The sequence below is a fragment of the Cynocephalus volans genome, chromosome 15 (genome assembly GCF_027409185.1).
Source record: "Cynocephalus volans isolate mCynVol1 chromosome 15, mCynVol1.pri, whole genome shotgun sequence".
Classification (NCBI taxonomy): Eukaryota; Metazoa; Chordata; class Mammalia; order Dermoptera; family Cynocephalidae; genus Cynocephalus; species Cynocephalus volans.
In genome coordinates, this window is record NC_084474.1 from 35,003,716 (window position 1) to 35,075,804 (window position 72,089).

The following is a 72,089-nucleotide window of genomic DNA, read 5'->3' on the forward strand; positions in this document are numbered from 1 at the left end:
TCCTGTAGGATATGGCAAAATAAGGTGATTTATTGTTTAGTTTTGAAAGCAAAAAGGATTCATGTGTTCTTGTTAGATCTCCTTTCTTTATTACTACTCCTGCTTTCTTTTAATATAAGCCTTCAAAGGGCATGAACGGGGTCTGAAAGCACTTTAAATACCCCTCTTAGAAGCCTTTAAGACTTTACTAAATGCCAAAGAACAATTAATACAAAGGTAACAAATTCTCTCTGGAAAAGAATCAGAGCACTTCAAACTTTAAAACTGTAACTAAAAATTTTCTTAGACATTATATAATCAATAAAAAATCTCTTTAGTATTTTTAACAGGTAACATATTTGGCATTTGATTCAGTAAAAAAATTAAACTTCTCTTGAATTTTGAAAAAGATAAATTTTTTCTGTTTTGTAACATTATTTCTAACAAAACATATGTTTAGAGTAGAATTGACTGAATTACTGCAAATACAACAATTTTAACCTACGAACCTTCATACTTCTAAGTCAAGAATGTTTATTTGACTTTAGCATGTCTTTCAAGCACCCTGATTTAATTTCAGAGAAACTGGAGCTATAGCTTATGAAGTATTTAATAACAGCTGGTTTGATGCCAGAAACTCCTCCCTGGCTATGGTTTCCTCTCCCCATAATCACAGAAAGACAGGGCTTACCACTATCCTGCTTAAATTCTTCAGTTTTCTGTTTTAAAATTGTCATTATATATTCCATAGCTTCATCTACATGCAGCCCCTGGAGGTCTAAAACATTCTGTGGCAGCAAGGAGCCATTGACTTTCTCAAAGAGCTCCACAGCAGCAGCAAGGTGATCGACTACTTTCATCTTCTGCTCACGAAGACTACCTTGCTGGGTATAAAAGGTGGTGACTTTTTTCCACCCTCTGATAAGCTTATTTTACCTTGCTGTAGCATTCCGCCCTCTTCTGTTGGCACAGAAAAGCCTCTGCCCTGTGGTCATCACACTCTGGGTTCTCAAAATCCTAGAAAGATCTTTCACTTGTTATTATCTTCAGTCTCTTTAGATTTTTTTTTTCCTTTTTCTTTAGAATTCCAGGCAGTATGAGAAGTGGCATTCTCATTTTGGTGAATAAAGTCTTGTGCTGCAACTGTTTTTACATGGCCTCCTTCAAAAACACTGTTTAGAAGTTGCACCGTGTGTTCTAATGAATATTTGTTGTCCTTGAAAAAGTCTGCCAGAAACTTTTGGTTAGTAGCAGGAAATATCTTAAAGAGCTGCTTTTCCTTTAGTTTAGTGGCAGAACGTTTTTCAAAAAAGTTTCAAATCATGTTTTTCCTGTAAGGCAATTTCTTCTGACATTAGTTCTCTGAGTGACAATTTTTTAGTTCGAATATTCAAATGATTCAATAAGGATAACATTGCAATTGCTACTAGTCTTTGCTCATTTTTTGCCTATTCTCTGAGATGATTTTTGTTCAGGATCATCAAAACCAATATGTCTAACCTGGGAGAACATTGCATAAACTTGCCATCAGATACCTCTTCTTGTCTTTGTCACTCCGTTATGGAATCTTTCCATTTCTCATGAATCACTTCAGACAGATTCAAATCTATATGAACCACACAACTCTCAACTGTTAGACACCTGACTCAATACCAAACAGGGCTAAGTAATTCTTTGAGTTGAAAAGCCAGTTCAGTGGGTAATGCTGATTCCAGAGAGTCTATGGTCAGATATTTGGTCATTACTGGCATGGGATTCAATATGCCAGTTTTATCTCCTTCACTAACTCCAGCTGACAAACTACTCCCTGCCATCAGAACTTTCTCCATTTCCCGTTCATCTTCATTCATAAATTCTTCTATGTTTGGAAATTTCACATAATCTTTTGAAAGATTTTCATTTTTCTTTATTTCAAAAGAGTCAGTTAAATAAATTTCCTCATTTAATTCAAGATTTGAAGGGCTCAATACAGAGTTTAAAACACTAGAAAAAAATTTAAATGTATATTTTGTCAGGTCCCTGTGGTTACTACATTCTTCTCTATTTCATTCACATCTTTAGGGGTAGTAGCTTTTAGAATATCAGGAAAAGACTGCTTAATGCTATATAAACCTGAAATTTCTACCTAATTGTTAGAAAGTGCTTTATTATTATTATGTAGATCTATAGCAGCATTAGGAAATATTCTTGCTATTAATCCAAGTTTTCAGGAGTTATAACTCTTATTTCTGCCTGCTCTGAGGTTCCCTTTTCTGCATTATAGGCAGACCGTGCATGTGTTACTGATACAATTCCATGACTAAACAGAAAAATTAGAGTCCTCTAATGTTCTTTGGCTAATAATTTCTTTTAAATTCAATTCCAGATAAAATGGTGCAATTTGTGATTCATCATATGATTTCTGGAAATTCTCAAATTCAGTGTTCTCACTTAGTTTCAATCCAGTAAAGGGTTGTGGCCCAAACGGTATCTTTAATATAGCTGTCGTATAAGTTTTTTGGAGCTTCTAATGAAAAGGATCCAAAGAGTTTACAAAAAATGTTAAGCATGTTTCTTCAACACACGTGCTTTTATCATACATCACCCTCTATGGGATTGTTTCTTGAACTTCTGAATTTGTGCCAATGTTGAAAGCTTTTGGCTTGAATCCACCTAATCTTCCTGTTACTACTTTGATAGAATCTGAAGCACTAATTTTATTCTTTTCTATTTCAATAAGATAACAACATCTTGTGGTTCAGTCTGGGTACCCTCACCTTATTCTATTCCAGGGACTCTTTCAGGCATTCTCTCTGGAAATTCTAAAGTTTTGTGGTCCTATTACTCCACGGATATTTGGTACACTATTATTAAAACTAAGAGGCAATGTTTGTTCCCTATGAATCTTTATTTTAAAAAGTTCGATTTTCATGTATCATTTCACTGGGTAGCATTTCGGAACTTCCTAGAGTGGAGCTACCCAAAGTTTTTAATTTCTTTGGGCTTGTGCCTCAACAGACCTCCTGTGCTGTTTACAAAGATATTTCATTCACTGTATTAGTCCATTTCTGTTGCTTATACCAAGAAACCTAGAACTGGGGGATTTATAAAGAAAACAAAATTGATTGCTTACAGTTTTGGAGACTGGTAAGTCCCAAGTCCAGGGAACACATCTGGTAAGGGTCTTAGTGGTGGCAACAGTGACCCAGGGGTCTCACATGGCAGAAGATGGTGGATCACAGAGAGTGAGAACTCCTCATACGCTCTCCTTTTAAAGTCCTCCAAACCATGTCCATGACCACCATTTTTAATCCATTCTCTATGGCATGGTCCTGCAATCTAATCACCTCTTCAAGGCCCCACCTTTCAATTACCATAATAGGATTTCCCACCCTCTTAACACTGTCACAGTAGGGGTCAGGTTTTCAGGGCGACACTCAAATCCAAAGCATTCATTGTCATTAGTTCCAAATTCTAGGTTGAGTCCATTTACGCCAGCCTTTGGCACTCTTCATCTGTGTTCTTTCTAAGCTAAAGAATCAGATGAGGACCAGTCGCTAAGAATGTTGAATGAGTTTTTTTCAATATTCTTTTAAGTATCATATTTACAGCTATTCCTTGAGGGACTCTGAAGCATCAACACACTGTGACTTCTTGCAATCCTCTACACTTTCATGTGATGATCCTCATTGCCAGATACAACCTATATTCACATACACACTATTATCTAATACTTTGGGTGACTGAGGGTTATTATACTTTTTGTTACTTTGTATAGACGATGCTTTTTCAATTTTTTTGGTTCCTTTTCGTCCTTTGACCAATAGTCTGATTAACTGGTCAATCATCAACAAACTTTGATGGCTCATGTCTTGAGAACTTTTCCAAAGTTGATTAGCTTTTTGTTTCCCAATGACTTTTTTTCTTTATTGCTGCTCTTTCTTCCAATATTTCACCAGTTGAAGATTTTTCATTTTGAAATGATACTGTATTGCAACATCAGTCTTCTTGATTGTTTTCACCATAGCAAATACTCGGTGATACTCTCTCTACAGAACTATCTGCATTGGTTGAGCCACACTCTTTTTCAGATGCCATTTCTACTTGCTCTTCTTTTTCACTTTTGTCTGTTGCTCGTATTTGCTTTCAGAGTCAGAAAAATACACATCAGGAGTTTTTTCCTGAACAAAAGCACTCTGTGTTTTGATTCATATCACTTCTTTTCTTCCTTTGTTTAAATGTGCATTAGGGAGATATGTAACATTCTTAGGTAACATAGTTTCTTTGATTACTTCAAGATTCTTCTCTTCAATTAACTCTAGGTGCTTCAAAGATGAGGATAAAACATTTTCTTTTTTTTAAAGTTAACATCTTCATTGTCTCTTGGACTAGTATTTCTGTACACACAAGAATATAAACATAACTCAATACGTTCAATTTTCTCTGGCACTGAAGAACTCATGATCATTAGTACTGAAACAAAACATTGATAGTGTTCCAACATTATTGTAATTATTTTTATTATTATTATTATTTTTTCTCTATGAATATTAGGTCTTGCAAATTTCTTTGGTTTGAACTTCTACCAAAGAAAGGACTTCAGATTTATGTTTTTGAGAGAAAGCAACATATGGCTTCTTTTCCCATGCCTGTAGGTTTGTGTTATTTATTATAAGAGGAGACACCACCTTCTCAATGCTTCATTTGCAGTTCTCTTTCCATTCATCTGCTTCTCCTAAGTATGTTACAAAAAACCAGTACTCTCCATTTATGTGAAAATAATCATCACTGCTAAGAATGCCTCCATTTGGATTATCCTCTTGCAAAGTTATTGTCAAAAATGGATTCTCCTGATCCAGAAAGCCCTCTGAAAAGATCTAGTCCTACTTAAGATGGTGTCTTCTTTCTTACAGCCAGAGAAACTGGAATTTCTCGTACTTGATATGAACTTGTTCCTTATTTATTTCTTCATATCTTTGCTAAGGAAGTGTGAGAAATAACCAAGACTGGAAACGTAAAGTTGATGAGTCTCCAGTTTGCAGCTGTGGGTACAATGGGAGCTACAAAGTCATGGTTTCCATGAAGGAGGTCCATGGACATTAGAACTCAGCTCTTCAGCTTTTGCATTCCAAGACTTACACCAACAGCACCATCTGTCTCCCTGAGTCTGGGGCCTTCTGTCTTGGATTGAGCTACGCTACCAGCATCCAATTTGCAGATGGTCTTACATGGGACTCCTCAGCCTTTACAATTGTATGAGCCAATTGCCTTAAAAAGTCCCCTCTCATATATTTATACACACACACACACACACACACACACACACATACACACACACACACACACATATACATATCTTATTGCTTCTGTGTCTCTGGAGAGCCCTGACTAATACAAACACCAGATATAATGTTGGGAAAGGCCATCACCGAGTTGGGCTTCCCAGGAAGATAATGCAATGTTTAACTGATTTTTCTTTACCAGGGGCTAATCAACCTCATGTTACTAAAAATAAATTAAATGTTCAGCCTACTAAAAATTTACCACTTAACTTACATAACAAGAAAAATTTCAAGTTCAGGCCAAATCCATGATTTCCATCACCATAGTAAAGAATCACATCCTGTCCCCTACTTCTAAACCTAAGTCAGTTCACAGACCTAATTCTCTTGGCTGATGGAGTGTTTTGGGTCCCTGGTGACACTGCCATAGGCATCTACTATTTATCTTTCTTCAGTCTTGTTAAGAGAGACTTGAGGTCAATTGCTAGGGTAATTGTGCACTAAAGAAAATGAAATATATAAACTTTGGGGGATTGACACAAATTCTTAGGGACCTAAAATACTAATGTGGCATTTATAAAAGTCAGATAATAAATGGAGTTATGTACAAGTTTGAATCACCCACTGCCCAGTAAGTTCATAGACCATTCTGTGGTTTTGTCTCCAGTTTCTGAATGTGCAATTGAGATGGACATACGTGGCAGAATCCTTGCATTGGCTCTCTGACCCAGGAAGTGAGGGTTATTATGGTAGGAAAGATACGTGGAAGCTGCTGGAACCTTCCCTCTTTGCTGGGTTTCACAGGTAAGATATTGAACCAAAAGCAACACTGTCCTCTTCTGGGGAACTGCAGAAGTCAGTGCCCCATGTGAAAGACCTCAGAGATGCAGGGCAGTGATGCTCACATCCACACTGATCTCCTCCTATTAGCCTGTACAGAAGGTGATGCGTCTTTGAAAAGGACTGCATTATTTTTAACTTCATCATGTGGAAATTCCAGTTGCATCTTCTGTTTCAGATATGAATTTTTTTCTACGTTTTTTCTGTAGAAATTGTGATCTGCCACCATTTTTGAAGAATCTGTTACAGGGTGGAGTGAACTTAATGTATAATAGGAGTGAATCTGAGAAGTGCAAGGCTAGACCAAACTAGACAATTTGGGTACTCTGCCAAGATCCCCTTAAATAGCTTTTTTTTTTTTTTTTTTTTTTTTGGTCTTGTTTTTTATGTGCCATGGCTTTAGTGTGCTTTTGCTTCTCATAGCCAGCATTTGTGGCACTTGTTTTTATATAACTTCCTTCAGGCTATTGGTGCCTGCTTTTCTTGAATGAACATCCAGAAGTGCCTGGGAATTTATATTTCCTGGGAGTATCCATTTACTGCTGACTGACACATACTGAAGTATGAAAGTCCTAGCTTCCTTGCCATGCGTGTTAGCTTACACCCGCTGTTCACTGAGGATCGGTGAGAGCTGCCTTTTGCAAGGCTTAGTCTGAGATTGTGCACTTCTTTGGCTTTCACCCCTTCCCTGCCCTCCCCTCTTACTGGTTTTCCCTGGAAACATGCCCTTAGTAAATTACCTGAACATAAATTCTTGTCTCAGCGTCTTCTTTTGGGGGAAACCAACTTAAGACATCAGCAATGATGTGTTAGAATATATGAAAAAGAAACAGGAGATTCTATTTATAATAAGTCTGCAAAAAAAAATAAAATACCTATGAATGACAATATGAAGTAATCTAAAAAATGTTAATGAGCAACATTAAAAGAATAGGAAGATAAAATATATAAACATTTTCTACTATATTTATGTAAAAATTTAAAAGCCACGTGAAAGTGATTTTAAAACAATCTGGAAGAATTAACAGACAATGCTATTTACCATACTGAGATTACTATGTCAAAATTTTATTGAAATTATTATATTAATGTTACTTCTAAAAAATTTTGTTACATTTCAAAATATGTATTTATGGTTAAATTTACAAAGTAAAAAGTAAACAACTTCAAAGAAAGCTACTTGCCAAAAAATTCAAAGAGAAGGCTGTTCTGTAATAAATTATAAGAATAATAGCAAACATTTATTTAGCATGTTGCATATGCATGTCTATACTATACACACATATCTATATATAAATAATTGTACATATACTTGTATAATCATCTGACCCTCACAACCTCTCTGAGAATTATGTACAGAGTTAGAGGGAAGGAAATTTATGTACAGATGTGTTAAGTAACTTGTTCAAGTTCTTAGAAGCAGGAATTGGCAGAGTTGGAAATTAAACCCAGGTGTTTTTGACTCAGTGATATTAAAACAATTCATGGAAAGATTCATATGATCTTTTCAATTTTTCCATAAATGTTTTGAAGTGTCCTCATATGTTCTCATATGTTCTTAGCCACTTTGTTATGCATACATATATGCTAACAATACACTCCCCAAAACAATAAAAAAATTAGGACTCAACACAAACAGCTAATCTTGTCATATGGAAGATGCATATCTCTACCAAAAGAGGTATTTCCCAATTGTTTTGAGCAATGGCAATTATAGAAAACATTGTGTATCTGCTCAGAATGATTATCCCAAGGAATATCACTCATGCAGAAGTAGATACAGGATCCAGTTGAATGTACAGTTCTCTGGTTTATTAAACCAGCTGTCTCAGGATCATGTACTGTGCCAGTTATCTATGTACCTTCAACTATCCTTTCTGTAGGATCAGTGCACAATATGCGCTTTAAATATTGGAATGACAGTTATTCTTTGCTCTTCTTTATCTTCTACTTTATTTTTTTGCAGTGTATAGCAGCATGAAACAGAGGTTTATTGATTTACTGAATCTTCAGGAAAATATCTGAGTATAGATGTCTTACTGAAAAATCTCACTGCTAGTTTCACCCACATACAGAAACAGACCCACCATAAAAATATTTCCATCTCTTCTATTATGCTATATGACTTATTGTCACTGTGGGTAGTTGAATGACCTACAGAATTATCAAAGACATTTAACCTGTACCTCACATTTCGACCATCAATTGCTGAAATGAGATGGGTGCTGGTACAAAAGCCAGGTTATACTCAGTTAAAAATTTTAGCTCCTTTCTTGATAACCTTTTCAATTACATTTTCCCAAAAGGCAGCACTGAAGAAAAGCATGTTCTTATTGAAGACATGCACCATGATTCTAGTCCTATAGTATTTTTTTTTGAAGAGTATTTTAATACCGGATGTTCCTTATATTTCTATCATTATTTTCTTTAATATCCCTTTTATCCTGAATGTTAAAGACTTGATTATCTTTAAGTATATCCATTCTTGCTGGAAATAATGGAAACAATAACAATTGTAGTTATCTCAATTGACCATAACAATTGCACTTATTAGCATACATATTGTTCCTTATGTGTATGGTATTATACTCATATGTTTATTGAGATTGTTTTTCAATATCAATTTTTTATATAACTCATGAAAAATAAATTGACAGTTAACAGGTAATTATTCTATATTTTTAGAAGTTGATTCTATTACATATAATCTGTGAGTAGGTAGACCAGACAGTAACTATCTGATGATATCTGTTCTCTTAGTCTGATCATCTTCGTCTTAAAGCCAGATTTACTGAAAGTGAGAAGAGATGGGGTTAAATACAGCAACAGAAATAAATATGTTTTTCATTTGGTACAGTGGGAGGATTTCCAGTGAGCGTGATGATTCTGTATCTCCACTGGTGAAAAATGACTGACTGGTGAGGAGTGAACATTCTAGCAGGAAACAGAAAGCAGACACATAATTCACAAGCCAGACAGTGAAAGGGAAGCCTCTGAATAAAAATAAGCCTGGACGTATGTGCAATGGCAGAGTGTGGTGATGGAAGCTGAGTTCCTGTAGGAAGGACAGTGATGTGGGAGCTCTGGGCACATTCCATCTGTAGATACTAAAGAGCAACCTAAAATGTGAGAGAATGTCTGGCTACAGAAAAATGTTGGAATTGTTTCCAGGAAGAACAACTGAGAGAGGCACTTTAAGATTAGAATATACAGCTTTACTTTCTCCTCATGCATACTTTATTAAATTTGGACTAAGCTTGGCATTCAATATGAATAAGCTTTAGAGAACTCATCTAATCAATACTTATGTACAGTATTAAATATATAAGGAAACCGAGACCCAGAAAAGCTAAGTGGCTTTCCAAGGTCCTGAATCTCAGCAGTGGCAAAGCTGAGACTAATGCCAACACTTTTAAAATGTCAGATTATATATATGTACTTGTACTTTGGATACTAATGTCCCATTTCCACCTTTTAATATGAATTAGAAATGTTTTAATTAGGAGACAGATTTATAGTATTTACTCTACTTTTATGTTTCTTAATTGAATTCAACTTCAAACATTTATTGCATGCTCAAGATGTGCAAGCAGTATGTTAGGAAACATGAAGTTGAAAGAGACACTGTCCCTGCACTGAAAAAGAGCTTATCAATTATTAAGAGAATCTAATATAGAAGTACATCCAATCCGCCAAAAGTATGTTTTCAAATCTGTCTGATTATAAGATTTACCTATCACACGTTACAAGTAGAGATCCAGGTGTCTTTGTCTTGGAAATTCAGATTCTTATGTCTGGGGAAGAGACTCTTTTAATTATTTAATAAACATATCAAGAGTTTCTTATGATTAAGCACTTCTACACGTTGGAATAATATGGGGAACTGCAAATATTACAAATGCCTTTCTGTGCCACGCCCGCTCCCACCCCAAAGACTGTGATTTGGTCAATTGTTCTGGAGTGTGGCATGGGATTTGGATTTTTTAAGTGATCCTCCATTTGAGTCCAAGATACGAACAAGTTTGGAAACTACCTCACTATGCTTTGTGAGTGTGGTGCTCAAGGAAGGTGTCATGAAGTAAATGCCACCCAAGGACACCTACCGTGACACATCATTTTTTTTCCATATGTTACCTCTTCATGACTATTATTTGTATTGTATAGATAAAAATGTAGTTTAGGCCACTTGCTCAAGCTCATAGTGTTTGAAAGTGGATGACCTGGGATTATAACTAGATTTGTCTGAATCCGGAGCTTGAGCCTTTATCACTTTGCCAGACTGACTTCCAGATACAGCCTGAAGATAGAAAGGTTAGCAATTGACAGAAATTGGAATGGAAGGAGAGGCATCAATGTCAGCAAAGGAAGAAGTGTGATAAGTCAAACTGGGAAGTTTGGCTCCAGATAATGGAGGCCTTGGATTCACTGAGTGCTTGGCTAGTCATCAAACCATTCATTCATTCATTCATTCATTCATTTAGCACATTGCTATTTTATAATAACAAGTATTACATAACAAAATTTTTTTAAATAAACACCTTTGGATTGAATATCATAGGCTAAATATTTACCTGGACTTCACAGGTTAAACATGTTTCAGTTTTTATTTTGTTCATTTCTGTTAATGAACACATTATAGGCCCATGCCATAATTGCAAGGAGAATGTTGAAGAGTGCTAAATAATCACTTTTGTTAGGACATTAAAAGACGAGGGATATATGGTTTAGAAAAATACAGAAATAACGTTTGGCCTTCTGAGCAAGTGGAACTTCAGAGTTTTGTAGACTTGACAATTGATGTTAGCATTTATCCCTAAAGAAAATGCTCCCAATAAGTAACTCTTTTCTATCCAGACTCCTCTTTTTATCATTACTATTTGAGTTCTTCTGATTATCAAAGAGAAAATGAAGTGGGGTTTTGGTTGTTTAAAACTAGCTGATCTCTCTTTTTACAGGAAAGGATTATGACAGGACCCTAAGATAAAAGCAGCCATTAAAAAATAGAAAACATTTTGGAACGAGAGGGAAAAGCTCTGAATCTTGAGTCTTTGAGTGAGAAGAGTTTTCTGGACAAAGAATCATGTTTTCTCTGTTGATTATGTAGTTGTTGTCATTTATATCAGTCATGTGCATAGGGGACCTGTATTTTATTAATATCAGCAAATAAACAGTAAAATGTATGATATAACAAAGTGACTCTATACAATTCTTTTGTCAATTATTGTGTCCATGTAAAGGAATGAAATACCCATGGCATGATGATTTTAATGTTTTGTATCATATTCTTTAGAATTTAGAGATTTGTATGTGCATTCAAACATTATCTATTCATCAAACACATGTCTTCAAGTATCTATAATGCTACAGGCAGTGTACTATGTGAGAGGATAAAGAGCAAGCAAAAGAGAACATTAACTGTCCTCATTGAGAAAATAATCAAATAATCCTACAAAGATACAACTGATGCACGTTGAATGTCATTTATTATGTTATATCACAAATACAACGTGCACAAATTAAGAAATTCTGAACTTAGTAGGAGGAATATGTTGCAACTAAACAGGTTTTTATTGACATAAAAATGGACAAATTGATGAATGATTTAGATTAGAGACTCCAAATTTGAATTTAAATCTATGTGAGAACTTCACTTGTAATAAGGGTAGAATTACAATCTAGTAGTGAGATACTGGTTTATTTACTAAATATTCTTGACATCCTTGTCAAAATTTCATAAAAAGTATTAGAAAACTATTTAGAAATATATACATGTATGTGTGTGTATATTTGTATGTGTGTTTGTATGTATATGTGTGTGTGTTTGTATGTATATGTGTGTGTGTGTGTGTGTGTGTATAGCTGGTCAGTTAGCTCAGTTGGTTAGAGCGTGTGCCGATAATGTCAAGGTCCAGGGTTTGATCCCTGTGCTGGCCAGCTTACAATAAAACATAATTAATTAAAAAAAAAATATATATATATACACACCAGATATTAAAATGGCACCAGCAAAGGTTTGGATGCATAAAAGGTCTTGTCCAGAGAACAGTGGATAGTCTGAAGTAGCAGGAGCATAGGAGGTTTGAATTAGAGTTTCAGGGCATAAAGATAAAAAATAGTTAGGGGCCAGAACTTAAGTGGCATGAAACACCATGCTAAGGAGTCTGAAATTTATTCCTTAGGCATTGGCAAAACATGAAATACTTGAGTAGAGTATGCCAGGATCACATCGTCATTTTAGAAAGACAACTCTGGTGGTCAAGAGGTAAAACTGAAATTGATCAGAGACATGGATGAAAAGACAAGACTGGAGGTACATGCATCAGTTAGGCAGCTATTGTACCAATACAAGTGAAAAATAAAGAAATTGACCTTTTTTCAGAAGTAAAGTAGAAAGAAATCATAAATTGAATCAAATAGAGGGGTGATAAAGAAAGGGAAAGAAAATAAGGTGACTCTGATCTCCTAATATAAGGAATCAAGGGCAAATTGGTCATAATTTCAGAAGCAGTCTGAAATTTGAACATAGAGGTCTGATGTGACAAGATCATTGGTTAAACACCTATTAGAAATGATACATAGAGTACAAACCTATGCACCCTATGTAATGTATAAGCTATAAATTAATCTATGTTTTAACACTGCATATAAAATATTAGTAAACTTAAGAATATGTATGAGGTAAGTAAAATTACCTACTTATATAAGGTAATGTGAAGCATTGTCTCTTTAGCACACTGGCTGGCTTGTAGTGAGCAGCTCTGTGGGGAAGCTAAGTGTGAGGAGAGTAAGTCACTGCTTTGTCGAATCTTTCTGTCAGTATCTCTAGCAGATATTTGGTTCAATTATTTAACAAGGAAGAATAATGGGAAGAAAGTATAAGAAGAGATATTTATTTTTTATAATGCTAGATATAGATCATTTGTTAAATGGCACTACTGAACTTAGTCAATGCTCAATAGATTTATTACTAGCAAAAAACTGAAAATAGTTTGACAATTCTAAGGATGTGCAGTAGATTTATAGGTTTTTTTAGATCAATTTTTTGAAAATCCAATTTATCTCTTTAACCTAACAAGAATAATGAATGTAGTTACAATAAAAAACTCCTTAGAAAAGGCCGTATTTGTATGTTATTTGGAATCTGGTTAAATTCAACTTAGTGATCAATGAAACTACATTTTATTTATCTAAGCTTTGCAAAGGTATAGTAGCAAACCACTTTCCAAGATCACGTTTCACTATGGATTTCAGGGAAGTTGCTACAAAGCAATCACCCACAAAACTCTCTCAGGCAAGCTTTACATTTTCAAGTGTAACAGACTCAATAATTGAAACTATCCAGCATGGAGATGAGATGGCTTCTGATCTAGTAGTGCACCATTGAAAATATGTAATGGGTCAATAAGAGCAGTTAAATTAGATCAAGTACATGCTGTCTGTGTGTGTGTGTGTGTGTGTAGCCTTATGAAGCTGAAATCCCATCTATAGTATTCAAAATGTTATCATAAATAGCCCCAAGCTAGAGTTAAATGGGAGTGATATTTCTATCTTGAATGTGTTATAGTATACTTTATATAACAGGATATTTTCAAGTATTCGAATGTTAAAAAGATTTTTATTAATCACTGGGTTATGAAACTCTCACTAGGTAAAATGGAAAGGTTTCAAGAAGTAAAGGGAAAACAATCATAACATAGCTGAAGAAAATAATTAAGCTTTAAAGTGAGTGGTACTATGAACTTAGGTTGTCTTGTCACTGTGAATTGAAGATGTTCTATTTCATTCCATTCTTTAATGCATAATTGTGAAAGTAATAATGCTTAAAATGGCTCTATTTAAAATTGTCCCATTATCAAATTAATAAAATCTTATTAAACTGTTAGAAGTATAACAGATGCAATATTGTCAAGTTTTCTTAGTAGAAATTAAAAGTATTATAAGATTGCTTCACAGTCTTCAGGGGGCTCTCAAATTAAATGTCTTAATTCATCCTTATAAGCCAATTGTAGTTAGCTGAGGCATCATGGCTTCCTTGAAGAGAAAGAAACTGGACTCAGAAAGTCTATGTGACTTTCTTGAAATAATGAAATATTCTAAGTGGTCTGACTCTTCAAACTGTCTTTCTTCAGATATAAATTTATGTAACCTGAAGAAAGAGAGACTATCTCTTAAAATGACTGTATTAGTTTACTAGGGCTGCTGCAACAAAGTACCACCAAATGGGTGGCTCAAATGACAGAAATTTATTGCCTCACAGTTCCAGAGGCTGAAATCAAGGTGGTGGCAGGGTTAGTTCCTTCCGACACTAGTAAGGGAAGAATCGGTTCTAAGCCTCTTTCCTTGGCATGTAGATGGCTGTCTTCATGGTCACATGGCATTCTCCTTGTATTTTCAGATTTTCTTCCCTCTGTGTCTGTGTGTGTCTAAATTTCACCTTTTTGTAAGGACACCAGCCATATTGGAGTAGGGCCTACCCTAATGACCTTACTTTAACTTGATAACCTCTGTAAAAATTCTATTTCTGAGTAAGGTCACATTTTAAGGTTAGGACTTCAACATATAAACTTTGCTGGGGCACATTCAGCCCACAACAAGAGCTTTGGCCTTATAACCAAGATGTGATATGATTGTCCTCCTAATTGTTGGCAAGCTCCGAGCAGGGATTGACAGTGGGTATCCACCAAGTTGCTCCCCTACAGAGGCCAACCTTCTGAAGTCACTTTGGTGCCATGTGAACTTGCCCCCTTGCCCATGGTTAATTGTTCCACAGTGGCCATGTCATGATGCTGAAGTAATAAGATGCTTCTGGGAATTTAGAATTGGGAGACCAAGAGGAACTTTCTACCTGGGCTAGATTATTGAACTGAAGACAAATAAATGAGGGAGCTCTAGGGTAGCTCCCCAGTCGCAAGCTTTTGCCTTGCCCTCTCTGTGGTTGTTGGTATTCTCCTTAGGATTCTATGAGAAACCCTATTGTACTTTCAATAATTTTTTTTAATCTCTCCATCCCTCCCTCTCTCTATTTCTGTTTGTGTGTGTGCACATGTGCACATGTGCATGTGTCTAGAACTAGTTTATAATTTATTTCTTTCCTTACAACGACAACGAAAATCTTGTTTAAGAAAGGCATAGCTTACTACATGTGGGTTTATCAATATATATATTTTTTAATAAACACTTTTCTCTGAATCTCAATATACAGAAAAAATAAGCAGAGTGCACTCTGATGGAAAGAGCTCGGTGTCCTTCCAGGTGTCCCTCTCCAACTTTTGCCTTACTCCTTACCATCACCGCCACCAGAAGCATCTTGCCACTGAGGGGTCTCTTGGGAACTCTGGGTCTTTATAGACCAAGGCTTGAAACCATGTCAGTGTCTCCCCCCACTCCCAATCCTTGGAGCTTTTATAGAAAAATTCCTTTTTCTGTAGCTAAAACCAAAATCCATTGATTTCATTAGAGAGTAACTGAGTTTGAGAAAATGACTTTCTATCTATGAGTAACCATTATCAAAAATACGTCCCTCAAAAGAAGTCAGGGAGAGCCAATGAGTTTCCAAACAGAAAAAATTAAAATTTGTCTTGAAATGAGCTGTAGATAGAAATCAAAGAGTATAGCTTCCCCCAAATTTTCAAGAGACAGGTTTTTATTTTTGTGGGTTTTTTAATGTTTTTTTTCCCTGACGATGTTTCTTCTTTGTTCAAATTTTCAGGGGCTATCTGTCATTTTCAGTAATGTAGAGTTTGAAAAATGAAGGAAAGCAGATTTCAATTACAAATAATTGATCACCAGTATAACAAAGAAAGAGTTTTTTTAAAAGTATGTGAAAGGAACTGCTGCTAATTGAGCAAGATATGCTAATAATTATTAATATCTTTATATTACTTTTGTGAAGAACAATTTAATGCAGGTGTACTGAGTGTATACATACAATGTGTCAATGTAATGTAGCCATACTGAAAAATTTAGGACATGCAAGGGAATGTTAAGGAACAACAAAATGCTCCTATTAATGGGGCCTTGTGTTATTCTAAAATTTCAAACATTAGAGTTAAATAAGGATCCTATGCTCTTCACCCTGAATGAAGTGTGCACGTGGGGTTGCATGTGCAGTTGGGATTAGGGTTTGGATGTGACACAGGTCAGGGTGTATCAGATGGGACATAATAAGCATCTCAGAAGAGCACATTGTCCAGCATGTGATCCTGATTTGCTCCAGGCTTCTTATTTTCAATAGAAATGAGCCAGGATGTGTTATCTTTTTTTGGTTATTTTTTCTTGAATTAAAAAATAAATCATCAAGCAGGAATCAGGAGGTCTGAAATGCCTTTGACTATCTAAACGAACCTAAGGGGTCTTAGTTAGGTTTCTTGCCTGTTAATATAAACAAAGTGTCTAAACTCTCAGTATTTCATAGTTCTATTGATTTTGGAAAGCACATGCTGTAAGTCAACTTCTGATCAGTGACGCCACATTGCATGACCCCAGGTACCACTCCTCATGTAGAGCATATGGGAGCCCAGATCTGATGAGTCAATACTTTAATCAGTTCTATTTGTTCTCATTGCAATTAATTAGCATCCTGGCCAGATTTTACTAAGCATACCAAGTTTAATTTACAGACACATAGATCACTGACAAATTCCTTTGGCATTTTAATATGAAAGATACTAAACTCTCAGTGGATCTTTTGAATATCATTTCCATTTTGAAAAATGAATTCAACAAGAACCAAAATGAAATTTTAAAAAAAGCGTGTGTAGTGAAGAAGAGAATGCTGTAAAAATTCATTTCCTAAATTAAGAAATGTTTGCTTTTTTTTTTGTTTGGTCGATTCTTCTGGAGGTGAAAAATAAAGAGCAAAATAGATCTAAAGGGAACATCCTTCCTTCAGACTGTCTTGTCTCATGAGTGGTGCCTTCTCCTAAGTTAGGTCTTGTTTTAAATGTCGTCCTTCCTTGACCAATCCACAGCAGCCATCAGTTACTTTTAACCCTGTCACACTAGTTTAATTCGCCTCATGAAATGTATTATCAGCTTATGTTTTTTGGTTATCCATTTATTTATTATCTGTATCTCCACTTAACTAAGCTTCATGATTATGAGATCGTTGCCTATTTTGTTCATCTCATTTGTATCCTCAAGTTCAGAGTAGTTCCTAGCACATGCCAGACATAAGTTGACATTTGTTGAATAAATAAATGATTATACTCCACTGCCTGCCTCGAGCAAGAGGTAGTAGAGTGCAATGATTAAGAGCAAGTTGACCAGAGACTGACAATCCATTGTCAAATCCAAGCAGGATCAGCTATATAATTTGCAGGGCTTAATACAGAATTAAAACGCTGGGCACTTTGTTCAAATTTTCTTAAGAATTTTGAGAGAACACAGTGGAGACTTAAATCAAGTGTGGGCCATTCTAAGTATGGGGTCTTTCAAAGCAACTGCAGGAGTTACATCTCCGTAAAATTGGCCCTGAATGATCTTGGGCAAGATACTTAACCTTTCTGTACCTTTTTATGCATATCTACTCTATTCTCTCATACGCTGTTGTTTGTAACAATTAAATGAACTAATCTATGCAAAACTCTTAGAACAGTGTCTGGTACACAAAGTGTACTGAATCAGTGTTACCTCTTCTTATAATAAATATATACTATTATTATATAATGCACTAAGATTATTGTTATCATTATTCTTTTCTGTTGTTTTTCCAGGGTTCCTACTAAATAACAAAGGCTTAATAAACTGTGCTGAATAAGAAGAAGGAAAATTCATGCTGTCATATTGAGACCATCCGTATATATAAGATGAGGCATAAATGAAGTATGGAAAGAGTTTTTTCTTAAAAAAATGGATTGAATTGACAGTAGATCTTAATACAATCTAGGTAGTTCTTTAAGTCAGGACTTCATAAAAACAGAAAAGGAATTATTTGAAGATGATTAAATCCATAATTTTGGAATAAAATTTCATTGATTTAATGTTTGTATGCAACCACATACAGAGGCATGCTGTTTATAATGACATTAGATAATATGTGATAAGCTTCTGTTGTTAATTTCTAATCACTTAATTTTGTCAGGTGATATTAAGGAAAACATGTGTTTTTCTGGTCTCCTTCTGCCATTTCTTTTATTATCTGGTTCTCTTCATGTCCCAAACCCATTTTTTAGAGTAGGTTTTTTCTTGAATAAGGGATCTTCATTGTTTTAATTTATAGAATAGAGCAAAATTTCATGATGACAACATATAGATTTATAAAATCTAAAATTTTATCATATTTATTACAGATTTAAAAAATACAGATTTAGTAAAGTCAGCAATTCAACAATTTTTATTAGCTTCTGCTTGGTGCCAGGTGTTGTTCTAGTTGCAGAAGATAGAACAGAATAATGAGCCAATATCCTTGCTCCCAGCAGTTTACATTCTAAGGGAGAGAGCATGTGGTAAATACAGCAATACAGTACAAAATAACTATACATTATGTCAGGAATTGCAAAGTACCATGGAGAAATTTATACAGGGTAAGGAAGAGAGTGACAGGGGAGGCTATTTTAGATAAGGGTTGTCAGAGAAGGCTTCTTTGATGAGGTTAAATTAGAGCAGAGTTTGGGACAGAGTGAGATCAGCAAACAATCCCTGCGGAAGGGTATTCCTAAAAGATAGAAGGGCAAGTCCAATGCCTGCAGAGGTGGAAATGTGCTTAGATTGCTGCAGGAGCATCAAGGAAACCACAGTAACTGGATTCTATTTTGAGAGGCTTGGGAAGCTAATGAAATGCTTTCAGCAGAGTAGTGACATGGAGGGGCTAATCTTTTAAAGGAAACAAGTCTCACTGTTGTTTAAAGAACAGATCATAACGGGCAAGAGTGATCGCAGGGAGGTGAGGGAAAAAAAACGCTAATATGATGGTCCAGACAAGAGGTAGTGGGAACCATGCCAGGGTGTAGAGTGATTCAACTCTATATTTACTGTATTTGACATCAGAACCATCAAAATTGGCGGATGGATTGGATGCAAGGTGTGAAAGACAAAGAGGAGCCAGGGATGTCTCCAAGAATTTTCATCTAAGCATATGGATGAATGGATTTGTCATTAATGAAAATATGTTGGAGAATGCTGGGAAAAGAGGAGTTTTTCATTGTTAAATTTTCAGTGTTTGAGGGGGTTTATTCTTTAGAAAATCGAGTGGTCAGTTTTAGAAATGTTAACTTTCAAAAAGGTGAACTTAAAAAGGTATTAAAAATTGAAAGTTTCAAAAGATTTTTAAAAGTTGGAGCTTCCCTATGATCCAGAGCAAACTATTACCCTTAATTTACTGTTTACCATTCCCTTGTGCTTTTAAAAATATTATTATTACATAATTATGCATCAAAATAACTTACATATTTTAAACTTTGTATAATGGACATCATACTAGATAGATAGTTGTACTAGTCAGGGTTCTCCAGAGAGACAGAACCAATAGGATATGTATACAAATATGTGAGAGGGGATTTATTAGGGGAATTAGCTCACACAATTATGAAGTCTGAGGAGTCCTGTAATAGGCATCTCCAAACTGGATTCTGGTGGGGTGGTTCAGTCCAAGTCTGGAAGGCTCAGAACACGGAAGTGGATGGTATGATTTGCAGTCCAAGGCCAAAGACCTGAGAGCCGGGGGTGCCACTGGTGTAAGTCCTGGATCACAAAGGCTGAAGAGTCTCGAGTTCGGATGTTCACAGACAGGAGAGAAGGGTGTTTCCCAGCTCCAGCGGAAATAGAGATAGAGAGATTCACCTTTTTTTCTCTCTGGACCTCCAGTGGATTGAGTGGTGTCTGCCCATATTGAGGGCAGGTCTTTCTCACCCAGTCTACTCAGGCCCATGTGCTAATCTCTTTTGGAAACACCCTCACAGACACACCCCAAAACAATGCTTTCCCAGGTTTCTATGTATTCCTTAATCTTGTCAAGTTGACATCTGAAATTAAGCATCATTATTGCTTTTTTCTCTCTGTCAACATTATATTGCATAAAATTTATTCAGGATATATATGTATTTATGTCATTCATTTCAACTACAGCATACTATGCCATTGGATGAATAATATTAGTATATTCTCCTTATGATAGATATTTGAGCAGTTTTCTTTTTCATAGAATTTTGTTAACAAGGAAGATGAAATAGATGTCTACTTTTCAGGCAAGGCAAGTGAATATTAGGGTTCTGTTCATAGCTTGTGGCTATTTAAAACACTCTCTGGTCAATTGTATTTTCTAAGCATTTATTACTGACTTGTAGTGATATTAATAATTGTGTCAATCATTTTTATAAGCAACCTTGCTGAATTTTCTTATTACCTTAAAAAGCATAATATATTTGTATGGAATTTTTATGAATACTGTCTTATTCTAAGGGCAATGTTGTCTCTTTCTTTTTGCTATTTACTTTTGTTTATTTTCCTTTTTTATTGTATTAGCTAGGACTTTTGATGTGACGTTGAATAACAGCAGAGATAGCATCTTTGTCTTGTTTCTGATCTAAATGGGAGTTAATTTTGTTTCTCAATAGAGTGACATACTAGAACTAATTCCAGTGTGTGGACATTTCTAAGAGACACGTATCAGTACCACATATATCAAATTGGTAATGGTTGCACTTAGAAGAAATGGGCTATTTTGTAAGGCCTTCAGATTCCTGTTGGAGGATGTATCCAAGCAAGGCCTTGCCAACTTTTTTTTAAGTGCATTGTAAGAATGATTCAAAATTATCTCAAGGATAGGATCCTCCCAGCCCTGGATTGTACTCACGCAATTAGATATTCTCTTGAATATCTAATTATGTAAGCAAGGAGATACATTTGCTGACATACATTTGTTGACAAGCTCATTTATTAATTTTCTTCACCCAACAGAGTTTTTTTTTTTAAATTGGCTTCAATGAATTTATTCAATGCATTACTAATTTTTTTGCACTTTAAAAAAACTTCATTGATGTATAAATTACATATTGTAAAGTTGAATAATTTAAAGTGTACATTTCAATTAGTTCTTTATATATTCTGGATACAAATCCTTTATCAGATACATGATTTGCAAATATATTCTCCCAGTTTATGATGTGTCTTTTCATGTTTTTAATGGAGTCTTCTGAAGCACAAAAGTTTTAAATTTCAATGAGGTTCACTTTATCAATTTTTTTCTTTTATAGTTCAAGCTTTTGATGTTGGTGTCAAATCTAAGCAATCTTTGCCTAATCCAAGGTAATATTTTTTATTTTTTTATTGGAACATAGTTGATTGTACATATTTGTGGGTACACCATTGAATATCAATACCTGTGTGCAATATGTGATGTTCAAATCAGGATAATTAGTAATATTCAACATTATGCAATGTAATTGATTTTCATGGTCTTTTACCAATTCCTCCCATACCTCTCTCCCCCCTCCTTCTTTCCCACCTCTGTTAACCCTGGTTCTATTCTCTTCTTTTGAAATTCAATGCATTATAGTGATTGTTGTATCTTTTTATATATATATTAGCTTCCACTTATAAGTGAGGACATGTGGTATTTCTCTTTCTGTGCCTGGCTTATTTCATTTACCATATTTTTCTCTAAGTTCATCCATGCTGATGCAAATGGCAGTATTTCATTCTTTTTTATAGCAGAATTGTATTCTATTATGTAAATATATCACATTTGCTTATCCAGTCATCAAACCATGGGCATTTAGGTTGGTTCCAACTCTTGTCTATTGTAAATAGAGCTGCAGTAAACACAGGAACATGGGTATCTCTTCAACAAGATGATTTCCATTCCTTTGGGTATATACCCAGCAGTGGAATTGCTGTATGGTATGGCAGTTCTGTCTGTAGTTGTTTGAGGAAAGTCCATAGCATTTTCTATAATGGCAGCACCAATTTACAGTCCCACCAACAGAGTAGGAGGTTCCCCTTTCTCTGCATCCTCGCCAGCATTTGTTGTTCTCTGTCTTTTTTGATAATAGCCACTCCAACTGGGGTGAGATGATATCTCAGTGTGGTTTTGATTTGCATTTCCCTGATGCTGAGTGACGCTGAGCATTTTTTTCATTTGTCTGTTGGTCATTCATGTATCTTTCTTTGAGAAATGCCTGTTCACCTCCTTTGCCCATTTTTTAATGGGATTATTTGTTTTGTTTTGTTTTTTTTACTGTTAAATTGTTTGAGTCCCTTATATATTCTGGATATTAGTCCTTTGTTGGATGCATAGCTTGCAAATATTTTTCTCCCACTCTGTAGGTTGTCTTTTCACCTGTTAATTGTTTCTTTTGCTGTAAAGAAGCTTGACATATGCCAAAAGCAACTCAAAATGGATTAAAAACTTAAATATGTGTCCTGGAACTATCAAACTCCTAAAAGAAAATATAGGAGAAACACTTCAGGAAGTAGGACTGGGCCAAGACTTTATGAATATGACCCCAAAAGCACAGACAACAAAAGGAAAAATAAACAAATGGGATTATATCAAACAAACATTTTTAAAAATCACAGACTCTGGACTAAACTTTGGCAACACATGATATGTTCTATGTAAGGTGGTAAATATGTACATATATTAATCAGTTACAGAATTACACAGTAAGTATTACAAGAAGCTATGTACAAAGTGCCAGGGAAAGAATATTAAACAATACACCCACAGGTAAAATTTAAGAGAACAGAGGATGTGAATTGGTGGGTAGGTCCATTGTAGAGAGTGCGCAATAAGAATAGCAGCAGAGTCAAAGTTTGCAAGCTTGGGCAGATGTGGAAATTGGCACTCTCGTTTACTGAAAGCTTGGGGTTTCTTATTCCATCCAGGTCCTGAGGAAAATGAAGGACTCTGTGTTTCTTGTTATGGCCAACAATTATTGCCCTGACTCTTCCTGTTGTTTGGTCACCCGTGGTTGCTTTGCTAAGTTCCAGGCTTTCAAGTTGGTTGATGCTTCTGAGACAATCCCTGAAAGTGTAGCAGAGAGAAAACAGGATCCGACTGACCACTTAGCTCAGTTGATTTGAGCATAGCCTTCTTAAACCAAGGTCAAGGGTTTGGATCCCTATGCTGGGCAGCTGCCTTCCCCCCCCCCCCCCCCCCCCACAAAAGAAAACAGGAGTGGATGAGGAGAAGAGATGCTGTTATTTTTCTCTTTCTTCCTTGTGGATCTCAGAACCAAGCAGTTTGTTACAAATTGTTTTTGTTAGCCCTGAGACCTAATTCTTCTGTGGTAGATTGTGTTTTAGTAGGTTATTAATGAAGTCCTCACGCTGTTTTAGTCTGGCTTAAAACATTAACACCAGGGGAAAACCTTTTATTCTGGCAACCCATAATCAGTTTTGAACCCTGCCGAAGTGGTTGCAGCTTCTGTATTGTGAATAGTACGGATGTGCCCCATTCACAAAAGGGGGGAAAAGATACTTATAATTGAAACCCAGCAAGGGCTGCTTTCTGAAGGTTTTTCATTTTGTGAATCCAAGTACATCTGGACCAAAAGATAAAGCTTTTCATACATCACATAAAATGACGTACGTGGATTACATTTCAGAATTATCATCAAGAGGCTTGTAACAAGTTGGAGATTTTCAGTGTCATGCAAAGGTGGTCACTCTCTTGTGACTCCTTAGGGAATTAAATCACAGTCTGACAACTGCATAAGCAAGTGGCAAATTAGAACCTTTGTTTGTTTTTCCTTAGCCTTGTCAAAAGGAAGATTAATGTGCAGTTTTTCTGTACTCAGTACAGCTTTTCTTACGGGATTGTGGTGTCTAAATCAAAATTCATTTTGATGCAGGGCAGCTCTCTAGTATGTGATGATCTTTCCACCTTCCCTCCAGCTTTCCTCACTCTTAATTTTTTTTCCCTAGTAAGCAAACATTTACTCCTTTAAACCCTCCTTCCACAACCTCCCTAATCCTGTTATGCTGCACACTATCATCTTTGAGTTTCGTTGCAGCATAGGTGGGGGGAAAAAAACCAAAGAGCTCTGCAAAGGTGGAAGCTAAGAGTTCTGCAAAGGTGGAACTGTAGGGTCATTTTACAAATGGAATCACTGAAAAGCAGTGCATCTTGCTGGGTAATAGCACAGAACCTTTAAATCACAGAAATTAGAGACAGGAGACCTGTCAGGTCACCTTGTCCACCTCCTATAGCAGCTTTATGTATTTCATGTGAAATGACATAAGCAGTGAAGCATTTACAGCAGCCCTGGGGAGACGCTACCCCTGCTAATACAACTCCTTGCTGAGAAAATGTTGCAGAGAACTGGCAAGCTTTTCTTCTGCCTCATTTCGCATTGTTCTGCTTTGCTATATCCTTTAAAAATGCAGCCACAGTTCCTTTTGTTCCTCCACCTTTAAAAGCCACCACCTCAAAACACTATATTATTATTGTCTTACTCCATAATTATTTGAGCAAAGCAATATAAATTTGCATCTTAAAATACTACCTTCTATATCAGTCCCCATTGCTCAATCTAGTGCTTTTCTAAAGGGTATTCAAATGCACTCCCATTCACTCTGATCAGGAGCTGCATTTTTTGTAATTTCACTCCATGTATGTTTATAGAATCAGGGAGTTTGCTTAATTCTCATAGAAAATGAAGTTGGTGCTCAAGTCTGTGACTGTACATCACAATTCCATGAAGATTCAGAAAACTCCTATAGCAATAATTTACTTTCCTAAAGCCACAAGTTTCCAAGACATCATTAAGTTTAATATCCCACAAATCTAAATAATTCCTAATGTGTCAGGCTGTCCGAATGTATGTCTGAAGAAACATTGTCATTTAATAACTTTTGCTCTGGGCAAAGCCTGAGCACAGCTATGTGATTACCCTTTCTTGAATAAGTTATTTTATCTACATGTATTTCAAAATGTTGTACATTACACTAACTCCTCAAAGATAAAATTCCACATTTTGCAGTTCCAAAGCTCCCATTCTCCTAGGTTGGAAATGGAGAGATAATCTCCGCTCAGGTGTTTGGGGTAAGCAAAAGTCAGTTGAATCTTAAAGACCTGACTTTAATTCCATTTACTCTGTCTTAGAAAGTGAAGAGGCTGTTGTAATTATTTCTCCCACATCCACCACCAGCACCCTCAACACCGTCTTGCTGGCCTCAAGTGGGGCACTGTTTGGTGTTGAACATCCCGACCAAGCACAGACATGCGGTCTTTCCCACAGGGCCCCAGAGCAAGGCTACAACATTTAGACCAGATTTTAGTAAAGTCTTTTGGGCAACCACAGGGATATACGCACAGAGAATCGGGCATGCAGATTATAGCTTGAATTCTTGAAATTGTAGGTCTCATCCTTTGTTAGTTCTCTAAGTGGGCTGTCTCCACTTACAGTTTATTTTTTCCACCCAGGAGTAAAGTATAGGCATTATGAAGACTTAAATTTAAGACCCTTCTGAACTTAAGAAGAGTGATTCTGAGAGAAGAGTTCCTCTGAGAGAAGAGTTCCTCGTCCTCCCCTTTGGAGGCTTTACTTTAGGTAGGAGCTGGACATGCACATGCATACTGGTTAAACAGTGATAGTAAATTTTTATGAATCTTTCTCTCAAAGGGGATCAGGGTATTTGGGGGTCAACAAACAAAAACCCCACAAAAATAACCCAGAAAACTTGTCTCAGCTTGCACTACTATAAAAGGAATGAAGGGAGGAGGGTTTGCAAGAGCAGGGGGAGAGGGAGAAGGACGGGAGAAGACTGGTTGGTGGGTAGAGCAATGGCAGAGAGAGAGAGTCACGTGCTGAGTGCTTACCTTGTAGATATGCACTTTCTGTACATGAACTCATTTACTCAGTACTTAAACAATTTCCAGGTAGGTAAATGGAAAACAGGTCTGTCTGACTCCTTGGCTCATACCCTTCCCTACACACAATGCTGCATTATTTTTCAAAGACATGAGGATTAATGAGACAATAATGTTGGTAAAGTGTTCTAATTTCCTTTGAGAAAAGGAGCCATAAAATTTTATTGTTATTGTTACTTTTATTACTGAAGCTCAATGAATGCTTTAGTAGTGCCATTGATGTAACTAATATTACTCTCATTTATTTCATTTAGGGAAATAAAGTCTAAAAATAAGAACAAGCAGCTTTATTGGGTTTTAAATTCAGCTGGTTATCTAATGCAACTTTGCAGATGGGGACCTTAAGGACTAAATCAACAACCAAGGTCACAGATGGTCTGGGAGCAAAAGCGGGAACTGTAACTCAGTAGATATTCTTTCTAATGCTTGATTCCCAGGAGGGTGAGAAGGGGTGGATTAAGGTAAAAGGCCTGAAGCCTCTCAGTCTATAATTGTTAGAGAGAATGTAGCAATAATTCCTCCACTTGTTTGTGGAAATAACAATGAACTCAATTCAGATAATTTGCTTCTCCAAGAGGGCAGAGATTTCCCCCCTTTCTATGAAAGAGAGTTAATTGTGTTAATTATGAAAAATAAAATTCTGTGAAGGAGAAGAAGGCATTGTGAAAGGACATGGAGTCATGCACATATTCCAGTATAAACAAGAACTCTGGCATGACTAAATTTAGTTTAGCTATCTTTAAAAATTTCTACACTGGAAAATAATTCAGTTTCCTCTCAAAAGCTGCAGTTATGCTCAAGTAATCACCAGCTCAAACTGTAATTTAACAATGGAAGAATGAGAATTCTACCTGAGTTTTAATGTGACAACTATGTGCTTAATTATAATTTCATTTGCCTAAACTTAGACTTTATTGTGTTCCATTTTTTTAAACATGTGCTACATTTTTTTTTCAATTAGTAGAATTCTGCACTTTGTTCAGTCCTGACCCCTGATTAAATAAAAAAGTAATGTCCATGTGATGTAAAGTCTTCACTTTTAGAGAAAAATACTAAAACCTAGAGAAAACAAGGGCCTTAACCAAGGTCTCACATTTAGTTAGCAGTGCTTGGAATTTAATCTAAGAGCCATTCCCCCAAAATATTCTTCCATTTCATTGACTACCAATTTGTGTAGACAAGCCATTTTGTTAATTTATTTTATTTTGACTTTCTCTAATATTTTTTCCTAAAAGGTCAATGTGAAAAGGAGACAAGAAATTCTTTGCTGGCTGTCACTAAGCATAGGGAAAGTAGAAAGCACCCAGAATCCTTTGTAACTCTTTTCTCTGCCCTTGTGTGTGGTTCTGCTGTGTAATAGCAAAATCATGCCCATACATTGCATCGAGGCACACATAGATCTGGAGATAAAAAACTCATTGATTGATGCAAAATCTGTAAGAACAAATTATTCCTTCATTGTAAGTTGTAAAGCATTTCCCTACCACCCACCTCCAAATTTCCTCTTTTCTTTGCCCAATCTTCCTTTCCCTTAGGAAGTGTCCAGCACTAAAAGATGAGGGGAAGAGGATGAAAAATGCAGGAAGTGGTCAGGAGGAACCCAAAAAATGACTTGAAGCATATAAGTTGGTATCTCAGGCAAGAAATAAATTTATTGTCTTGGAATCACAGCACCTGCCTTTTATTTTTTGGAAATCTCACTTCTTCAATGGGAGGGAAAAAGCCCCATTTTTGGTAATCTCACTTCCTCAATGAAAAAAAAAAAGAAGTCTGCATTATTAACCCCTCTCCACGCTTAACCAACTTGTTCTTTTTAACCAATCTACTTCCTGTAATTGAAAGAAAAGGAAACCTTTTTGTTTTATAGTTGGGCAGCTTATATTTAATTAATATAGGGGAGCATTTTATTTTATTTTTTGAGCTAAAACTCTCTAATAGAGAGTAGGTGCAAAAATATCTATGGAGTGCTTTGGCTGGATTGGTTATGGATTTGGTAATCATTTTCTGAGTGCCTACAAGTGGTCAGTCTTTATGGAAGGGGGAGACAGACTGATAGTCCCTATTTGAAGGGTTTACTGTAGTCTAATGGAAAAGGTATGTAAGTAAACAACAAAACACGATAATGTCATTAAGAGATTGGAACAAAGCACAATGGAATCTTTGAGGGAGAATGACAAACTCCCTAGGAGAGTCAGGAAAGACTTGCAGCACTGTTAGCACTTGAGTTGGTTCTTAAAGGATGACTAAGACTGTCCCAGGATCATAGGTGGGAAAAAGTTTTCAAGCTTGTGTAAAGACTTGGAGGTTGCCGGAACTTGGCATATTTGCTGTTCACTAGGCAGGAGCATTGAAGGAAGTGACAGGAGATGGTCTACAGTCTGAAACGTCTTGTATGTCATCCTGGGAGTTGTATTTTATTCCGTGGGCAGCAGGTAACCAACAGAGGCTTTGAATCTGGGAAGTAATATGCTTGATTTTTTTTTTTAAGAAAGGAAACCTCTAGATAATATGTATAAGGGTCTTGTTAGAGACACCAGTTAGGGAGAAACTTCAGTAGCCCATGTGAGATATTGTCTTAATCACTTTGGGCTGCCATAACAATCTACCATAGGTCAGGTGGCTTATTAACTACAGAGATTTATTTCTCACAGTTCTGGAAGTTGGGGCTAGGGTTTCAACACATGGATATGGGGGTACACAAACATTCAGTCCATTGCAGATATGATGAAGGTTCTCAGTGGCAGTGGAGATAGGGGACAGAGGTCCTCAGAGTAAACTCAACGGATTTTGATGACTGACTGGGAGGGGAGTTGACAACAGAACTGAGATTCTTATAGTGACAAGTTATCAAATTAATTTGAGAGCACAGGAAGCAGGTAAGATTTTCATTTGCTTAACACACCTTCCACTAAGTGTCTTTCATGCATCCCAGATTACTAAGATATATGGAGCTCATTGTGTAGCAAGGGAATACAAATTTAAAGGTAGTTATGTTGTGATAACTACAATGATGGTTAATAATGGCTAGCCTTTACAGTGCTTACTGAGTGCCATACCCTGTTCTAAATATTTTACATAAACTATCCCATTTTATGTTTATAACAATCTTCAAAAGGAGGTGTTGTTTCCAAACAATGGGCTTGCTGCCTGATGCACACAGAAAGCCAAACTCTGTGACACTGGATTTTGTGAGAAGAAAGAGTTGAGTTTTATGTGTGGCTGACTGTCAAGGAGACTGAAGCTGTGCTCAAATCTCTCTCCTTGATCCAAAGTTAGGTCAAACTTTTATGGGTTAAGGGACAGGTTGGTATGCAGAAGCACTGGCGAGGTGGGTTTCAATTGGGTGGCCTTTAAGCTTGGCCATTTATGTTAAGGTAAGGTAAGTTTCAGCCCAGGAACTGCATGGGAAATGGACCCCTTGCTTCTGAAAGTGCTCTGAGGCTTCAGGTTCCAGACATGTCCTGGCCTCCTTGGTTCCATGGAGAGGATCATTGGTTCCTGGTGTTATTTTTCTATTGTGCCTGCCTGGGCTGCACGACTTGCAAATTTTGGCTCAGCTCCATCTGCAAGAAAGCCTAAGCCATGGTTTAATAATAGACTCGGTTTGAGTTGGTCACACAGTTACAGTGCTATTATTACTATTGCCACTTTACACATAAAAAGATGAAGCACAGAGAGGTCAGGTAACTTTCCAAACTCATACAACTAGTAGAGCTAGAACCAATATTTACACCCAAGCAGTGTGGCTCCAGAGTCCCTGTTATTGAACATGAACGAAACTTACTTCCTTTGTGATAAGAGCATGTATAGGATATTACGTGTGTGAGTGTATGTATTACAAATTTTGTTCTGAATATTAAGTTGAAACTGTACAATATCAAGTTTCATTGCCCCAGTAGACAATTAGAAATTTTGACTTAGAGGCTGGAAAATAGATGAAAGGGAAAGACAGTTGAAATCTGCACATAATTCAAGCAATGGGAGTGTATCTCCAGGGGAGAGTATTTGATTCAAAATTAGAAGACTCTGTCTCTGGAAGCCCCAACACACAGGGAACATACAAAGAATACAAAAGAGCACAGAATTGTAGACAAAGGAGAGAGTGAAATATAGATATCAGGATAGAGTTTCTAGAAAGTGGGAGATAGCCTACACAGTGCCAAGTGTTGCAGGGAAGTTATAGAGTACTGAAAATAGATGGTTTAATTTAGCAATTGAAAAATTATTGTTGGTTTCAGTGAGAACAATTTGTATTGTCTGATAGTAAAGATAGCCACATTTAAGAGGTTGAGAACAAGAAGCTGTGCAAAAAGTGATTGATGATTTCTGTTTGAAGAAGGTCATTTGTAGAACAAAGAAAATTATAGGCTGTTAATGCCAGATTATCAAACAGAATTTAAGAATAGCAAGGAGGAGGAAGGGACTTGAGATAGGAGGTGCTCAGTTTCCATGGATTCGGGTTTCAGGACACACCTTGGTTTCAAGCCTCTCCCCAGGGTCTCAAGTCCCTTCTCTAGATCCTCCCCTAGAGGAGTTACTGTTGCTTGTTGCACCTATTTTTGGTACCAACAGAGGGAGATTGAGACCACAAGGGGGGCACTTATGCAAATCCAGTGGCTGAGCATGCTCAGTAAAAGGAATGTATACAGGCTTATACAACCCCAAGGACAGAGGATGCTCAGTGGAAGGGAGTTTATCCTTTGAAGGACCTTCCACTGGAGGTGCTATAGAACACAGAGAATTCTTGAAAATGTCTGGTGTGTGTGATAGAATTTGACCAATGAACATGCCTTAAACAGAGACCAACTGAGCATGTACAAGAGCATGTTACATGTTACATTACATTACATTAATGGGAACCACCTCCTTAGTTGGATTTTTATTAGATAGCATGAAAATGTGTCAGATAATGAAACTATAAAAGCAGAATCCTGGTAGAAGGTGGGGCTGCTGCTCACTCTCCTTGAGCCAGCATGCACTTCACCTAACGTGTGTATTACTTTCTTTCTGTATCAAACTTGCCTTTAGCAGAGTGCTGTTCACTCTAACACCAGCCTGAACTTTGTGAATGTGTATTTCTTACTTTTGTATTAAACTTGGTATGAGCCCTGCTCAGTTTCTGGAGCTATCTATGCTGTACTTTCTCTGTGAAGTCTTATTCATTACATTACATCTGTTCTCACTTTCTACTGCGACTTTGCTCTTGAATTCTTTCCTGTGGTAGAGTCAACAACCTGGTAAGAGGACAGTGTGGGTTGAGGCTGACCATCCGGCCTCCCCAGACCCTCTCCTCTGGTGTCAGAACAAAGCAGATTATTGCAGCTACCATTTTTACAAAGCAGCCAAAAGAATAAACTAGCCCATGGATTAAGGGTGGTTAATCACAGTGCTGATAACTTGTACTTTAACTCCATCATATAGCAATTTAAGAATATATCCACAATGCACTTTTATTCATTCACTCATTCCTTCATTTAAAAAATAAATATTATTTAGTACTTTCTAAGTGCTATGCATGCAGTATGTGTGTATGTGCAAGTGTTGGTATGTGTTCAGGGGAATGGAGGAGGAAATGGGTGGAGGAGAGAGGGCTGACCTGGGAAGCTTGCAGGCATAGGGGTCGACATTGTAAAGCCAGGGAGAGTAAAAGGACATTGCCTGCTCATTAAACTATGTTGAGTGCAGTGGGGCTACAGTGCACGGGGTTGTTAGGCTACAACATAATTATTGGCATAAACCAGGAAAGCCAAAATCAAGAGCTGAGGATGAGGGGGTAACTTTGCATCAGATTTTTTAAAAAAAATTTAAACACTGTAATCTACATTAAAATGTAAAAGATTAGTGCTAACAATACTAACATCACATCCTATGTTTCTCTCTCTCTGAAAATATGCCTAATCATCATATGGAATGCACATTCCACTCAGAAATCATTTTATTAGCAAGTTTTAGCATTCTCAGATGACTATTCCAATATTTTATATCTTTTATTTATTTATTTATTTTGTTGACAACAGTTGTCCATCATGCCTGAAGATGGCACAGATTATTGTTTCCCGTGCAAAGATGTTGATACAGATGGTTCGGGAAATAGCAGATCTCTCCTTGGATCTTGACCCAGCTCATGTGTCGTAACCACCTTTGAAACAAATTTATTACCATGCACTGAACAAGCAGCCTAAACTGCAATGGAAATAGCTCTGTGAACCCTCTACAGCAATCATTTTTCAGGGAGGAAAGTTGAAAAAATTAATTAAAAATGTCATAAAAAGGAAAAGTGAAATAAGTGGAAGTCAGGAAAAGGCCAGAAAAGAATGAGGAGGGAGAGGAAGCAAACAGGAAATACTGGCAAGAGGAAGTGCAGAATGAGAATCTCTTTGTTATAATTGGCTTCAGGACTACATATTAGAATAAACACATAGTGCTTATGTTGTTGCTGGTTTTCCTACTGTGGCAGAGGGTATGTGAAGTGTTAATTTGCTGCAGATTTAAAATTTGAGACACCAAACATTATGCATTGTTTTCTTTTCCTGTGAAGCCCTTTGCACCATAAAGACAGAAAACATAGGTGCTCTTCATTTGCTCCAGGATAGTCAGCACAAAATTGCAGAAAATTAATTCAGAATTTTCAGCTTCTAATGTTATCTGTGTGTATGTTTGTGTGGCTGACAAATGAGAAGCTTTCCTTGGAAATATGGAGAAGAGAAACTGACATGTCGTTTAATGGGGGTCATCTTAGAAGCTGCCTACAGCAGTCCCTACCCCCATTTGGAGATGGGATGGAAGGTGTTTCAAGGTATGCCTGTGATTCCTGAGAACTCAAATAGCTTGACACGTGTCCCTGTGATGGGGGGAACACAGCGATAGGTACTAACTGACTTCTGGGCTGGCTGGTTTGTTGGTAACTGAGTAAAAAGCCTACATTGGGAGCCAATCTCAACTGCACTAATGATGAAACGATGGAGGGGAAAATGTTGAGATAGTTCAACTCAAGAGAGCTTTCTGCCAGGAGTGAGGAATCGCTTCAGAATGAGCCTGAGACCAGATTTCTAAATGCAGAAGCTAAAGGTGACGGGGTTATTATAACCTGCTTACCAATCAGCAGGAGGCATTTCCAGCTCCAGAAAACTGTAATCAGAGGTCCTCATTGAGGATAGCTATTTCTGAGAAACCCATAAAAGCATCTTAGGAGAGAAAGAGCCAGAAGACCAGATTAAAATCCTGTGAGTCTCTTAGGACCTCTGCGTTGCCCTAACCTCTCTGTGCTACCCCAATTTACTCATTCTGAAAGGTCCAGAAACTAGAGCAAGTAGGCGGGAAACAAAAAGCAGGTACATTCCACCTAAGGTAGATGGAAGCTGAGGAGTGAAGATGCTTTTAATTGAAAGAAGGTTGAAGATTTTAATGTTGGACTTTGCTGTCATGTTAATAATTATGTTTTTCAATAGCTAGTGGTAAAGGGAATGGTAAGAGAAAACGAAATTGTTTTATATTAGTATCCTATCAAGTCCACCTCATCTTATAAGAGTAGAAGTCAACGTTCTCTTATTATATCAGTAAGTACCTTACCTTATGTCTAAAAGATAAAAAGAGTGGTAGAATGAAAAGGTCTCTCAAATTATTTTTAAAAAAAGGATTGGAGTTTTAGTGTCAGATCTCTCTATCAGCTATGATGCCTTTCTGAGCCTTAATTTTCTCACAGTTAAAACAAAATCATAATTGTCTTGTCTATTTCACTGATCTTCTTTAATTCCTAGTTTTTTCATTATGTTTTCTCTTTAAATGTACTAAAATATGTGAAAACAAAAATATATTTCTCCCTGTGATGCCATTTTATTTGTAAGTCATCAGTTATTAAGTCTCATCCATTAATCTAGTCTCCATGAATCTACTGTACTCGTGTTAGTATTTTAGGAAATTGGCCCATATTTCTTCATTGTATCCTGTTTCTGAATGTGTGTCATTTTTTATTTATTTGAGTCTCTAATTTTTTAAAACTACAGCAACTTAGCCATTTGCAAGGGACATTCTCATATATATATATAATTTGATTAAACTCTAAATTACTGGCATTCTTCCACCCATCTCTTTCCTTCCCAATCACCCCCTTCTCCCTCCCTGCCCTCTCACCTCTCTTCTCTCTCTGTCTCTCCAGACTCTTGGCCCCTTCCAGGATCATTTGGAAAGATTTGCTTTCCTCAATCTCTTCTTAAATTATCACCATAAATCATAATGTGCATTCTCATCTCTTGGCTAGTACTACAATCTGTACTGCTAACTGTGAAATTTCTAAAAAGCACATCTGGTTCTGCCATTTCCTGGTGTAAAACTTTCACATTATTCCCTCGTAAGATGATTTCCAACTTCCAACTTCACATGACATTTGAGGTTGTTTATAGTAAGACCTTAATATGCCATTCCCATGTCATCTCTTATTGTCTGTACTCAGGATAGACTATTCTGTTCTGTTTCTTCCCATAACAGTCCATGCAGCTTCATATTTCCAACTTCTACTCAACTGATCAGATTGTCCTTTCCTTTCTTATCTGGTTGTCAAATCTTGTTCCTCACATTCCTGTTCAAATATTAGATACCCTTCTCTGGGCAGCTTTCCATAGAACTCTAAGCAAAATTAATCACCCACATTGTGCTTCCATGCACTCTCCCACTCCCCACTTTTTTTCAGCTGGTAGTCCCTATATTCCCCCAGAGATAATCAGGGCATGAGGGCTGAAAATAAGTTCCCTCATCCTTCTAAACCCTATGGGCAAAGCAAATGCTTTGGGTTAGTTATTAAAATAGCTAACGTATTTTTAAAGTTCAATATGCATCAGGCACTGAGGGCTTTACATACATTTTTCTTATTTAATCCTAACAATGCTACAATAATTTTCCTGAAAGAAGAAGAGACTTGTTTTATTCCTTGTAGGTTCCCCAGTGTCTAGAACCATGCCTGGCCCTGCAGATGCTCCAGAACTCTTTGTTGACTGCTGAATTAATGAATGACCAGCTCTATGAGGAATGGACTATCCCGATTTCCACAGGACAGGAAAGGGGCTTGAAACAAGTGAGGTTAAGTGATTTATTTGTTATACATAAAATGTGTGATAGTTGAAATCATGTCTGCTAGTACCATTGTCAATGCTTTTTAAACATTAATGCAATACTTCTCCAGCCAGTTGGACTGGGAAATGATAGTTATTTTCGAAGCAGCTTTTGGAAAGGTGGCAGCAAAGAAATCAGCTCCTAGGCAAAGCAAAACCAACAGGAAAAAAACCAAGAACAAAAGATACCACCACCACCAATAACACTCCAATCTAAAATGAGATTTAAGTGCTGAAAGGATTTTCAAGTGAATTTAATTAATGGCTGTAGAAATTCAAAATTAGAAGAGTGAGTGGGATTTCAGAAACTGCACCCCCCACCCTGCCACCACCAAGTGATGGTGGTGCTTTATAACCCAAAGCATCCTGTTCACTGCCTGTGTCTCAGGTAAAGGCTATGGCTTTACAATGGAAGCAGTCATTACTCTTTGCACTTCAGTGAAAAATATTTAATTGTACTTTACACATATACAGTAAATACATAAAATACATATTTAATTATGTCCTCAAGTATTTTACTCTAGTATATCCCTCACATACTAGGATTTCCAAGTTCACTGGTAAAAACTGCTTAAAAATATTACCTTAAAAAAGTAGAGCCAATCTCACATTGTTAAAGGTATTTAAAGTTTCAAAGTTGAGTACTATAAGAAAGAGATTCCTTTTAAATTTATAAAAAACTGTGGAAATTCTAATTGATTATCAACGAAGTACTCTCAGTGAAAAGCATAGTAATTAAGAGATAATAACCTGCTTAGGTACTGAAACTGCCAAAAACTTTTGAGAGGGGCCAGTTTTGTCATTTTCCTTTAAACTCACCTGTGCTTTCAATAGCATAGTGGAATTACTAAGAACACAGCTGCAGACTAGGCTACATTTGTCCAAGTGATGGCTTAGGTGCTCAATAGCTACAGTATCTTGGGCAAGTTACTTAACCTCCCTATGTCTCAGTTCACTCATTTAGGTAGAGGTAATAGTAGAACCTCATCGGGTTGTTGTGAGGACTCAATAAATGAGAATGCAAAGCAGTTAGAATACTGCCTGTTATATGAAACCAGTTAACAAGTGTAGTTATTATTGTTTGCGGGGGGGGGGATTGAGCCCCCCAAAATGTACTTCTCATGACACCTCAAATCTCAATGTCTGCTTCTACCTCTTCAGATTTAAGTATTAATAAATGAGGTAATTCTATGAGCAAGGCATTGTGGAAGGCAGTGGGCATGCAGAAATGAATAAGGAATGGGCCTTGTCCTCAGATGACAAGACTTACAGTCTCAACAACCTGTAATAACATGAGCACTCAAAGTGGATGGATTGGAATTGTTTATAAAACTTCCATGGAATTCCATCTGCTGACATGAAAATAGCATTTCATTAATTTTGATAGAACTGAAGTCTCTTTACTTTCCCATTGACAGTGGTCAGTGCAATGAAAAGAATATGCAGTTATACATGCTATCAGCATTGTTCCTTCTTTAATTCACATCTCCAGAGCACTTAGGCTGGTCTCTGAATAACAACTCTGAAAATACTTATGAAATAGTCTTAAACTAAAATTAGAACTTCCACCAATTCAGAACAAACGGTAGTTATTTCTGCAAACTTCCAGCAGAGCACATTGGTAAGCAGGTCATATAGTCTACCTAATGCTATCAATCTTGCCATTTAAACTTGGAAAGATCGATGAGTACCGTGCATTCCCTTTTTTGAATTTTATAATTTACTGCTTTATATTTGTGAGAAGAGCCCAACCTGGTGAAAATACCACTATCATTATCTCAATTGTGTTGAGTCAGATTGGGCTTTTTGGTAGTGGCTCTTGGAATCTGTCAAAGGAGTGGCTTTCTCTTACTTGACAGCATGGAAGTAGTGTTTGGTGCTTCCAATCTAAGCCATAAAGTTCCAGTGGTGTGACATCTTCTTCAGTGATGGGCCAGCACTTGAGAACTTTTTATTTGAGTATGAACAAGGAACTTGGAAGTATAATGTTGGGTAGTGATATATTTTTTTACAGATGACACCAGCTATACTTTCCACATCATACTTAAGATGTTGTATGTTAGACCTACTTTTCTCTAAATGTTACTTTCCACTCTGCTACATCACTGAAATTATAATTGTTTTGGCACTCTATGACATTGTGATTTTATATAGTATCATAATTGTTTATTTCTCAGAATTTTAAACTTGGCTCCTTTGCAGAATAGAAGCACAGGGAACATTGTAGCAAAAATATGCTAATGACATATTAAATTCCCCTTCAAACCTCAAAAATCATATAGTCACCCATCAGTTCTCCATAAAAATTCATTAAGCAAAGCAGGGAGAAGTTTCCCATTTCATATTTAGCTACCACTGAGAATATGCTAAAAGCTTTTTCTCAGACACCCTGTCATTTCTACAAATGTCAGGCATATAGACATGACATGCTCCAGAAACTCACTTTAATTTGGATAATAACTAAGAGCTTGTCACATGCTAAGTTAGTGGAACTATTTCCTATTCAATTCTGCAGTAGAGAAAAAACAAGCTGCCCCAAGCCTCTTATATTTTCTTCCCCACCTCCACCATCAAAACACTATTTTCTATCACACGCAAAAAGTTTTGAGTATTTTATATCTCCTATGATACATTATTGTGTTATTTTATTTCCGTTATTAGAGGCTTCTTCTGCCTTGTTCCTTAATAGCGCCTTCTTATTAGGTACATAATTCTGTATCTCTCTTCTGAGAAAGCATGGAATTACTGTCTTAATATTTATTTGCAGAGGGAAACAGGATATCAAAGAGAGACTGTGCCGGCATTATATGTGGATAATGTGCAGAATCTTATGTTGTGTGTCATCAGCTTCCACGAAGGTTTGATATTTCTCTTATGGATTCTGGGGAACACTAGCTTGAAGATAAGATGTCCCCTCTTTCTTACAGGAGATGAGCACTAAATAAGAAATAATATCAATCCTGATTTTGTGTTGATGAGAACTGTAAAGCTTTCTGCCCATAATTAAACATAGTCAGTGGGAGGACAGATACTTCTAACTTACAGGCAATTATACCAGTATGTGAATGGTTTTATTTACCACAAAACAATAGGTGGGTTATGTTTCAGGGATGTTTCCTTGACTTTGGGTTTCAAACCCTCATTTAAATTCTTTCTGTGTCTTCTACCAAGGTGACTACCAAGAGAGCTTCTGTTACCTGATTGCTTATAACTGAACCCTGGATCTTAAAAAAGGTGAGCTACCACAGGTGGGACAGACATTGGTGGCAGATGGCATTCGTACACCCATAAGCATTTTCAGAAGACACTTTGAAGAAGGATCTTGTCTTGGGCAATTGGACATTCTAACTCAGTAGTTTGAATCTGGAGTGAGTGATACAAAGGATCAGGGACAGGGACGACACTGTTCCAGAGACAGTGCAGGTAGCGGCAGCATCTTTGTTCAGCAGCAGTAGTGGCAGCAGACCCCTTGAGGTCCAGTGTCTGGTTACGTGGTGACACTGGTGGCAGTGACAAGTTAGTGGCACCATCACCAGACTATTCTAGGCCTGATTTTGGTAGTGCTTCTGGTAATTCAGTTTCATTTAGTTCCTAACACATATCCAAGCCTTAAACTTCACCCATCTTGTGGATTCAGGAAGCCAGCCAATATGGTTTTCTGCTAACACAGTTTTCTGCTAAAGAAACAGCACAACAGGACTGAGCTAGTATATTCAACCTGTGGTGGCTCTTTTTTTTTTTTTTAATTCCCAATCTGTCACAGAGTGATCCTTGTGTTAAATTATTAGAAAAACGGAATTAAGAAAAAAATACATAGAAAATATAAGCTCCTCTTTTTCTTTCTAGATTTATCAAGCTTAAAATTATATGCTGTAGTAATGTTCAATGGCTATAAAAGTTTCTAAATGGTTATTCTCAATTTCTGTGCTTTTCTTATTGTCACCCAGAACAAGCAATTCATGGACTGGCAGACCACTATTTGATTAATAGTGTGGTAAGAGAACAAAATTTAACTCTTTGCCTGAAACATAGTTATATTTCTAAATATTTAATAAATGTAAAAGAAAGAAGGAGAGAAGGAGGAGGGGATAAAGCGCAAAAAGAGGGAGATAGAAAGCTGAAGGACCATAAGGATTAAAGGAGTTGAAGACATGGACCAAAACTAGAATAAACACTGTCATAGGCACCTTAGACAAAAGAGTTTACTAGCACCATATGAAACTATTGAGTCTGGATTAATACTTATTGTAGGTATGCAGTTATATCTAGAAATTATATCTACATCTTCCTACTATAATCCTACTTGGCTCTACCAAAATGTATAATGTGTTTCACTGACAATTGGCACATGACTTTAATTCAGACAACTCCCAGCTTTCCAAAAATGTCCTCTCAAGTATTTCTGGAAGTCCTCAACTTACTGTACTCATGGTCATGACCAGAAATGGTGGGACATTTCCATCAGAAATCTCTCTGCATGAGCAGAAAACGATCGTTGGCAGAGGAACTATCTCAACACAAGCTGACCTGGCAACCGAGTTTCGGAAGGGAGGAACTGGTAAAGTTGAGAACAGTGTGCCTGTCAGTCGCTTATGTCTAGATGATTGTCTGGGTTCTAAAGAGAAAGACAACTATAAATGAAGGTTAAAAGTTCTGTCACACTAGAAAATCCCAGACATTGCGAAATAAACAACAGGGCTTTGCTTCCCTTTTAATGGATGGGAAGGAAAGTATTCTCCCCCAACATTACCCCAGAATGCTTGCAACAGAATGCTGCATAATCTGGCACCCTGAAGCCTTCGATACAGAGTGAAAATAACTGCTACAGCCAGAGGTGTCCTGTGGGTTTGGAAGAGTCCAAGAGAAGGGGGTAAAAAAGGATAAGTTAATGATACTCTTGGCCAAGGTGGGAATGCCAGCTGAAATAGTGTTTTAGCTGATGAGACAATAGCCTGGGTAATGAGTTTGAGAAGGGAGAAAAGAAAAAAAAAAATGATGGACAGCAATTGGGAACTGACCAGACTTGTTTGTTAACCCATTTTAGACACCCAATGGGGATTTAAAAATAAATAGGTGAAGTAAAGAGAACTTTGTCCAAGTTTTCTATTTTATGGGCTTTGGCTCACTGCTTCAAAAAAAAAAAAAAAAAAAAAAAAACCCTTTTTTTCCTTGTATTAGAAGACTGACAGGTATTATTAAAAAGACATGTCTGAATTTCATGGGACCAACTGATATACCTAGCCAAAACCAATGCTTAGTAAAGGAAGATCAGGAAAGCAATACCATGAGACCTCCCAAAACTTGCTTAATTTGGGTGTGAAGTTCCTTACACACATAGATATTTTTTTGTCATGAGATATGCTAGGTAATTGCAGTTAAACCTGGTTTAGCAATGGAATCATACATGCACCAAAGGGCACAGCAGCCTGAACTTACACTGGGACTGAGTAAGTTGGGTATGCCTGATGAACTAATGAGATGGGCTTCCAGCAGGCCATTTTCATGAGGCCATTTTGTTGTTGCTATTGCCTTCAAAAAGAGATAGTGCAGGAGAAAGGAGGTGGAGGGGCTACTGCTGCCTTTTCAGATGCTGATCCATTTTATTCCCACTTGAGCCATGTGATGAGAGGAGAAGCAAAATGAAGGTGGAGAAGCTATTTCTTTCAGAGGTTTTATGGGAACTGGCAGTGATAGAATGATATTTCTTTGCACAGTGATAATTGAGAATCAGAAGGAGGAAGAAACGATTGTCTCCCAACAAGGTCATGATGTTATACCATCTCTGAGATATGCTGTAAAGCCGTGCTCTGTGCCCCAAGAGATTGTGGCTATTCATTCATTCATTTGTTCACTCACTCACTCATTCATTCACTTAGATATTGAGGACATTAAAGTGAGTATGACACTGTACAGTCTATATTATTTTTGATTTTTTATATCTTAAAGTTACCAAAGTTCTAAATTTTAAATTCACTAGGAATAAGAGCAGACTGTATACATCACCTGCAATCTAAGCTAGGTGCTTTCTTATACTTATGATACAAAAAATCATATTGTATTTAATTCACATGTTTTAAGTATTTCTAGTGTCTCTTGACAACCTGCAGTTTCAAAGGTTTGTGACTGTCTTCTTACCCTCTTTGCTGTTGAATAAATAATAATAAAATAATAAGATTAAATCCAGAATAATAAGTATATTTTATAGAAAAGCAGATAAACTTGCAGATAAGTCTCTAAACATAGAAAAATGCATCAATTTTCAAGAAACAATCCAATGAAATAATAAATGTTTCACAAAGGAGAATGTTGGAGGTGAAAGTCGGGGCCATAGAAATAAGTTGATACTAAAGTGGCATGTTGTGTTAGAATTGGAGTACATTGGCTTGTATCCTTGATGAACATAGACCCAAAAATCCTCAGTAAAATACTAGCTAACAAAATACAGCAACCCATACAAAGTTATACACCACGATCAAGTGGAATTCATCCCAGAGATGCAAGGTTGGTTCAACATATGCAAATCAATAAATGTGATATACCACATCAATAAAAGCAAAGACAAAAACCATATGATCATCTCTATAGATGCTGAAAAAGCATTTAAAAAAATTCAACATTCGTTCATGATAAAGACTTTCTACAAGTTAGGTATAGATGGAAACTATCTCAACACAATTAAAGCCATATAGGATAAAGCCACTGCCAATATAATCTGGAATGGGGAAAAGCTGAAAGCTTTCCCTTAAGATCGGGAACTAGACAAGGATGCCCACGCTCACAACTCCTATTCAACATAGTGTTGGAAGTATTAGCCAGAGCATACTGAAAGTAGAAGGAAATAAAGGGCATCCAAATTGGAAAAGATGAAGTCAAACTTCCTCCTTTGCAGATGATATGATCCTATGTATTGAACGGCCTAAAGTCTCTACAAAGAAAAACTCTTAAAGTTCATAAATTATTTTAGCAAAGTTTCAGGACACAAAATCAACACAAAATCAGTAGCATTTCTATACTCCAACAGTGAACATACAGAAAAAAGAAATCAAGAAAGCTAGCACATTTACAATAGCCACCAAAAAAATAAAATACTTAGGAATAAAGTTAACCAAGGATGTGAAAAATCTCTATGAAGAGAACTACAAACCACGATTGAGAGAAATTGAAGAGGATACAAGAAGATTGAAAGATATTCCATGCTCTTGGATTGGAAGAACTAACATTGTGAAAATGTCCATATTACCCAAAGTGATCTACAGATTCAATGCAATCCCCATCAAAATTCCAATGACATTTTTCTCAGAAATGGAAAAAACAATCCAGACATTTATATGGAATAACAAAAGACCACACATAGCCAAAGTAATCCTGAGCAAAATAATAGAGCTGGAGGCATAACACTATCTGACTTTAAACTATATTACAAAACTATAGTAACCAAAACAGCATTGTACTGGCATAAAAAAAGATACACAGATCAATGGAATAGAGTAGAGAACCCAGAAATCAACCCATACACTTAAAGCCATCTGATCTTTGACAAAGGCAGCAAGTAAATGGTGCTGGGAAAACTGGATATTCATATGTAGGAGAATGAAACTAGATCTGTATCTCTCACCATATACCAAAGTCAACTCAAAATGGATTAAAGAATTAAATACACATCCGGATACAATAGAACTCCTTAAAGAAAACAGGGGAAATACTACAGGAAGTAGGAGTGGGCACAAACTTCATGAATATGACCCCCAAAGTACAGGCAGCCAAATGAAAAATAAATAAATGGGATATATCAAACTAAAAAGCTTCTGCACAGCAAAAGAGTGAAAAGACAACCAACAGAGTGGGAGAAAATATTTGCAAAATATATGCCTGACAAAGAGATTAATATCCAGAATATACAAGGAACTCAAACAACTTTACAGCAAAAAAACAAATAACCCAATAAAAATTGGGCAAAGGAGATGAATAGGCATTTCTCAAAGGATGATATACAAATGGCCAACAGACACATGAAAAGATGCTCAACATCGCTCAGCATTTGGGAAATGCAAATCAAAACCACTTTGAGATACCATCTCACCCCAGTTAGGATGGCTAATATCCAAGAGACAGAATGATAAATGCTGAAGAGGATGCAGAGAAAAAGGAACTCTCATCCACTGTTGGTGGGACTGTGAAATGGTGCAGCCTTTATGGAAAATGGTATGGAGTTTCCTCAAACAATTACAGATAGACCTACCATGTGACCCAGCTATTCCACTGCTGGGAATAAACCCAGAGGAATGGAAATCATCATGCCGAAGGGATACTTGTACTCCCTTGTTTATTGCAGCACTATTTACAATAGCCCACAGTTGGAACCAGCCCAAATGTCCATCATCAGATGAGTGGATATGGAAGCTGTGGTATATCTACACAAAGGAATACTACTCTGCTATAAAAGAATGAAATACTATCATTTGCAACAACATGGATGCACTTAGAGAAAATTATATTAAGTGAAATAAATAAGGCACAGAAAGGGAAATACCACATGTTCTCACTTATTCATGGGAGCTAAAAATAAATAAATAAATAAATACACAAACAAATAAAGGGGGTGGGGGGAAGAAGACACAACAATCACCACAATCCTGTGACTTGTTAAGACAAGTAAACAGATATGATGTAGTGGTGGGTGAGGGGAGAGAGTGAAGAGGGAGGGGGGAAAGAGGAATGGGTAAAGGGACGTGAAAATTAACTACAATGTATGTTGAGAAGTTAGAATTTAAAAATTAAATAAATAAACAAATTCATACCATTAAAAAAAAGAATTGGGGTACATTTTACCAGGTACTTAGCTGAATGGTAAATAATCTTTAAAAAATTGTCCCTACTGCCTCTTTTTCTGGTTACAATCAAGGGATTTTTAATTATGCCTCAAAGCAGAATAGCATTGATTGTCTTAGTGTTTATTTAGTCATTCCTTTTGGTCTGTTTTTCCATAAGTGTTTCTCCACATGCACTGTTAACATTTGAATGGAATGGATGCTTCATTGAGAGGAATATGCATGGCAGGCTATTTAATACTCCTGGCTTCAGAATGCTAAATACCAAGACAAAACTGTAGTCACTGTGATGATCAAAATATTTCCTTACAGTTTCCCAAACACACCCTTGGAGAAACATTTAGTTCTCCTTATTAGGCGTGCCCATTCCTCTTTATATACTATTTAAGAGTCTGTGATATTTAAACATTGCTCAAAATGATAGTCAATATTTATTACGTATTTACTGTATGCAACACTACAATAACTCTTATACCTACATCATTTAGTTTATTTCTTTAAACTATGAATTTTATGCTATTATTTTCTTCACCTTACAGTTGAGAACATTAAGGTTAAAGATATTAGGCCAATTACTTTAATATATGGAGCTGACAAGTGTTTACATCTGAAAACAGGATATCAGAGACTAGACCTACATAGCAATCATTATAGGACAGTACACTTCATGAAAAATTAGTGGGGAAGATAAGGGCTAGAAAGAGAAAAGCATCAGAGCATCCCTTTCAGATGTTCCTTGAGTGTACTTATGCCTTGACCAAAATGTATGCTTTTGATGTGAGCTGGGGATACTCTTCTGGTTTGGGCTTAGGAAACCAGTAGAACATTGAAGTTATGAGAGCAGCTCTGCAATAAAACTTATTAAGTTTAAATCTTATCTTCTTATGATTTTAGACAAAATTATTCAATCCACTTTTGTTTTGTCTTTTGTTAAATGGATAAGGGCGAGAAAAGCCAAATCACTGAGAAAACACATGTGAAGGCCTCAGCCCTGAGACACAGGATACTAAAAGACTGAGGCCTGATCAGAAAATTTCAGAATTCTCTCTTTCCTCCACATCTTGCTAACACACCAACAAGGATCCATACAATAGCAGTGGATTATAGCATGAAGAGCTGCAAGATCTCTCTCTGAGAACTTAGGGAATCCCAAAGAATAGAGGGAACACTTCCTAGCTTATTCTATGAGGCCAGCATTACCCTGATACCAAGAACAGATTAAGACATTACAAGAAAAGAAAACTCCAGAATATCTTTCATGAGCATGAATGCAAAGATCTTCAACAAAAAACTTTCAACTGAAAAATGTCAATATAAAAAAATATTACATGCCACCCAAAGTGGAATTTATTCCAGGTATGCAAAGATGTTTGAAAACCACTCAATGCAATCCATCACATCAAAAGTCTAAAGAATAAAAAATAATAGAATTTTATCAACTGACAAGGAAAAACAATTTCATAAACTCCAACACGTACTTGTGATAAAAACTGTCATCAAAGTAGGCATAGAAGGGGAACTTCCTCAACTTGATCAAGTACATCTATAAAAAACTGCAGCTAACATTATACTTAATCGTGAGAGATTAGATATTTTCCCCTAAGATCAGGAACAAGACAAGGACATTTTCTCTCACCAGTCCTATTCAAAATTGAACTGGAAGCCTTAGCTAGTGCAATGACATGAACAATAAATAAAATGTATACATTTTGGAAAGGAAGTAATAAAACTGTCTTCGTTCACAGATGAATTTACAAAAGCAAAACAAAACAAAACAAACTCGTAGAACTAACAGGTGATCATAGCAAGGTTGCAGGATACAAGGACACTGTGCAAAAGGTGAATTGTTCTCCTATATACCAGAAATAAACAATTTGAATTTAAAATTAAAAATAAAATTTACAATAGAACCAAAAAATAAAGTATTTAAATATATGCACAGCTTCTAAATGTATGTACTGGTTCTCTGTGTAGAAAACCATAAGCCACCAATGAAAGAAATAAATGACTATCTAAATAAATGGAGAGATATTCTGTGTTCATGGATTGGAAGTTTTAATATTGTTAAGACGCCGTTTTTTTCACAGCTTGATATGTATATTCAATTTGATTACAAGCTCCCAGAACAGTAATTTTTAGGTATCATCAGTCTGATCCTAAAATGTATATGGAAAGTCAAGAGACCTAGAATAGCAAGCACACTACAGAAGGAGAAAAACAAGGTTGGAGGAAAGCTCATATTAATTGATTACGAAACTTACTTTAAAGTTACCATAAATGGGGAAAGAATAGACACATACACCAATGGAGCAGAACAGAGGGCCCCAAAATAGACCACACAATTTTATAGTAAACTAGGTTTTAACAAGGGTACAAAGGCAATCCAATTGAGAATGGATAAGTCTTTTCAATAAATAATGCTGGAGCAATTGGACATCCATATGCCCCCCAAAAAAGGAAATTTTAAAAAAGAACCTTCATATATACCTCACACATTGCACAAAAATTAACACAAAACAAATCATCAACCTAAATAAAAACACAAGCATATAAACCTTTTAGAATAAAAGACAAGAAAATGACCTTGGGACTAAAGATAATTTTTTAGATACAACAACAAAATCAAAATCCATAAAAGAAAAATATTGATAAGCTGAATTTTATTAAATTGAAAAGCTTTTGCATTGGGAAAGACATTGTTAAGAGAATGAAAGACAAGCTGAAGACTGAGAAAAAGCATTTGCAAAACATCTTACAAAATGCTTATGTCCAAAATAAAGGAAAAATACTCTTAGAACTCAATAAAACAAATAGCCCAATTTAAATAAAAATGGTTAAAGATCTGAAGAGACACCTCAACAAAGAAGATATACAGGTGTCAAAAAGCACATGAAAAGATGCTCAACATCATGTGTAATTAGAGGATTGCAAATGGAAACCACAATGAGATACCAATGTACACCTTTCACAATAGCTAAAATAACTGACAAGGGCAGTTGCTGATGTGGATGTGGACAAATAGGAATTCTCATTGCTTGTTGAAAAACAAAATTATATAACCACTTTCTTTAGAAGGCAGTTTGGCAGTTTTTTCCAAAGCGAAACAGTCTTATCATGTGATTCAGCAACTACACCCCTAGATATTTATACAAATGATTTGAAAATTTATGTCCACACAGAAACCTGCATATCAGTGTTTATAGGAGCTTTACTTACAATTACCAAAAACTGGAAGAAACTAAGATATCCTTTAAGAGGTAAATGGATAAACTGTGGAACATTCATACAGTGAAATACTACTCAGCTATAAAAACAAATGAACCATCAAGTCATGTAAAAACATAGATTAATCTTAATCTGGGTTCTCTATTCTGTTCCATTGGTCCATGTGTCTGTTTTTATGCCAGTACCATGCTGTTTTGGTTCCTATAGATTTGTAATATAGTTTGAAGTCAGGAAGTACAATGCCTCTGGCTTTACTTGTTTTGCTCAGGATTGAGAAGTTCTGCCATTTACAGCAACATGGATGAGCCTGGAGCAAATTATGCTAAGTGAAACAACCCATGTACAGAAAGACAAATACCACATGTCCTCACTCTTAAGTGGGAGCTGGATCCATAAATAAATAAACAATAAAGAGAGAGGGAAAGAGAGAGAAATAGCAATCACAATAATATGTTGAACTTTTAGAAGAAGAGAAAAGAACCGTGGTTACCAGAGGTGGAAAAGGGGAGAGGAGGGGGAGAAGTAGGAAGGTTAGGGAGAAAAGTAGGGGGGTTAATGAGAAATTGGTTAACAGACACAAAGAATGATAACATATTATAATGATGAATAACTACCCTGATCTGAGCATCACACATTGTACACAACTATTGAAAGTCACCTTTGTACCCCATATACATGCATAATAAATTATCTTTAACAAATAAAATAAGGGCCGGCCCTGTGGCACACTCGGGAGAGTGCAGCGCTTGGGAGCGCAGTGGCGCTCCCACCGTGGGTTCGGATCCTATATAGGAATGGCCGGTGCGCTCACTGGCTGAGTGCGGTGCAGGCAACACCAAGCCAAGGGTTGCGATACCCTTACTGGTCACAAAAAGACAATAAATAAATAAATAAATAAAATAAGATAAAAATTTCAGCAATGTAGATGAGAGATGTACTTTAAGCTGCTTCATTTCAGTGCATTTAACTAAATTATATACTAGAGGTGATGTGTCACTTTTCATTTTTCTTTTCATAAGTTTTATAGATGTTTTTGTATCATTTCTTTAATACTGCTTTTCGCTGAGTTTTTATATGTGCACTTTAAAGCAGAATTTTAGCAAAGTACATAAAAATTGAATTTCATATACTTCATTTAAGTAAATTAAGTTAAATTCTGAGCTCGGAATGATGGATCCTTGTCTTTTACATAAGTTTTATACTGATGTGTCTGGTTATTATTTTAGTGCTGCTGCTGAGTGGGTGTGCATTGATGCACTCAGAATATGAATTTTACCAAAGAAGTTAAAACATGTACCTTCATTCAGCTGCTTCAATTAAGTGAATTCTATTACTCTCTGAACTAGGAATGATGTGTCATTGCCTTTTACATAAGTTTTATACTGATGTTTCTGGACATTTTTCCAATGCTGGTTTCAATGGCTTTTCATATACACAATAAAATCAGAATTTCAGTAAGACAGATTAAAAGAAAAGAAAAAAGAAAAAAGAAAAAAAAAATCAGTAGGTTGGGGAAACCCAAGATAGAATGAGAAATGTGACAAAAACCTAAGTGTATTACAAATTTATTACAAGTGTATGTCACTCAGTGGCATACCCTCACTGAATGGAGGGAAAGATGCTTCCTTAAGTAACCTTGGAAATGAGTGGAGAGTGTGACTAAAGGCGGAAGGAACTATACACAAGCACTGGATTCTAACTGATAAAGTTATTTTCTGTGAGGGTACGTAATAACAATTCTGAAAGCACTGTATATGTATATGCTGGAATTGAACAAATAAGTAAATGGATGGTGTGTGGTTGAAGTTAGGTTTCTCACTGTAGAAATGGTGTTTCACACCTTCATACAAGTGTGAAAAGGCTAAAATGATCCATGTAGTAACAGATTAGCGTTGGAGACATCAGTATGAACGCATTTTTATTAACATAGATACAAATAGTTACTTTCTTAGTGAGTTCATGCTTTTGTAACAAAATACTCCAAAGTGGGTAGGTTATAAACAACAGAAATTTATTTCTCACAATTCTGGAGCCTGGGAAGTCCAAGATCAAGGCACCAGCAGGTTTGGTGTCTGGTGAGGGTCCACTTCCTGGTTTACAGAAGGCATCTTTTTGCTGCATCCTCTCATGGCAGAACAAACAAGGCAGCTCTTTGGGGCCTGTTTAATAAGGGCACTAATCCCATTCATGAGGCCTTTGCACTCATGCTCTAATTACTTCCCCAAAGATTCTCCCCACCAATATCAGTACAATGGTGATTATGTTACAAAATATTGATTTTGAGGGGTCACAAACATTCGAACTATAGTAGTTACATATAGAAATATTTATAGATATGTATATATACATGGGTTAGTGTACATACATATTTCCTTACTCTATCAGTGAGCACACCTAACACCTAGATCTTGGTTTTTAATACCATTCTTCAATAAGAAGAACCTGCACACATTGGAGAAATGACTGATTCTAGGGCTGAGGCAGGGAATATACAAGATGAGCCAACTGTCAGAACTTCCCATGACCAAAATTGAAATTATTTGAACAACAAAATAAATAAAGTGATATTAGATTATAACCCAAAGTATAAAATAAATTTCTATGTTTACATAAGCAATTGAAAAAAAATAAACAAATGGAAGAGGACAGATGAATCTCCTGTGCAGAAATATTCCAAATAATTAATGTAGATACTCCACCCTCAATGAAGTGGAATATAATTCCCCACTCCTTACGTGAGAAGTGGGTATAGTGGCTTGCTTCCAAATAGTACAGTATAGAAAGGGAAGTGGGATGCATAACTATGTTTATGACGGTATAGAAACATGATAAACACTATATCAGCCAGGTGATGAAGAATATCTAATCCTGAGAAATACATCAGACAAATCCCAACTGAGGGACAATCTACAAGCTACCTGACCAGTATTCTCTAAAACACAATGTCATCAAAGACAAGAAAAGTGTGAGGAGTTGTTGTATCTAAGAGGAACCTAAGGAGAAATGACAGTGAAATGCAATGGAAAATCCTGGAAAGGAAAAGAAAAGAAAAGAAAAGAAAAAAAGGTTAGGCAAAAACTAAGAAAATCTGAATAATGTATAAACTTTAGTTAATAATACTATACCAATATTGGCTCATTAATTATGACAAGTGTATGATACTAATTAGATATTAATAATATGGTAAACTGGATGCAAAATCTTTATACTTTCAAAATCCAAAAAATGTTTTTAATTTGGAATAATTTCATTCGGTGGCAAAACATGACCTGTTTGCCATCTTCATTATCTCACTTTAGTGTAAATAGTTTTATATTTTAATTTGGAAATTATCATCTCATCACAGAGCCCTGCTTCAAACCCTTCTAGTGTGGTTACAAAATATACGGTATACACGTCATTTGCCTTTCTAAAAGCCAAAATATTTGGAATTCTGGAACTCATTTTCCCCCATGGGTTTTGGTCAGTAATTGTGGATTTTTAGGATCTACCCTATAGGGTTTCATGAGAATTATGTGACATGATTCACATGACAGACTTAACCCAGTACCTGGCACATAACACAAATAATAAGCTATAATTATTATTAGTTACATTTCTGAACATTGCATGAAACAGATTTTCCTGTCTGTATCCTGAAGTCCTAGGAGGTCTCAGCTATTTGGAGAAACTGGACGAATTCTAGTAACTCAAACTAAGAAATACAATTTTCCAGTGAGGACCCATGCCTTCAATTACATACACCTTCATTATGTAGTCATTAGAGAGATGTTGGCATGTACCCATGCATTTAAGCTCTTGTGCAATTGACTGGATCTGTGCAAGAATGTGATTAACTGGTTGAACTGAGCTGAACTGAAAGATGCCCCAACTCTGTGGCTTAATTTATATCTCACAAATTGTACTTTCTGCACAGACTTTAATGTGCTTTGATGCATACTTATTTTCAATCTGTTAGGTACTGTGCATGTCCTCAGGGTCTCTCTGCATTTGTTTTAATGATATAATTGTGCACTAACAGCTTTTCTTTCCCACAAGAATTACAAGAGAATGGAAAGTGGAATAAATCCATCTCCAGATCATCACCTTATTCTGTTGATGTTCCAGGTGGCACCAGTTTTATTTTCATTTAGAGATAACCAAACACAGTCAGGACATACACATTGTCCTTTTTTGGAACCTAACTCAAATGCTTCCTTTTCTTCCTGTTTGTAAGTCCCAGTGTTCGGGAGGACCCAAAGTGACCCAAACCCCCAGCTACAGTTCAACTGCCAAAAGTGGCCTGACAAGTGGCATATTTTCCACATGTTTTTGACTGACCCTGACAGTCCTAGTGCGTATGATTCTTCCTGCCCTGAAAACAAAATTCCTTTATTATGACTCGCTTTTCTTTCTTCCTTTGTGTCAATTGCCTTTTCCCTAGTTTCACCGGTCTTGCTGTCTTTCCCTCGTTAGTAAGTCACATTTTGACTTCAGGACTTCCTTCCATTTGGAAGAGAGCCATTGCTGTGTAACAGAAACACACTGTGAAATCAGCCCAGATATTTTCTGTTGAGAGAGGAAGTCTTCAAAGGCTGAAATGCTGGTGCTGACCTTGTTTCTTAAGACTACTTAGTTACAGAAGATTTAATTGGCCATTTTTCAACCTGTGATCTTTGTACCATTTCAAATGAATTGTAAAACTGCTGATTGTATTGGCTATAGATATTATTTGCTTTGAAGACAAATATCATGGTCATGTATGAAATGGTTTTAGCAGTGTGGTGTCACTATAATGGTTCCAGCTACTAGTCGTACATGGGAACAGAGGAAGAAGCTATAACAAACAGTCCAATACTCCTAGCTCTCACATCTGACTCCATGTGTTTTATTATTGATTGATTGATTGATTGATTGGTGGCTGGCCAGTATAGGGATCCAAACCCTTGACTTTTGTGTTGCAACACCATGCTCTAAGCAACTGAGCTAACCTGGCCACCTCTATGTCTTTTAAGCCCTCCTCCATTTAATCGTTGGAGCATAAATTTCTACTCAGTAGAACTTTAACCTAAGGCTTTGGCCCCTGTTATAAGTTATTTATATTTAATGTGAATGTGGAATCTGAAAGTACTTTTTAAAAGGTAGACCAAAGAAGGGGTAGGAAGGCATGGGGGCCTGAGGTATGTAGAGGTGGCATTCCTAGGAATGAGGGGTGAGGGAATGAAAGGAAAGCTGAGGACCATAAATACCTTACTGCTTATTTTATAACATTCTGTGAATCTACATCTCTCCTGAAATTACCTTTACGACCTGCCAAACTTCATCCCTTCACACTTTCAGTTAAAAAAAAAAAGAAAGAAAGAAAGAAAGGAAAAGTTCAAAAATAAAGAAGGTGCCTGTAAGCCATCTGAGCAATATCCATTCCTAAAAGTACAGATTATTTCTTTTAAAGGAGGGGAAAGAAAATAAAAGACTGTTCCACTTGTAAGTGGACCGAGAGTCTTAAATGTTCAATACTGTACCAGTAATTAAATCTGGGCCTAGTCTTCAAATGTATGACTTGTAACCATCATTACTTTTGGTACATCTGTACCTACTTCAGTGATTTGATGTGCCTTTTCACTATTTTCTTTCTGTTCCTCTTTGGGTACAAAGAGGATCCTAGCCCTTTTCTTCCCTCAGATCTTAGTCCCTTCTGCAAACAAGACTACATGTGAAGAGAGAATTTCTCTAAAACTAAGAGCTGTTGTCACTGTTACAATTGCATAAATAGTGAAAAGAAAAATTTAGCCAATTATCCAGATAATTCATGTCAAGGTGCACCTTAATCTTAGAAATTATTAGTATAATAGCCATCATTCTTTTAATTTTCCAATAATAGTTAAATCCTGGTGCCTATTGTACTATAATGTTCTCTATTCGAATCTCATATTTCCTGTCAAAAGATTTTTGTTGTGGATTTTTAGAAAAACAACATAAACTAAACCACATGATAAATTAAATTGAGTTATTTGAAAACTTTGAAATGTTGCTATGATGGACAGATTGCTTTACAGGAAGAAAAAATGTGGCCAGTGTAAGAGAGAGGTCCCATGAGCCTCGGTTTAGAAGCCAAGCATCTGTTCAGTTGGTTTATGTTTCTTCTTTCTAGATCTATCAAAAAGTACTTTTTTTCTGATTAAAAGTTCCAAGGGAGCTCTTGAAAGATCCACATTTCGGTCCATTTGTCCTATGAACACTATTATTTTCAACTGCATACTGATTTTTTGAAAATTCTGCTAATTTTAAGACAGGATTCAAAATGGCCTACAAAAGCAATTTTCAGTTCCAATTATTAGAAAAAATGGGGATGCCAAGATTATCTCCCTTTGCTACCATCTTTTCTTCCACAACATAAAAAGTGACTCACTTGTAATATTTTTCCTTTTAACATAAATTCCTCATCAAAGTCGTTACTTACACTATTAAAATTAGATTATCTTCATGACACTTTTTTGCAAAGGGAAACTTTTGCCTGTAACAGTTGGGAAAACAGGTTTTCAAGTACTCATCCATGACCATACAGAGTTTTAGATTCCTCCCCATCAGCATATGCAGTAGACATTTCAGAAGGTTGAAAAGACAAAAACAAAGCAAGCCCATGATTCCTAAACAAGGGCATAATACCCAAAAGAGTTTGTAAGCTAATCCTTGTAAAAGAAAGTAATTATAGCACTCCTACCCTGGTAGTAAAATTTAAATCTAAGACACCTCCCCATCCCAACTCCACAATCCCCAGTTGCTGGGTATTGAGCACATTTTTAAAATATGGAAATATACAGATAAATGTAGAGATAAACATGGTTCCTGCCTTTGAGAAATTCAGAATTTATAAGAGAGAGAAATTATGTTGTTCACTTTGATACATGATGTATAGGTGATGAATTAGGGAATCAAGATAGGAGACTACGATGGTAATCTTGCTATGAGGTAATATTAGTAAAAACGAGAGTACTGGTGATACAAATGGAGAAGAGACTATGAATGAGGTAATCAACATGTTGAGATTTTGTGATTAAAAGGGTTGGGAGAGAAGTGATTATCCTAGGTTCAGTGTGACAGAGGTTAAAGAAGGTGTTGGTTGGCAGGGGAAAAAAGAAAGGTTTTTCAGCTATATATAACTTACCAAGATATCTGTACCACTACTGCAACTATCTGAAATATAACCCCCCTCAAACAGACCAAAATAATACACAAACAAATAATAATCATATGGCAAACAGATGAGTAGTTCTAAAATAGTTATGACAAAGGTATCATTATACATTATCATTAGGCTCTTATATTCTATCCATATTAGATTATTTTTCTCTTGCTAAGGTGGTATTAACTTTTGTTGTAGAAACAATTTTAACATAGTTAAATTTTAATGCACAGTAGATTACAAGCAGAAAATTAGGATGGGGGAAAAGGTAGGGAAAAAATTTCTGAAGGCAAATTCTGCTGGTAAGAATCGTGGCTGACAGTTCAACTTTATAAATATTTTAAATTTTAAGTGAAATGCTTTATGTCAAGGCTGGTATTGTGTGTTTTAAACCATGCTTTAATTTACGGTAAAATAGTCTACATCATGGGTTACTCTCTCAGAGTTGACTTTACAGGCAGATGTAGTAATTCAATGAACTGACTTGTTTCTCAGTAAATGGTGTGTGCATCTATAAAGTGGTACTGTGTTATTCTTGCCAAATGACTCCACCATCATTTTCAAGGTTAATAAGGCATTTTATTGAGCATCCTTGACTCTCCTATTTCTGATTAACCTCTATTACATGACTCGAGATGAATTTCTCACATACCTTCTAATTATTAAATTACTAGTCATAAATCAATATATCTAGAATATGAATGTGCTAGAAGTAAAAGGAATAAAAAGTGGAACATATTAACATGACATAAATTCACTTCTCCTTTTTTCCCTACTAGATTTCCTAAATTACAAAATCGATAACTGCATATTTTAAAGAGGAAGAAATAATAAGACTTATTGAAAAATAACAGCCTCTCTCTCTCTATTCATTAAAACCTATTCAATTGAAGAATCTAATATTAATAGCCTGTTATATGAAAGAGTGAGACAGGAGCATCAAGTAAAAATACAAAAACAAAAACCCAAAATCCATCTAGACTAATATAAAAAAAGAAGAAACCTCCCAATATTTGTCCCAACATTTGTGATATAAATCTACTTAACCAAAATGTGTGTGTGTGAAAGAAACTTGATGGGGGCTGGGGGAGGGGAAGAAGTGCGCATGCACACACACAGACTTGTAGGGTGTAGGGATATCTTTGATATATTGCTTAGTGAAAATAGCAAGTCACCAAATAACGTGTGAAACATGATTTCTTTCAGTAGGAACAAGAAAACTATAATGTATGCATAAATGCTTGTATATGTTTATATTTACTTAAGCAAAAATACAGGTGAGGAAGGCTATACACTGGGCTGTTGGCATCTGCTTCTACAGGAAGTGGCATAGTAGAAAGGAAACAGAGAGATGGGATGAGTGTGGATAATTAGATTTTTCTTTGTGTTTACAATACATTGTTTTATTTGATACAGCAAGCATTTTTCACTTTTTAAATAAAAATATAATATAAATGAAGGTTGAAAATGGGAAAATATCACTTAAAATGGAAAATACACCACTTCCATGCAGGTGGCCCACCACAGCCACTGCCACAGCCACAGCTGTCACAAAAGTGGCTTGATGCCACAGCCACTGTGCAGGCAGCCTGCCAGACACTCGATTGCATTGACACAAAAAGAATCACGAGTGAAGACCAGAAAAATAAAAAGATGTCTCTCTCCTCAAAGCCCGCACCAGAGTCATAGAAGAAGCAACTGCTCTACCAGATGACTAGACCTCAATATAGAGATACTAGAAATATGAAACTCAAGAAAATATGACACCACCAAAAGAATACAGTAATTCTCAAATACTAGACTCTATAGAGCAGGAAACATTTGAAATGACTGAAAAGGAATTCTGAGCAACAATCTTGAGGAAACTCACTGATATATGAGAAGACTCAGTCAGACAACATAATGAAACAAGAAAAAGTTCATGATATGAAGGAGGATATTTAGAAAGAGATTAATACCTTAAAAAAGAATTTAGAAGAACTTATGGAACTAAAAGATTCACTTAATGAAATAAAAAACACAACTGAGAGCTTAATCAGCAGACTAGAACAAGCAGAAGAAAGAAATTCTGATCTTGAAGATAGTGCTTTTGAAATAGCCCAGGCAGACAAAAAAAAAAAAAAAAAAAAAGGAAAAAAGAATTTCAAAAAATGAAGAAAATTTAAGAGAACTAGCAGACGAACCTTAAGTATTCAAACAATCAAATCATGGATGATCCAGAAGGGGAGGATGAAGAAAAAGGCATGGAAAAACTATTCAATGAAATAATAACCCCAAACTTTCCAGGTCTAGGGAGAGACACAGACCTTCAGATCCAGGAAGTTCAAAGATACTCAAATGATTCAACTCAAAAAGATCCTCTCCAAGACACATTATAGTCAAACTGGCAAAGCTCAAAGACAAAGAGAGAATCTCAAAAGAAGTGAGAGAAAAGTGACAAGTCACCTATAAGGGGGCCCCATCAGACTAACAGCAGCCTTCCCAATAGAAACTCCACAGGCCAGAGGAAAATGGGATGTTATGTTCAAAATACTAAAAGGAAAAAAAAACTGACATCCAAGAATACTATACCTAGCAAGGCTATCCTTCAGAAATGAGGAAAAAAAATAGTATAATTTCCAGACCAACAAAAATTGTGGAAGTTCACCACCACCCAACAAGCCCCACAAGAAATCCTCGAGGCAATCTTGCATCTGGAATCTGAAAAATGATAATCATTACCACAAATACACAAGGAAGAACAAAACCCATTGGTAGAACAAAAATCCAAATAAGAAAGAAAGAAACTAAATCCTACCACGACAAAAAAACATAATGACAATTAATAATGTCCCTGCTTTATTTCTGATTTTAGTAATTTTGGTCTTCTCTTTTTTTTTCTTGGTCAGTCTAGATAAAGGTTTGCAAATATTTTGATCTTTTTATTTTGTTGATTTTCTCTACTTTTTAAATTCCATATTTCATATATTTCTGTTGTAATTTTTGTTATTTCCTACTTATATTTGCTTTTTATTTAGTTTGCTCTTTTTCTATTTTCTCAAGGTAGGAGTTTACAATACTGGTCTGAGATTTTTCTTATTTTTAATACAGGTGTTTACAGGTATAAATTTTCCTCTAAGGACTGCATGAGCCCAACATCCTATAAATTTTTATATGTTGCCTTTGATTTTTATCTCAAATTACTCTCTAATTTGCCTGTGACTTTTCTTTTTAGCCACTGTTTACTTAGGAGAGTGTTGTTAATTCCCACACACTTGTGAATTTTCTAAATTTCATTCTATTATTGTGGTCAGAGTACATATTTTCTATGATCTTAATCTTTTTAAATGTATTAAGACATGTTTTGTGATAAAATAATGGGTAGTGATTTTTTTTTTCTTTTTCTTGACAATAGAAATGGCTGTACTATTTCACCATTTATAATATTTGCTACTGATTTGGGGTAACCTTTATTATGTTCGAGTAATTTCTTTTCATTCTATTCTTAATTAGATTTTCTATGAGTTTGCATATTCATTTTTCAGCATCTATTGCTATAATCATGTATTTTTCCCTTTTAATTTAGTGCTGAAATAAATTAGGTCGACAGATTTCCTAGTGTTGAACCACACCAACAAATTTAGTAGAAAACTTAGCTTCTTGTTTAATATGCTACTTGTTTGATTTGCTAATATTTAGAGTTTTGCATTAGTATTTATTAACAAAATTGCCTTACAGTTTTGTTTTTTGCATTATCTTTATCTGATTGTGGTATCAAGATTTTTCCAACTTTCAAAAATGAATTAGAGATTTCTACTTATTTTTAAATTACCTGAAATGGCTTAATAGGTATTATCTGATCTTCAAAGGTCAGGTAAAAAAGAGATAAGTCTATGTGTGTTGCCTTTTAAATTAGTAGATATTTGATTGTTTGATCTTTTGAGTGATTATTGGTGTACTCAGATTTTCTCCTTCTTGTATCAAATTTGGGTGATAATCATCATTTTCTCTGTGCTGCCCCCAGGATAGCCACTAGCCACATGAGACTATTTAAATTTAAATGAATAAAAATGGATTACAATAAAACAATCTAGTTCCCTAATCTTACTAGCCACATTTCAAGTACTCAGCAGACACACATGGCTGGTGGCTAACCTGGGAAGAGTGCAAAGAATGTTTCCGTCACTGCAGGAGTTCTACTGGGCATTGCTGGTCTAGCTGTTCAAATACTTTGCTATGAATTTGTAGTACATTTTATTATATTGCAATTCTTTAATTGCTGCTGTATGTATTGTTATATATCTTAATACTGACTTATTAAGACTTCTTATTTCTTATCCAGGTTTTCTATTTTATTAGTCCATTCAAAAAACTTGATTTTGCTTTTATTATCCTTTCAATATTTTGTTTTCTATTTAAATTATTTTTTATTATTTACAGTATTTCTTATGATTATTTCCTTTTCACTTTTTTTCTCATATTTCTTAAGTTAAACACTTAGCTCATTAATTTTTACTATTACCTCACCCTTATTTTCATAATAACTGGTTTTCTTTTTCAATTTTAATTTACCATTTTTTATGTTACATTTTCCCTCTCTCTCTCTCTCTTTTTTTTTTTATCTTACTTTACTTTTGCTGGCTTGCTAAAGTATCTCTTTGCCCTTCTTTACCCTTATTATCATAGATTTTGATTCTTACTTGATTACTTTCCAGTCTTTAGCAGTCAAAATTAAACTTATATTTTAATATTTTAAAAGTGTTAAATAATAACTATGCTCTCTTCTCAAGATGGTTTACTTGCTTTCTCTACTCCTACATTTTGCACACAGAGATGAAAACTTTAGAAAATATTTTATTTTCTATTTTATTCTGCCCTTGCTCCAAATCCTTAGGTAAAATAATTTAGAATTTTTAGCCTTATGCTTTTATGAGATTATCTCTTAAATTATGTCTATCTGTTTCAATAATTTTTTGTAATGCATTTTACAATATCCCAGTCATGCTGGGATAATAATTCAGACTTAACTCTATGAAAAATGATTTAGAAAGTGTGTTGTCTTTCTTTTGTAATTTTCTCCCTGGAGGTTGTGAGATTTTTCTTTTTCTCCCTGCATTTCAGTAATGTTACCACGGTATGCCTATGGGGGGTGTGTGTGTGTGTGTGTGTGTGTGTGTGTGTGTGTGTGTGTGTGTGTGTGTGTGTGTGTGTGTGTGTGTGTGTGTGTGTGTGTGTGTGTGTGTGTGTGTGTGTGTGTGTGTGTGTGTGTGTGTGTGTGTGTGTGTGTTCATTCATTAACACAGCCTAGAGCATGGTGCACTATTTTAATCTGAAGATTCTACAATTATTTTAGGGTAGATTCTTTTAAAAAAAAAGTTGTCTAATAATTCATTTCCTATTTGTACTCCACCCATCCTTTTGGACAGACATATTATACACTCCTTAAATCTCCCTGATCTGTTCTGCCTGCTTCATGTCCTTTCACTCACAAATTCCAGCTCTGGGGAACTTTACTTTTGTTGTGACTTCTTTCTTTCTCCTAATCCTTGAAAATCACAAAGGACTTATTAACATACATTATTCGTTTCTAAAATTTAACTTTTAAAAAACATATTTATTAACTCTAGAAAGTCTTTAAAACCTTTAGAAAGTCTAGAATTAAAGTGATGTCTGCGGTAGGGTCTGGGGGTTCTGATAGTCAGCCTCAACCCACTCCATCCTTTTACCAGGCCACCCACAGGAAAGAATTCAAGAGCAGAGTCACAATAGAAAATGAGAACAGGATTAATATAATGAATAAGAGATACAGATTTCACACAGAGAGTGTGGCCTAGCTCCAGAGACTAAGCAGGCCCATACCAAGTTTAACACAAAAGAAAGAAATACACACTTAAAGTTCAGTACAGAGTACAGGCTGGCTCAAGAGAGTGAGCAGCCACCTGCTAACAGTAAGTTTGATACAAAGCAAAGTATACACTCCTCAGCCAGCGAAGTGCAGGTTGGCTCCAGGAAAGTGAGCAATCATCCCTGTCTTTAGATGGGATTAGAGTGGACCCCAAAATGTAAATTTCCTAACCCACCCCCCTCCCCCTTGTTTTAATTTTGCAGCTGGAATGTGCTTGCTTGTAAGGGACACCTGAGAGTGTGTTAAAGGTTAGTTAATTGCATTTTCGGCCTCTGTAACTGTGGTTTGCCTGGCTGTCAACTTGCCTTTGTGTGAGAAGTTGTCAGCTTGCTTTACAGAAAGCCCCGTAACCACATTTCCTGCTTCTGTGACTCAGTTTGGTGAAGCCCCTTCACCCAAATTATGAAGCCCCCAATTTGGGTGACTCTGCCTGGATACAGACAGAGCCAATAAAAAAGGCTTGCGTGCTTACTCAAGAAAGGTACACAACCCCAGTTTTCCCTGCACTCGGGTCCCAAGAACTTGGAATGAAAATTTACCTGGGACCACTAGCATAATAAATCATCTGACTTCTCCATCTCTCTGAGTGTCTGCATTTCCTTGGTTACTTTTTCTGTAACAGGATTAAACTTTCATGGTTTTGCTATCTAATGCATATTCAACGAAGGGGGTCATTCTGTAACATAGTCTTGCACATGCTCAGTTGGTCCCCTTTTGGAGCATATTCATTGCTCAAACCCTATCACATGCACTGGGCATATTCAAGAATATTCTCTGTTCTCTAGCACCTCTAGTGGAAAGTCATTCAGAGGATAAGCTTCTCTTTACTGAGCGTGCCTCGCTGCCAGGGTTATATAACTCTTCTCTACTGAGCATGCCCAATCACTGGTCACTGGATTTTCCATAAGCCAGCCCCTTATGGTCTGATTTTCCCTGTGTTAGTGCTGAAAATAGGTCTAACTGGCAACAGTAGCATTCCTCTAGGGGAGGGCTGAAAAGAAGGGACTGAGACATGCAGGAGTGTCTTGAAAGCCAGAAGTGTGTCCAGAAACCCTAACCATGGGGAGAGTTTCTCAAAAGGAGCCCTAATTCTATCTCCTTGAGGACCCTTACTATCTTTTGCCTAAAGTATTCATTCATCTCTTCAATTAGTTCTACTTCAGTAGAAGCTGTAGGTACCAGTTTTTGCTTTCCCAACCTGATTTTCCTCCTTCAAGTGAATTAATACTATAAATACATTATATTTCTTGTTATTACTGTTGTTATTTACCTGCAGATATCGTTTCTCTTAGTGTTGTGGGTCAGGCTGTTGACTACATATAGGATAAATAACACCATTTTTTTTTAGTGGTTCACTTCAAGGAATACACATGGTTGCCTGTCTACTGACCCCTGGGAGCATTTTGCCTGAGCCTCTTGGGATGTGCATTTGCAGTTCCTCCCAAATGCCAAACCAGGAACTCTTCCACTCATCAGCACATAGAAGCTGACCCCCAAAGCCAATCTGCTCCTTGTTTTTCTCTTTTGTTAAATTGCTCAGCTGTTACACTGTTTCAACTGCTGACTATCTCTAACTAGAGTCACAAGATGTTTTTCAAGTCACAGGATGTTTTACAAGCTGTACCACCACTGGTGCCCACAGATGGTTGAGACTTGCTCCAACCCACCTGGGCGGACCACAGAGAGCCAAAAACTTCCCTCGAATCATGCTAGTAATGCCATTTTTTGAACAGCCATCATGAAAATGCATGCTTGTGCTTGTGCAGACCACCAAAAAACTTCCTCAAACCCTTTATTCAATCTCCATATGGAGCCCAGCACCACCCGTAACACTTTCCCCATAGATACCCACTCATCCCCCATCTGGGGAGGCAGATTTGAGAAACTATCTTTCTCCCAACCCCTCCATAGGTTGCCCTGCAAATAAACCTTTCTCTTCTGCAAAACCGGTGTCTCAGCATTTGGTACTGCTGCACATCAGGTAAATGAACCTAGTTCAGTAACATAATGTCCCTAAAGTTCACTGCTGTCTGTGATTTTGGTGCTACTCAAAAACCCATAGGCAGCAAGTGGTCAGGAACTTTCCTTTCTGAGACCTTGGAGAATTCTGCCAGCATGTCACTGTAGAATTCTAGAGAAAGATCTGAAAGAAAAAAGTTGCCAGTTAAGCAAATGTTTAGATGTGTGGATTCTGTCTTGGAAAAAGATAACTTGCAATGTTCTATAAAATTTCTTTACTGTAAAAGTTACAGATACCTTCAAGTTATACAGATTTCAGAATTTGTAAAATACATAAATGTATAGTTTATGCTTTAAGCAATTCAATTTGTAGTAAAATTTTTGTTTTCTGATATGAAGAATAAGTTTGGGAAATTCTTAAAAAAGGAAGTTTGACATTGGCTTTTTAAATATGTATTTTATATCTCTTTATTGATAGTCTCTTTATTGGGTATGAATATTCATGAGATACAAAGCTGACTGTCACCCCTCATGCCCAAGATGTGATGGCCAGATCCATACTGGCAGCATGCCATTACCACACATTGCATTTGTACCCCATGTGCCCTATCCAATTATCCCCAACTTCCCTCCCCTCCCCCTTTCCCACCCACTCCACTTTGTATCCCAAGGTATGTTCTCTCCCTCTCCAAGTTCAACACACTGAGGCACTCATACTTACCTGGCTGTGTCCTGCCTGGCTATGGCTGTTAGACACCCATACTGTGCCACACTATGCTGTAGCGAGGACCCCCGCTCAGATGTCATACAGACCCAGCTGCAAATGTGGCACCACCTTTTCCCACACTGTGGTTGTCACAGACTGCTGTAAAAGAATTTTATCTCCCTGCTTCTGCTTCTCTCTTTTTGTAATTTTCCACCCTCAGACAATGTCATAACCACATAAGATCATAAGATCACTTCTCTTGCTCTGTTACAAAGATCTGGATATGCTATGATATAAAAATAACAGCCCCACTGCATGAGGGGCTCAGCCTTTGGACAAGAGTCCACTAAGACAATGCTGGCATATCAATAAACGGTTTTCCTGTTTTAAGCTTCGGTGTTTCCTGCCTCTCCCTGTGAGTTCACAGCAACTCGTTGTAACAGCACCGCTGTGGTCTTTCTTTCCTTCCTTCTTCGTCTCTTAGCTCCCACTTATAAGTGAGTACATGTGGTATTTATCCCTCTGTGCTTTGCTTATTTCACTCAACACAAGTTTCTCCAGGCTCACCCATATTGTTGCAAATTGGAGAATTTCATCCTTTTTTATGGCAGAGTAGTATTCCATGGTGTATTTATACCACATTTTCCTTATCCAATCATCCATCAATGGACATTCAGGTTGGCTCCATGACATTGACCTTTGAAGTGATTTTGAAAAAATATTTATAATTTCAATTATTTGCTAGGCATTGTTCAGGAGATGTAGATTGGCTGCAATACATCTACTCACATTTATAGTCCCTGAATAAGCCACTTAACCTCAACATAACTTAGTATTTTGCATCTAAAATATATACAATATGAACAGGATATTAGGTGATATCCTCACTGTTACAGCTCATTACAGTGAACTCACAAGGAGAGACAGGACACTGAGGCTTGAAACAGGAAGCAGAGTTTATTGTGACAGCACTGGCTCAGTGAACTTGTGTCACAAAGGCTGAGCCCCGAGCACAGCAGGGTTGTTTCTTTTATATCATAGTACTTCCCAGTTTTTACAGTGGGGCAATGGGTAACCTTATAAAGTGATGTTTTTCTCTCAGGGGTAGAAAGTCCCAGATCAGTTAGCCATTGCAGCAGAGTGGGATGCAGCTGGGCATGTATGATAGCAGGGCAGGGCGCATCCAAGCAAGAGTGGGTGCCTCACCATGAGCTAGGTAACATACTCACGCAAAACAATCTCAGGAAGTTTTTTGCCTCAGTTAAATAAAAAAAAAATTTACAAGATCTCATGGTCCTTTGGAGTTTTGTTTTGTGAATAGTGAAAACCTGGGATGCTACATCTGCGAATACCAAGAGTGCACACTGTAGTGCTGGTCTCATTTTAAATTTTCAGCCTATGTGTGCATATGCATGCATATGAGGTGGCATGTGAGAATATGGGATACTAAACATAGGACCTTATTAGTAAAAATTACCATCAGGTCACTATTAAGCCAATAAAATTGCAAAACCCTACAAACTGAAAACTCAGATTTACGAAAATCCAATTCAAGCTTGTTCTTTTAGAAGATACTAGGGAGGTATAGAACCTAGTGTAAGGTTTAAAGAAATTATAGATTGATATCTTTAATACTAGAATGTTTTCCATCAGATATTTCTTTCTCCCTGAATTTTCTTTCTATTAGCAGTTTTTATCTGCCTTTGGGTGATTTATTGGAATTACTTAAGTTTCCCACTAGCTGTCACAGATGAGTAGACTGATAGGCCTTGGGGAGGTTAACTGTGTCCCATTACATTTATTGGTTTTGTATCTAATTTGGACATCTTGATTTGGCATAGATGTTGGCATAGATTGAAGCTGGTAACACACATCTAAAGAGGAAGGAGGAATGTGTGTGTGTGTGTGTGTGTGTGTGTGTGTGTGTGTGTGTGTGTGTGTTATGCTCAAGAATGAGTGATGTAAAAGATTAGACTCATTGAAAATCTTGGTAAAGATTGAGAAAATAATATACTTTTGTCAATACTGACCTTTACAAGTAAATATATTGATTTTTCATAATTCAGTCTGTTGTGAGCAGATGCTTGTGTAAAGTCTCCAACTCTTTCTAGTTTCACACACATTGTTATTTTCTGCTTCACAGTACCATCAAGAAACATGCCTTTCTCAGTTCTTTCCTTTCAATGATATGCCGTGGCATACACAGAAGACATAACCTGGCCTCTGACCTCTACAGTCACCATGTTTTGGTTTTCCCTTCTCTGCGTTGCTGTCTTTTGAAGGAAAGGGAATTGTTTTCTTTATGAGAATCAATATTTTAAAAGGATTAATTTCATTAACACCTTTTCATTATTATATTCACCAGCAGAAGTCAGTCTATTGCATTTAATCATTTAGAATGAGATTTGTGCATTCTGTCCACTCCCACACACAAACCTCCCCACATACACTCCTATTCTCAAGAAATTAGATCTTTTTCTGTTGCCTGACAACTTAGTTTTATTCTGAAAGAAGCCCAAGTAATTGGATCAGGATATTTCTCTGCAGGGCTGCATTTACGTGTCTAAATATTGCATGCTCACTGCCGATTATTCTACAGTTGCCGGCACTTCTATTCTGGAAACAGAGGTTTGGTGTTTAATAGAATATTCCTTTGTTATTTTTTTGGTCATATCACTCACTCATCTCCTTACCTTGGGATTCTTCCAGTCCATGTACACCACCGCTTAATCAGTAATCATGTGTTAAGAGTCTTCGTTAAGCCTTCCTAATAGCATATGACATATGGTAAATATTTCTCGGTAAATTAGTGTTATGTTGCATGTTGATTCTAGTCAGTAATCAATTATATTGAAGCCAATGCTGACAGCCTCTTGCTTTATAAATTTGTTTTTCCTTTGATTCTGTCAGCACAGCCTCATGATAATCAGTTGAAGTGTGAAAGTTCTCTTTGTTAATTAGGACTTCGTTTACACAGGACTAAAATGCTAGTTTGAGTACTTGTTTCATCACAGTTAAATGATGTAAATTTTAGCAAGAATTTAATCTGGTGGCAGTAGCAGTGAACAATGGACTTAACTATCATCATTAAGATGAAATATTTTTAAAAGAAATATGCAGACCTACCTATTTTGCTATAATGATTAGGAGGAAAGACAATGGCATTTGAAACTCATGAAAACGAAGACTATCTTCCTTGCAGTGGAGGCAGCATAAGGTGTATAGCATTGCAGCAGAAGGTGTGACACTGCAATTCAAGCCTGCATTGCCCTCCCTACTCTGTCATGAGGCCGTGTGATTTTACTGATTTTTTTTAAGGAACTGTATTATTTTTCACTTGTGTGATCAATTTAAAGAAAATCTATTTCATCAAGTCCCTGTTATTACTATATTGTGCATAGTGATGCAAGCCCATCTTTTATAACTAATAATATGAAATAAAAAAAATTTTATCTGGAAAGGAGGTAGAGAAACTAATTTCGAAAAATATATTGGAGTGAATGACATCCAGCAAGCAGATGCATCTGGAAGTGACATTTGTATCTCACTCCTAGTTGCCTGGACAATATGCTGGCCAGGGCAGGTTGAGGTCGGGGGAGGTCCCTCCTTCTCCTGACTGAAGAGGCTGCACTTGAACTGAACTTCCCACAGGATGGGAAGAAAGACAACGTCCCAAGGACTCCAAGGTCTTCTGTTGCTGGACACATGTATTTTTTTTTAATTAAATTAAATTTAATTTAATTTTACTTCTCAAAATACATTGTATTTGATTTTCATGCCCCTTTACCTGTTCCTCTCCACCCCCATCCCTCCCCCCAACATTGTATCTGTGCACTTGGCTTAAATAGTTCAAAGATTTTTTGTGGTTATTCTGTCTTCTTTCCCCACCCTTTATTTGTTTGTGTGTTTGTTTATTTGTTAATTTTTAGCTCCCACGAATAAGTGAGAACATGTGGTATTTCTCTTTCTGTGCCTAACTTGTTTCACTTAATATATGGTTTTCGCTAAGTCCATCCATGTTGTTGCAAATGGTAGTATTTGTTCTTTTTTATAGCAGTGTAGCATTCCATTATGTAGATGTACTGCAGTTTCCTTATCCCCTCATCAGATGATGGACATTTGGGCTGGTTCCAGCTCTTGGTTATTGTATATAAAGCTGCAATAAACATGGGAGTACAGGTATCCCTTCGGAATGATGATTTCCATTCCTCTGGGTATATTCCCAGCAGTGGAATCACTGGGTCATAGAGTAGATCTATCCGTAATTGTTTGAGGAACCTCCATATCATTTTCCATAAAGGCTGCACCATTTTGCAGCCCCGCCAACAGTGGATGAGAGTTCCTTTTTCTCTGCAACCTCTCTAGCACTTATCATTCTCAGTCTTTTGGATGTTAGCCATCATAACTGGAGTGAGATGGTATCTCAGTGTGGTTTTGATTTGCATTTCCCAGATGTTGAGTGATGATGTTGAGCATTTTTTCATGTGTCTGTTGGTCATTCGTATATGTTCCTTTGAGAAATGCCTGTTCAGCTCCTTTGCCCATTTTTTAATTGTATTATTTGTTTTTTTGTTATAAAGTTGTTTGAGTTCCTTGTATATTCTGGATATTAATCCTTGTCAGATGTATATATTGCAAATATTTTCTCCCACTCCATTGGTTGCTTTTTTACTCTGTTGATTGTTTCTTTTGCTGTGCAGAAGCTTTTTAGTTTGATATAATGTAGTGGGTTAGAAATCTTGATTCTCCTTTGATCTTAGAATAGGATTAATTTTAGGTAATGTATGAATGAACCAAAAGGCTCATTGAGTAGGGGACAAGAGTCCACAGATAAGTTTGGCAAAAGCCATCTAATCAATTCTAATCACTGTTTAGGGATGGGATTGTGTACTTTGACTGTTTTAGGTTTCTGGTTTGATTCCAGCTTGAATGACTATTGACTGACTATTTTTTATTTTTTTTATTTTTTTGTCTTTTTCGTGACCGGCACTCAGCCAGTGAGTGTACCGGCCATTCCTATATAGGATCCGAACCCGCGGTGGGAGCGTCGCTGCGCTCCCAGCGCCACACTCTCCCGCGTGTGCCACTGGCTCGGCCTGAATATTGACTATTTAACCTACTGATTGTTCTTAAGATATGTTAAGGAAACTGCTTGAATGCTGTTTAAATATGCTAAGGAAATTGCTGTAGGAGTATGTGGGAAAAAAAATGTTTACCAAGGACAAGCTGTTTGTTGGTGAATTAACCTAGCTTTTTACAAATTACATTCTGGAATCTCACATTGTTAATTTACTGCTGTTACAAGTTTTACACTGCCTCTTTGTGTATGTCCTTCTTTGATGATTGAGTCAACTGATTTTTCTTGTGAAACTTCCTTGTCTTGTCAATAAAAAGAAAGGCTGATTTTGGATCTGGGCTGCTCCCCTGATGGGTGGCAGCCCCTCCAGGCTTCATTCATGTTACCTTGAGTGAATTCTTTCTTTCTCTTTTCTCCATCTCAGTTACACAGAGGAAAGTGTAACAACGTGGTGCCCCATGTGAGGAATTCCCCACGGATCAGGGACTGACCTGCCAAGCATTGGAGAGGAAGAGGACATCTGACTCATCCCGGCAAGGGAGTCCCTAATAAGGGAGACACATCCTGGTAAGGGAATCACAGGTGGCTTTCGATGACTGCATGCCTGCAGCAGTGTCTAATTAGGGCTTCACCTGGAGGTTTTGCTTTCCTCTCTTTCAATTTTTTACATATTCTTCCAGCTGTGGGTAACTCACTGTCTAAAAGGGAAGTTCAATATAGGTCACAACTTCAATATCTCCTTAAGGCAGCAGGGTATAAGGTAACTAAGCATCAACTAACTGAATTATTATTGGTTATTAGACAACAATGCCCTCAGTACCTTAAAGAAGGGAATCTTGATACTGAGGATTGGGAACAAATTGGTTGATGGTTAAAAAATGCAATAGGTCCAGTTAAGGCTTCTCATCTAATGGTTTGGAATTTATGTCGAGTTGCTTTAAGATATGTTCAGGACCTTAACAAAACACAACAACATGTTTCTATCACTAAGGAGGATAAGAAACAATCCTCGCCTCCTCCTCCTCCTCCTCCACTGCCTTTAGAGGCGAACAATTTAACCACTCTCTTGATGGAACGTTGTATTAAAGAAGGACACAACATGGAAACTGATACTTGTCGTATCTTTCTTGTTGTGAGAACTGGGACTCAGCCCAGACATGAAAACCTCTCATTTTCCTTGCTTCAAAAATTTAGAAAGAGCATAATAGAAAATGGCTTACATAGTACTTTTACTAAGGGGGTACTTAGAATCAATTACTACTGGGCATAATATGACCCTTTGGGACTGGAAAACACTTGGAAAAACTGTTTTAACTACTGCTCAATACACTGTATGGCTACAAGAATATTGGGAAGCCTTACATAATATTTTACTGGAAAATTTATGAAATAATGTTCAAATTTATAGGAATATGTCATTTGGGGAAGGAGATTTTATAACATCTCAGGCACAAGCTTTACTTCCTCAACAAGTACTTGACCAAACAACTTGTGCAGCTGTTAAAGCTTGGAACAGAATTCCTGAAACAAATACTCCCACTAAAGCTTTCACTACTATTAGACAGGGCCCCTCTGAGCCTTATATAGATTTTATTAATTGTCTTCAAGATGCCATAACTAGACAAATTGACAATGCTGAGGCAGCCCAGGTACTTTCACTACAATTGGCTTTTGACAATGCTAATGAAGACTGCAAAAGTGTTCTCCTTTCAATGAAAAATAAAAATTCCACTCTTGCTCATATGATCAAAGCCTGCCAGAATGTGGGGACTGAAATCCATAAAGCCCAAATTCTTGTTGCAGTTCTCCAATCTAAAGTATGTTTTAAATGTGGAAGGGAAGTTCATTTGCAGAAAGACTACAAACTAAGAGAGGTAGAACAGACTAAACCAAAACAAAAATGTCCTTAATGTAAAAAAGGATTTCATTGGTCAAATCAGTGCAGATCTCAATTTGATATAGAAGGCAATCTTATTTTGGGAAATGAGGAATGGGGTGTCAGATCCGGTGCCCCAATAAACAAAGGGGGTCAAATTCTCGATGCTCAGGCTCAAATCTGGACGACTCCTCAGGACAATTTTCCTCCCCCAGATTTCAAATAAAAGATCAAACAATTGTTAATTTGACCTTAACAGAAGATGTTATTTTAGATGAAGCAGGACAAGTGAAGTTAGGGACAACAAATTTCTCTGGTCCATTACCTTTTAACGCCCCAGCTATTATACTGGGCAATCCAAAATACTCTATAAATGGTGTCCAAATTATTCTAGAGTTAATTCCACCTGATATGTTGGGACCAATTCATGTTATGACAACTAGTTTAGGATATCATGTAATTCCTAAAGGGACTCAAATAGCTCACCTTGTTCTCTTGTCCTCTTTGTTTTCTGAAGCAAAATCTGAACCTCAGTCTCCTGCTTCTCCTGATGCTTTCTGGATACAAAAGTTAAATAATGCTCAGCCACTGTTAACATTATCAGTTGAACAAAAGTTAATTACAGGATTAGTAGACTAGGGGGCTGACGTTACTATAATTCCAAAAAAAGATTGGAATCCATTATGGAAAATAACTTCTTCTCCAGTTACACTTACTGGACTAGGCAGGTCCAAATCCCCTTGTCAAAGTAAAAATCCTTTATTATGCACCAGCCCCAAGGGACAAACTGCCTCCATTATGCCTTATGTTCTAGATCTCCCTCAAACTTTATGGGGCCTAGACCTCGTTACTCAATGGGATGTTTATATTGGGACATCTTCTTCAAATTTATCATGACAGCCACTGCCACACTCCCCCCATTCTAACTCCAATGGACCTCTGGTCCTCCAGGTTGGGTGGAGCAGTGGCCTCTTAAAGGGGAGAAATTAAATCAAGCTACTTTACTTGTCAAACCACAGTTACAATTGGGACATTTGGAGCCATATATAGCTCCTGAAATACTCCTATATTTTGCATTCCTAAAAAATTGGGCAAATGGAGATTATTACATGATTTAAGAAAAATTAATGCCTGCATTCTCCACCAGTAATAATGTAATCCCATTTGTTTATTTTACCCTTAGTTGCCTGTGCTTTTTGGGTCCTGTTCATGAATTCTGTACCCACTCTATGTTTTCTGTAAGGAGTTTTATTGTTTCAGGATGTATATTTAATTCTTTAATCAATTTCTAGTTGATTTTGGTATATGGTGAAAGAAACAGGTCTACTTTCATTCTCCTACATATGAGTATCCAGTTTTCCCAGCACCATTTGTTGAAAAGGCAGTCTCTTCCCCAGTATATAGCTTTGCTGCCTTTGTCAAAGATCAGGTGGCTGTAGGTGTGTAGATTGACTTCGGGGTTCTCTATTCTATTCCAGTGGTCTGTGTGTCAATTTTTATGCCAGTACCATGCTGTTTTGGTTATTATAGCTTTGTAATATAGTATAAAGCCACAAAGTGTTATGCCTCCAGCTTTATTTTTATTTATTTATTTATTTTTGCTCAGGATTGCTTTGGCTATGCATGGTCTTTTATTGTTCTGTATCAATGTCTGGATAGCTTTTTCCATCTCAGAGAAAAATGTCATTGGAATTTTGATGGAGATTGCATTGAATCTGTAGATCACTTTGGGTAATGTGGACATTTCACAATGTTAATTCACCAATCCAAGAGAATGACATATCTTTCCATCTTCTTGTGTCCTCTTTAATTTCTCTCAACAGTGGTTTGTAGTTCTCTTCATAGAGATTTTTCACATCCTTGGTCAGATTTATTCCTAAATATTTTAATCTTTTGGTGACTATTGTAAATGGGCTAGCTTTCTTGATTTCTTTTTCTGCATGTTCACTGGTGGAGCATAGAAATGCTACTGATTTTTGTGTGTTGATTTTGTACCCTGCAACTTTGCTGAAATCATTTACCAACTCTAGGAGTTTTCTTTGTAGAAGCTTTATGCTGTGCAATATATAGGATAATATCATCTGCAAAAAGGGACAGCTGGACTTCATCCTTTCCAATCTAGATGCCCTTTATTTCCTTTTCTTCTCTGATTGCTCTGGCTAGTACTTCCAACACTATGTTGAATAGGAGTGGTGAGAGTGGGCATCCTTGTCTAGTTCCTGTTTTTAAGGGAAAAGCTTTCAGCTGATATTGGCAGTGGGCTTATTGTATGGGGCTTTAATTATGTTGAGATACTTTCCTTCTATGCCTAGCTTGTAGACAGTCTTTATCGTAAAAGAATGTTGAATTTTGTCAAATGCTTTTTCAGCATCAAT

At 36.5% G+C, this 72,089-nt stretch overlaps 1 pseudogene; it reads right to left on the bottom strand.

Annotated features, from left to right (window-relative positions):
• Window positions 1-503: 503 nt before the first annotated feature.
• On the bottom strand, window positions 504-6,224 carry LOC134363656 (NEDD4-binding protein 2-like; annotated as a pseudogene).
• Between the last annotated feature and the right edge of the window lie 65,865 nt (window positions 6,225-72,089).